Below are 72,089 nucleotides of genomic sequence, written 5' to 3' on the forward strand. Positions count from 1 at the left end.
AGCTCTTGTGCCTTTTGGTAGGATGTTTTCTTTATCCACCTCCGAAAAGAAGGTCCTTAGAACCTATCTGGATACCAACCTGGCTAACTGCCTCATAAGTCCATCTAGATCTCCAGCAGGAGCCCCTCTCTTCTTCATACCAAAGAGAGATACTGCAGAACTTCGGCCTTGTATCGATTACAGGGGCCTTAACAAGCTGACTGTCCGTGATCGTTATCCCATGCCTTTAATCGCAGATATCATTAAGGCAGTAAGAGGAGCTACCATCTTCTCCAAGTTAGACATCCGCAGTGCATACCATCTTTTGCGAATTAAATCGGTAGATGAATGGAAGACAGCCTTTCGGACTCCCTTCGGGCTATTCGAATATCGGGTTATGCCCTTTGGGTGGGTAAACTCCCCAGCGATATTCCAGAGATTCATAGATCGTGTTTTTTCGAACATGTTGTTTTTCTCGGTCATTGTATATCTAGATGACATTCTGGTCTTTTCGTCCACTCCTCAAGAACACAAGAAACATTTACTCCAAGTTATTCAAAGACTCCAAGACAATAAATTGTTAGCCAAACCAGAAAAATGCAAGTTCTGTGTGACATCGGTACCCTACCTTGGATACATCCTCTCACCAGAGGGTGTTCGAATAGACAATAGGAAGGTCACTGCCATACTCGACTGGCCTGCACCTGCCTCATTAAAGAAGTACAACGATTCCTGGGCTTGGTGAAATTTTATCACCGGTTTATACCTAGGTTTTCGGAGGTAGTGTTACCCATCACCTCTCTATTGAAAAAGTCTAGTAGACCCTTCTCATGGTCACCACAAGGCCAAGATAGCTTTGTAAAACTTAAAGACCTGTTTTGTTCTGCGCCCATACTCAAACAGCCAGATCAGTCAAAACCTTTCATCATAGAAACAGATGCTTCAGCCTCAGCCATTGGAGCTGTTCTGTTACAACAACATCAGGATCAAGAACACCTCGTAGCATATCTCTCAAAGACTCTCAAAGACCCTCGCCCTGAGTCAATACAACTACTCTGTCATAGAGAAAGAACTTCTTGCCATGAAATTGGCCTGTGAAGAGTGGAGTCATCTACTACAAGGGGGTCCGTTTCCCTTTCTCATCCGCACAGACCACAGAAATCTCAGAGTATTTCAAACAATGGATTGCGTTAATTCACGCCAAGCCAGATGGGCCCATTTCTTCGCACAGTACGATTTTCAAATAACATAACTACCCAGAAGTCTCAACACGGTGGCAGATGCTCTTTCACGCAAATCGTCTGAAGACGCAACTAGATAGATACTACCACAAAGGTTGATACCATCCAACCGTATAGTGGCCCAAGTATCTTCATTTCTGCAAGAAGTCAGAGAAGCGACTATCCGCACGCCGTATCCAGAATTGAAAGGGTTTCACAAGCGCTTGGAAGAGAAGAAGGGTCTGTTTTCAGATCATCGCTTATTCATTCCCACTAAAAAAATCTGGGAAAAGATCCTGAAATGGTGTCACGATAACAAGACTGCAGGACATCGGGGAAGTGCCAACACTCTTGAGTTAATACAAAGTTCTTTCTTTTGGCCTCGGATGAAACAAGAAGTACAGGCTTATGTCAATGCTTTCCCTGTATGCGCTACTAGGAGGACCAACATGTTCAAACCTTTAGGATTCTTACAACAGGAACCTATCCCAACACGTCCATGGGGTGTAATATCCACAGATTTTATAGTGGACCTACTCATCTCTAACTCATGTTCCTGTATCATGGTGACCGTGGACTCATTCACAAAGATGCTCATTTTTCCCCATTGCCGAAGTTACCCACGGCCTGCAAAATGGCACAAGTATTCCTCCAGGATGTATTTCGTCTTCACGGACTGTCTGATAAAATCATATCTGCGCGCGGGAGGCAATACACCTCTAAAATCTGGAAGACTCTATGTGACAAAATAGGAGTCGAAAGGGCTCTATCCTCAGGTTTTCATCCAAAAATGAATGGTCGGATACAAAGACTAAATAACACTCTAGAACAATACCTGAGTTGTTACACCAACCAGCAACAATACAACTGGGCTGAACCTCTTAGTACCGCAGAATATGCCTACAATAATACCCGGCACACTGCCACCGGCCTTTCTCCTTTATTCCTCTCCTATGGGTTCCTCCCAAGAAACATATTACCTTCTGATCTCCATGCAACCAACCTACCGGGATTAGACTCATTATTAACCACTCTTACAGAGACACATAAACAAGCATCAGAACAACTGAAGGTCACACAACAGTCCTATGTTACCCAGGAGAGCCGTCATCGCCGGAAGAACCCAGAATGGTCAACCGGAGATATGGTCTGGCTCTCTACGAAATACCTACCTCGCTGGGTAAGGCCTTCTAAGTTATCTCCCAGATATATCGGGCCATTCCCCATTCAGAAAGTGATAAACCCAGTAGCTTTTCGTTTGGTTTATAGTGAAAATGCTGACTGCAAAAATGTCGACTGCAAAAATGTCGAAAAAAAATAAATTCAAATGTGTTTTTTTTTAATTTTATTTTTTAATGGGGGGGTCCCCCCAACCACCTGTTTCTTTTATATAGCTAAACCCAAAAAAACATTATAACTACACACCTTTTCGTTTATGTCTGCCAAAGAGCCTAAGATGAGTACATCCAGTGTTTCACTCTTCACTCTTGAAGACCTATCTGGTGGATCCTAGTCACCGAAAACCAAGATTCACACCACCTTGTCAGTCGGAGAAATACGAGGTCTCAGAAATTAATAATTCCCGTTACCGCAAGGGCAGGCTTGAATATCTGGTTAGCTGGAAGGGGTATCCCAGCTCTGAAGACTCCTGGGAACCTGTAAACACTTACATGCAGAACGACTCGTTCGGAAATTCCACAGGAATCATCCAGGGAAACCTGGTTGCTCAAAGAATAGAAGGGGGCATACTGTCATGTACCCTGGAGTGTGGAAACTTTGGACGAAATGGACGAAGGGCCGCCGCCATTAAATGTGCCTTCACGTTGCGCACGTTGTTTATGGCAGCAGTCTAGTGTTTCTTTCTCAGTAATCAGAGCCGCCGGATTTATACACTTCCTTGCGGCGGCCCTGGTGCGTTGCAACTGCAGTGTCTTTCTGACTTTCTGACTGCCACCTCAACGTTTAGCGGCTACTCTTTGAAGAGCTTTCTTTCATTCGCTAATGTGAACTCTCTCTTACAGTACCACCTTGCTGTTGCTACCCTTCTCGCCCCTTTCTTTTTTCCGTTCTGTTAGGCTTTCCTTTTCTCTTTCTTATTTCCGTTGCTTATGTTTATTTCCCCACCTGACCTTTTTGCCTTCTCCCTTTTGCTAAGGCTTCCATTTGTTCCCATTATTTCTGCCTTCGTCTTCAGTTCACTTACCGTTGGTACCTGATTTGCTCCTGCTCTCCTTCCGCTGGACCTTGTGTAGGGACATCAAGGAGATTCCGTTTTTCCTTCTGCTTTACCTTCATCATTTCCACAAGGCTACAACCGGACTGGACTCAAATTCGACTCTGGGTTTTTTTGCCTCTTGGCATTTTCCCCTTCCGGCTGTCCCGGAAGGGGGTCTCCATCACAACACAGAAATTGTGATTGCGGCTTCTTTCCGTGGCAAGCCACTGCTCCTAAAAAAATCCTGGAAGATCCCTGCACCTGGCGTAAGGACCTACAGAACGTCTTCTCCACAGACTCATCCAACACAGGTGAGAAGAGTGGGAACAGTGATTTTGGGAAATCAGAGAGTGGTTGTAACAATTGTGTTGACAAGCATGAACCCGACAGACGGGTGTCCACAGTGGATTGTCGACAAGGACATTAAGATTTGTCAAGGCCACAGGTGAAATTGTTTTGGGAAAAGCCATAGTGAACCCAACGGAGGGAGGCTAACATTCGAGCAGGGTCTGAGCCCAGTAGAGGTGGATCCAGGGGTGAAACGTCATCACCCAACGTACATACAGAAAGGAACTTTTTGTTTGTTATTTTGAACACATCAGGTCCTCAGAGGCAAGAGACTTTTTGTAGAAAGGACACTTAACCACCGGAGATCCTGATATCCGAGAACAGAACTATAGTCTTGTGCTGGGAAAGCTCGAACGTGTGCTGTGCTCCGGAGTCCCGCCTTGTCCCGTGCTCAAAACGTGGGGAAGGGAAACCTCCGGCTACCACATCCTGACTTATCATTTGTGAACACTTCTTTCTTTCATGTGAACCCTATCCCACACTATTTTTGTATTTAGTTGTAAGGATTGGCAATATGTTTGTTTTAGTATAGGCCCTATTATTTGACAAGATGACACTAGGACTGCCTGATTATTATTTGATGGTCCTAGCTTGCTCCCATCTTAGATTTAGGATTAGATAGGCGTTTTTCTAACCAACAATACAGTTTAATAAACACCCTTGAACTTTGATCACTTGTGTTTATCTTTACTGTTGCCACCATGAGTTCCTTACAATACCTTCTTTGTTCTTCCTTTTGGTTCCTCTTTTTCCTTCTCCTCTTTGTATATCCTTTCTTGTTCCTTTTCCCGTTCATCTCTTTCTTTAACATTGTCATTACTCTTTCCATCTAATTTGAGTAGTATCTGTCCTCTTATCCATTCGTTCTGTACTATTGTCACCCCACTAGTTCTGTCTTTCTCTCCTTTTTGTCTCTTAGCTTCTTCTTCTATCTCTATCTGCTTGTCCTTTCTTTGATCACGCTCTTTATGTTCATCGCTTGTGGATATATATGTTAGCTCCTTCATTTTGCTCTTTCCATGTTATCCTCACGATTATAAGTGGGGGGCGCACATGTTGGATTAACATACCACGCTGCTGCTTTTAACTATTTTAGAGGCTAAATTCCCTGTTTGTCTTCAGTTGTACTATCGTTTTTAGGAGGAGAAAGAGGAGCCAAGGGTGTTATGTCCTCCTCCTTGTGCTCGTTAAGCATCCACTTCTTCTCAGGTGAGTATTCTTTCTCGTTTTAGTACATTTTATTTATTTATTGGTTAGATATACATATAGCCAATTGGCTTTGTATAACACATTAACAAAACAACATAAATACACAAAATCTAAAAACATATTTCATTTTCACATATCCAATACAATTTAAAATTGCCACAATTTTCAAGTAAAAAACAGAAATGAAATATATGAGGTTAATATAATTGCCTCACATAAAAATCATCCATTGATCAGATATCTCAGTCATCACAGTGTCATTATTATAAGATTTAAAACAAATAATTCGCAGATCGTTTAAACTTTCACAACACATGATAAGATGGTAAAGGGACTCAACGACATTTACTCCACACAGGCGACAATACTTTGGCATATGTGTGGATCCTATATTAGCACAATTTGTTTCTAATGCAACAGTAACGTTAAATTTCATCATTAGATAGGTACGAAACGTGCTAACATTGGGATAGGCAAGAATGTATAGGGGAGAAGACACTCGACTCATATACTCATCAAGAAACCTGCCACTGAACGTTTTAGATGCTAGATTAATCATGTTTTTTTCATGGCAGTAATCTTGCACCCTGAACTTAAGTCTCATTTTGAATGATAGAGGAGAGAGGGCACCTGGATCAGACCCATTGGTCCATGTGCGGTGTAGCCTTTGAATTATACCAATGGTACCAATCAACACATTACCTTCTAGACTAAGATATGCTTTTACAAATGGCACAAAAATAGTTTCAGTGCGGAGTGTGACAGCTTTCTCATAGGACAAAACACATTGGCAGATATATGTGTACAAATAGCTTTTGATATTGAATTCCAAATACTAGCTAGTCATTGTTGTAGCTTCTTCTCTGTCTATGTAGCATGCAAATACGTTGGCATATGTTGCAATACTGTTTTTGACAATGAACCTGCTTGAGGCCACGGCATGAGTGTTTTATTAGTCATGCCCATCACCCATTCCACGTAATACTGCCTTATTTTAGGAGTGTATCCTGGTAATGTCTTCTCTCTCGCTCTGATGCATTTTGCATAGCTCTAAAACAGCTAACCTTTTCTTTGACCTCTTCCTGAAGTATGCAGCATCTAAGTATGTTGTCATGTGTTGCAATACTGTTCACAATCGCGAACCTTCTTGAGGCCAAGGTATGAACATTTTGTCAGCCATGCCTTTTACCCACTGAACATAGCATTTCCTAAGTTTCAGTGTGTATCTCGGTAATGTTTTGCACAAGTGTAGAAGGGGAATGTCCCCCATGATGACAAGTCCTTTTTAACTGTCAATACTTAGCATTTCTTTTGTATTCTTTTATTACAATCAATTATGGGGAAGCACCATTAATCAATGCCCATTTCCCCAAAACAATTCTCCAAACAATTTTCAAGTCTACACAATATTCTTTTTAATTCTCCTTTTTATGATTCTATCGATTCTTACTATCCTGCTTTTATTACTGACAATCTAAGAATCATATCTTATTCTATTTTTCTCAATTGCTACCCTCCTATCATAGTTTGATTTGCACCAATCGCTTGATTTTAGGATTGAATAATCAGTCAAATGCATTACTGTTGTTCTATAGTTTCAGCCTACAACCTACATTATCACAACTAATACAACACACAACCACGTTTTACAGTATTTGTATAACCCCAAACAAAATGTGAACACTACTTTCTGCAATCGTCTTACTTACTTTCTCTAGTAAGAGTATCTCATCTCTATTTTACTTCTTTTTGGAGTGTTTTGTGCACCCTTCTTTGGCTCTTAACAGCAAGAATCCATTAAATAATTCTCTGTTCCGGAGTTTGATGTGGTCCCTGATATTCTCCTTGAGATTAGGAATTGAGGTATCTCTCTTTAAATCCTGTTACGTTCCCCATTAATTTGACACTTTCGATGCTTGTATTTATGTGTATATGTTCAGTTAGAGCCCTTCAGTATTGACTCTTCCCCAATCAACCACTTCACCTTCATTCCACAGGGCACCTGCAGGGACCGTACAGGATTTTTTATCAAAGGGGCACCTATATTCCGTCTCTGGTTATACTTGTTTTCTCAGTTCTCTACAGGAAAATCTGCATTCTTCCTTCTGATGGTGGACGACGTCAAGAGTCTGAGGGTCTGAATCTTGAACCATCCTCTGCTACCAAAATATGCAGTAGCACCTGGAGCATATCAAGTGCTGGACGAGAATACCAGAATAACTAAATTTGGGCCCAAATAACCAGACAGACTCAAAGAATATGGCAAAGTAGTAGTTTATTATCAGTTGAATAAAGTAGGGAAATCTGGCAAGCATAACAAGTCGTAGCTCACTCACTCTCAAATACATTTCAGTTACACAAAGGCTTTTACCTCAATACACTTCACCTATGATGTCATCCTACACAGCACATTATATAAACCTATCTTGTGGAGAGATAGGTTAAGGAAACATATAAACCTATAGATTATTTAGGTGTTAGTAACATCAGTGCTTTAAGTGGGGTAAGAAATTGAGGGGGGCCCTCGTTTGGGGGCGTGGTATCCGCTGTGGGCGTGGCCTAAAAGTGCACAAATCATAGTAGGGTGCGCAAACAAATATATAAATGTAGTAGAGCATTTATATATTTGTATGCGTACTAGTATGGTTTGTGTATTTTTCAAGCCTTCTTTTATAAACATAGCAATGTTACATATTTCTATGTTTATAAAAGGTGGCTTGAAAGTGTACAAACCATAGAAAGTTACGCACACTTGTGTGCTTCCCTTACTATGGTTTGTGTACTTTTCAAGCCACCTTTTATAAACATAGACATTTGTAACATATTTCTATGTTCATAAAAGATGGCTTGAAACGTACAAGCCATCTTTTATAAAGCGTTGAGGACGGACAAAACCCAAGGTGGTTTTGTCCGTCGACAAAGCTTTATAAAAGATGCCTTGAATTGTGTACGTTTCAAGCCGTCTGTTATAAACGTAGAAATATTTCTACGTTTATAAAAGATGGCTTGAAACGTACACATTTCAAGGCATCTTTTATAAAGATTTGCCAAAGGAGACAGGCACCTCGGGCTCAGTGATCGCTGCTCTGAGCAGAGATCACAGAGCCCAAGGCGTCTTTCACCCTCTGGGAACCCGCGGGCTCCGTGATATAATCTACGTATTAGATCATGGAGCCGGCAGGTTCACAGAGGGTCAGTGACCTGGCGAGGGCAAACGAAGGAACTGTAACTTCCCTGATGACCCCTCAGATGGGGTGTCATCGGGGAAGTTACAGTGACTGACAGAAGTGCCAGCCAGCCTCTGCGACGCTGTGGCTGGCTGGCACTTCTGTCCACATGCCTAACGTTACACTGGCGCGCGCATCTCCCGTCGCGGCTGCGGCCGTGGCAGGATAATGCGTCCTGCCATGGCGTGGTGGGACCGGGGGGCCCCGGCAGGGCCCCGGCTCAGCCCCACTTTTTGGAGCCTGGCGGGGCCCGGCCCCAGCAGGCCCCGGCCCACTTAAAGCACTGAGTAACATCATTGGCTGCCCTTATCTCATAGGCACGCCTGGAGCAACCTCTAACTACGTATAATACAGATAATAGAATAACAGCAGTGGATAGGCTTCTGTAACAATGTGTAGTCCATCATCATATAGGCAATACTGATTTGTTGCCACCCAATTCTAACCTTGAACATTCGGCTTGTTAGCAGTACATAAGCAAATCGAAACTCAGGTGTGGTGAACAACATCAGACAGCTGCCCACTTGGCCTATTAGCCTACCGTCTCTCATCAGTTAGGCCCTAAACCAAGGCCTCTTCTTTGTAGTTGAACTTGATGACTGTTCTCTTCTCCGGAACCTTTAAGGGAGTAAAGGTACATCATTATCTCCGTCTGGAGCCTTATGAATAGTACTTGTTTTCCGGTCTTGCAGCACATGTGAGGAGACCATGATTTGTCCATTTTGTCCTCCTATTTAGTGCTATATGATTCAATTGTGCTAGGTGCTGTTACTCGCTTTGGTTGCTCCATCTTGCATATGCTTTCTGCATCTTTAATTGTCCAACACTTGGCACTCACAGATGTTTACTCCTTTGCTTAATCTAAAAGAAATATGTCTTACTTACATGCAATATCCTCCTTGACTCTTTTTGTACCTTGCAGTTGCTTCTCACTGTGGCATCCTTGATCTTTAGCCAAGCAAATATTTGTTGTTCTTGCATGAATCTGTATTTCAGTGCCTGTCAGCTCTTCTGCCTTGGTCTTTCTCCTTGGGGTTTTCAGCGTACTATTATATGGAACCGACGTCCATCTTCACATCATGGCCGCATTACCAGCGTTATATTTTCTACTGTAGCAAGCTTCTATATGTCTTTGCTACCTTGCGTTTCGGCGAATATACATCTACTGCATTTCTTCTCACTTATCTTCTCAGTGTGCATGATTTCTTCACATTCACATGTTCATTTACAATGTTACTTCAGTTGCATCTTTATTCTTTAAGTATTCGTATATCATTTCAGTGTGATTTGATATGATGTTGCATTTATAACGTGCCTGTACACAAGTGTTTCTAGGCGTGACAAAACAAAATGGGAAACAAAGGGAGAACAACATAACGATCTTTGTAGGCCTTGTGTCATTCAGATCAAGTGTGGGAAAGAGGGAGGGGGAGAAGTGTCAAGGGGGAGCAGAAATGGGGAGTGCTGTTAACTCAAAAGTGCAACCAGCGGGTGGCTCCTAAGTGCAGAGAGAAGGGACTGTAGGGTTGTAGATACAGACCCTTAAGTGCTGGGGAGCCAGAGGCAGTGCGAGGGCAACTGGACATGCAGGAGACTGGGTCGATTTCAGAGCGTGACCAGGTGACCAGTGCGTGGAGCAGTCAGGTGCATCAGCAGGGGAGAGGAAGAGAAAAAGCGCAAGTGAAAAGAAATATCTTGAGTTGCTTCCGGAACCGGAGGTGTTTCTGCTAAATGTGCCATCGTGTCATGTGCCACTGTGTCTTCTCTTTATGAAGTCACTTTACACATATCTGTTTTTACTTATAGTCCTTTTACATCCAATGGTGTCTGCAGACTTCCTTCTACCACTTCAGTTCGATGGTACATTTGGTATGGTTGCCTGAGCCATTAACGTTTTTCGTATCTTCAATGTTGTATTGGGCTGATACAAGGTGTCATGCACAGTGCTTTCTTGCTGTTCTTCCAATATGACGGAGGTGAGAGGGTGGGCCCAATGAATGATGTGTACAGCTGTTTCTCTGCACCTTTCAGTCATTGCCTCAATCTTGGCTCTAGGAACTGTCTTCCATAGTAGCCTGCAGACATTCTCCTTTCAATCATTGTCTCATTCTTCATGCTATGAACTTTCTTTCCCTGTAGTTTTCAACCATTGTTAAAGACTCCAATCAAGCATTCCCACTAACTCAGTGCCTTGTCTAGGATTGCTCAAGGGAAGCCCTTATTTATATATTTTTATGACAAGTTATAATCTGGATGATGAACCCTTGTATAACGCCCCTCTCTTAGAATAACCCTGACCCCACTGAGCCAAGAAGTAGGTTTGTTTTGCAAATGAAAAAGGTTTATTTGAAAAATTAAACAATAGATGTATATCACACTTTTATAAATAAATTTATAATTGATAGCACACTTGTGAATATGAGCAGTAATCAGCAATAGGTAATCCTACAGTAGCACAGTTCTTGGTTACGTATGAATAAGAACAGAGGACTAAGGTAGCAGAGAATGCTTTATATGGTTCAAGGAAATGCAAGGTGGAACAGAATGCAACACAGAAATAATTTGATATGATTTCAACAAGAGATAATGTGATCACTTTTCCTTTTGACAATTCACTCTCCCCCTTATGCAATATAAGGAAATGGAAGGAGAGCACACAGTCTTCAAGAATACCAACAAAAATGCAATACAAAGTTCCAATTCCCCCCCAGCAAGCTTAGAGAAACAGGGATGATTTTAAACGCAGGCAAAGTACTTTAAATGTGGTATGCAAAGAAGGGAAAAATATGCTAAAAATGATTTTAATTCCCTATAAGAGATTCAGGGTGGGTGATAGCTACTTTAAATTAGTTCAGGATCACTTTAGCAATGCTCTATGAATGATTGTCAGGTTGCAAACGAATTTCAGCAAAGGAAAGCAAGAAGCTGCTATTTTGACAAGTGAAGCAATTTGAGCCAAATCGCAAATCGCTGCACTTTTTCCGAGTGCGTCGAGCGCGATTACGGGATTGTTGGAAAGCCTAGAATCTTAGCTTTAAAATGAAAAAACTCGCTCCTAGCAGAAACGGTGCAAGAGATACGGTTGATTTCGTGAAGGTCGTTTTTCAGAAATGAAACAATGATTCAAAATCGCAAAATAACACTTTTACAGGTTGAAAATCGGAGAAGGGACCCACGATTCCTATGATGCAGTTCTGGACAGGTTCAAATGTTTTGAATCAGATTATTTTAAGCTAAGAGGTGGGTTCTGCACAGATCTAGCTGGGTACTCACTCCTAATTTTGGAAGGAATGGGCCTCGTCATAGACCTGGTCAACAGGTTGGACTGGACTTCTGGGCGGTTTCTGGTACTGGTTCTCTGGTTCTGGATCTCTGGTTCTGGTCTGGATCTCTGGTTCTGCTCACAGCGATCTGGTCTGGGTCCGGTCTGCGGTTCTGGATACAGCTCTGCTTTCTGGGTGTTTCTGGCACAGGGTTTTAGGCTGGAATCCGACAGCTCAGCCCGGCTGTTTGAATAATTTGCAAATGATTTTGAGGCTTGCTGAAAAAGGATTCAGCTTGTGGATTCAGGCCTCTCTGCTGCAAGTTCTGGAGTCTGGATTCAAAGTTTTGGTCTCTGGAGATTGATGGATTTGAAGTCTGGAATCTCCCGGCAAAGCGTCCGGCAAGAAAGTGGAAAGTGAATCTCCCTACCTGGGTTTTGGTGTTCCTTTTATGTCTTTAGAAAATGGGTGTGTGCGTAGGCATAACTAAGCCTGCCCCTTCTCAACTTATCATTGGCCCAGTTCTCCTCTCTCCCTTGATTGGGGGAACTGAGTTGTGAGTCAGAGTGATGAGGTAGGTTTATGGTCAGAGGATCCTCCCCTTGTCAAATTGCACCCAAATCTATTTCTGATCCAAATACATATTTCCCAGATACACAATTTGTTGAAATTACATACACACATCATATATCACATAAGGTAGTCTCTGTTCCAACTCTGATGTTTCTAAGAGCTTGGATTAAGAAATGACAACATTTTGCGATTTTTGGTTGGTTTCTCAATATGGACTTTTACCCAAATTTACACAGAGGTACCCTGTCTCTCTACACATATTCCAGTAAATTTCCATGTCTCTAGCTTAAAGCCAGTGTCTGCAACATGAATAAATTGTGGGGTTCGGTCCCACAACATCGTACGGAAGACTCAAATTGTAGGTACATATATCCATTTTAAGGATCTCCAAATTGTACATTCCTGTCATCTGGTTACAATTAGTTATCAGTGTTTTTATAAAACATATATTTGCCTTCAATTCAATTCACAAAAAGTGTCTGGCCCGCCCCTAGGAACTGGGGGAGTCATGGATCACATGTCTCTCCTTTCAGGCAGAGCTCTGTTTACAGTCCACACCCAAATCAGTATACTCCATTCAATTGAAAGGGTCTATTGTGTTGGGTCCAGCAGGCTGCACGGAAGTCCACCCCTTCTCAATTAACATAAGACCCCCTTCTGTTCACTGCACAGTTCTGCAAGACAGCTCTCCTGTCAAGATTTATAGAGCGCCAGCGCCGGTCAGTGTCCAATGCCGGTACTGCACCTATTTTTGACAGCTGTCTTGAATTAATACATTTCAAAAGGAAAGGATTTTACTTGATAGTATATGATCCTTGGTTGACATGGCATTTATGTGGATCTGTAGTAGAGTAAAGTAAAACACTCAACTATAGTTGGATTTTTGTTTGGTGGTTCCGGGCCCATGATCTTAGCAATTTTTGACATTAATAAAAACGGGTTTTGAACAGAACCATCTTTCTTTGCACTGGTGGGTGGCAGGTCAAGGGACCATTTTGGTGTGCGCAAAACTGCACGGTTCTGCAGGATTCTGGCGCAAATGTGGCCTTTTCCGCCCTCTTGGATTTCCTAAGCCCACAGCACCAAATGTTGCAGCATAATAGTCCAAACATGGGTCAGGACACCCAACACCATGCTCCTTTATATCATTACTTAATCTTTCCTCTCGGATCCTTCTCCACAGTAACCGGCAGGTATTCTCTTATCAATACTTGTCTCAATCTTTGCTCTATGAACTGTCTCTCCCAGTAGTCTGCAGCCATTCTGCGTTCAATCGTGGCTCGATGATGTGTCTAACCCAATAGCTTGCAAGTATTCTCTTTTCCATCACTATTTAAATCTTGGCTTTAAGAACTGTTTCTCCAAGTAGCTTGCAGACATTCTCCTTTCAATCATTGTCTCAATCTTGGCTGTAGCAACTGTCTCCCCAGCAGTATGCAGCCATTCTTTCAATCATTTACTCAATCGTGGCTCTAGGATCTTTCTTCACCAGTAGTCTGCAGCCATTCACCTTTCAATCATGTACTCAATCGTGTCTCTAGATTCTTTCTACCCATTATCCTGCAGACATTCTCCTTTCAATCAATTACTCAAAATTGGCTCTAGGATTGTTCTCGCTGTGTGGTTTTCTCTTTTCCATCATTGTCTCAATTGTGGCTCTAACAACTGTCTCCCCAGTAGCCTACATACATTCTTTCAATCATTGCCTCAGTCTTGGCCCTAGGAACTGCCTCCCCTAGTATCCAGCAGCCATTCTCCTTTCAATCATTGCCACATTCCTGGGTCTAGGAGCTGTCTTTCCATGTATCAAGTAGACATTCTCCTTTCAATCATTGCCACATTCATGGGTCTAGGAACGGTCTCCCCCAGTAGCTTGCAGCCATTCTCTGTTCAATCATTTACTCAATCTTGGCTCTAGGATTTTTCTCCCCAGTAGGTTGCAGGAATTCTCTTTTCAAACACTGTCTAAATCGTGGCTCTAGAAACTATCTTCCTGAGTAGCCTGCAGACATTCTCCTTTCAATCATTGGGCCTCATTACGAGGTTGGAGGCAGCCATGGCGCTATTAGCTATTAGCGCCATGGCTGCCTCCAAACTCGTTCCGACTCTGCCCTGGTGAATGGAGCAATTTCCGGTCCATTCCAAGTTTGGCGGGACCGGTAATTCCCCATTCATCAGGGCCATTCCCCATTCCCATTTGAGCCCCCATAGGGCTCAATTGGAATGGGGAAGGCGCTAATAACAGTACTGCAAATTGCGGTACCGTTATTAGCTCCAGAGTCCCTTTGCGGGTCCCGTCCTTAACGCCTGGAAAAACCAGGCGTTAAGGGAGGACCCGCAAAGGGAACTTGTAGTAGGGCGGTAAGGGATTACCGCACCGGTGCCCTTACCGGTGCCGGTAATCCCTTACCGCCCACTTCGTAATGAGGCCCATTGTCTCAATCTACACTCTATGAGCTTTCTCGCCCAGTAATCTGTAGACATTCTACTGTCAATCATTGTCTCACTCACGGCTCTATTAACTTTCTCTCCCAGTACCCTGCATCCATTCTTCTTTCAATCATTTTCTCAGTCTTGGTGCTAGAACATTTCTCCCTGAGTGTGTTGCAGGCATTCACTTTCAATCATTGTTTCAATCTTGGCTCTAGCAATGTCTCCCCACTAGCCTGCAGGCATTCTTTCAATCAAGTACTCAATATTGGTTCTAGGAACTGCCTCTAATAGTAGCCTGCAGATATTCTCTTTTTTTTCCTTTTTCTTTCTTGCATTTAGCCACAAATTCGACTTTTCACAATTTCTTCACAAAAAGGTTAATAACAAAGACATAAAGAAGATGGAAATAAGCACTATTAAGTAGAATACTTACATACAATTTTACATACCAATGCATTTAATCACATATACATATTTCATAATTTGATAAAACAAAAATTAATTTAGTAACCTTAATAAATATTTCCAAGGTTAAAACACTTTCATAACCTGCAGACAGTCTCCACCAAACATCCTTTGTGTCCAACCAGTTGATGTCACTTACAAAACGTGAAAGGTACGTTATTCTCAAAGACGTGGTTGCCCAACAAAATGTCATTAAATGTCTCAAATCCTGAGTCTGAGATTCCCCACAGAGATTACAATACCCCTCCTGAGACTGTTCTTTGTTACACCTTCTCAGGATTTCTTTTGTGTAAATTAAGTAAAGACGGAATCTCAGGAATTCAGATCTCCACCTGGCACTTGGACATTGACGCAATGAAGGCAACACAAAACCCTTTGGCTTCTCTGTGATCGTGAATGACCTAAAGGGCCCCAAATCACTGATCTTTGTTTTGGTTCAAATCCAGTACATTTTCATGATGGCCTGTTTTACTTTGGTAGGATTTTCGATTGGCTCTGACTCTGATTGTTCGCAGGCAGCCAGAATTTCAAGGGCATTGTCCTTCAGGGTGGAGAAAGTCCCACTATTCCCCTGGTTCAAGTGAACTCCCATATCCACACATAATTAGTTCCTCATAGGCACCAGGATTAACCTATAGAGTGAGACTACCTTCCAGTTTAAATATGCTATTAAAAATTGCAGTCGCAGTTCATATCTCAGGCAAGCAACTGGGAGGGACATAGGAAGGTTCAACACTTTCTTCCAATTGAGGCCTTCAATTCTTTTCCAATTCACTCTGCGTGCATAAGGTGTAATATCGATGCCATGGAGAATGATCGGAATGACCTTTCCCTTATAGAATTTTTATTAACAGAAGCATGGAAAACCTACAAAGTGAGTATATGATTTATTTCATCTGGAACAGAAGTAGTAATGATTTTACTACTATGTCCCCTTCAAGTATTCTTAATGATGGACTACCTCGTACTCGAAAACGAAAATATACAGTTTCTTTTGTGACTGGTAATATTTGATCACTTAACTTCCAGGTACATTTGAGAATTGTTTTTTGGGGATTGCAAAAGGCTAACATGTGAGTCTTCACCAGGTTGATTGGCAGATCATGAAGAGCCGCGTAGTTGTTAACAGCAGTTAGCAAACATTGGAGGCCTATGGGTGTATAGTCTAAATTGACTATATTTTCCACATAGGTCATCCAATTATTTGCACAAGTACCGATTTTAGGGCTGGCTAGTGCTTGAGATAGTAATGTTCCAGCTACATCTGCTATATAAAGGTTGAAGAGGCAGGGAGCCAAGATGCATCCTCGCCTCAGACCTCGCTCTGTCGGTTTCCAAAATGTTAAATACCCAAAATCATTTAGCCATATTTGCATACAGGTGTTTTCATGCAAGTAGATAATGATAGCCAATAAACTTTCTGGAAGCCCCAGTTCTTCAATTTGAGACACAGTTTGCATATGTTGACAGTGTTGAAGGCTTTCGATAAATCGATCCAAACTCCATATTAAGGTGAGCTGTTCTTAGACCAGGATTTATCATTTACAATATTCATTCTTAAGCTATTCGATGTTGTAGATAAGCCCTTACGGAAACCAATCTGATGTTTTGAGAGGAGACCATTCCTCCCTGCCCAGTCCTTTAGTTCCCTCAATATTATTCCAGAGAAGATGTACTATCCACATCCAGAAGGTTGATCAGTCTGTACTTAGCAGGATCCGCCCGATCGCCCTTCTTATAGGTGGGAATTATAATAGCCTGTTTCCACGAGTCTGGTCAATGTCTAGCTGTCGAAATGGCCTTTAACATTAGCAGCAGGTTTTGTGCCCCTATCAATGCAACGTTTTATAGGATCCTATTGGTTAGCCCATTAGGGCCAGGTTCCCTCGACATAGATGTTTGTACTATCAGTTCTTTAATGGACTCCTGATCAAGATGTAAGGTCCAAGAGGACTGTTTTAATGGTTCCATACTCACTGGATTGGGCTCCCTTAATACATCTCCAATATATTTAAGCCAAATTATTCTGAAACCATATTACTCTGAGGATATCCCTGAGAAACCTGTTGACAATTGATCAAGGACCAAAAATTATTATAGTTACCTGTATTTAATGCGTCTAACATCAGTTGCTTGTTGAGGACATAATGCGCGAACCTATGTTGTTTGGACCAGTTTCTATATGCGAAGCACAACTTCTTTTTCTTTTGGAGGAAGTCTGGTAAGGCAATCATTTGATGTTGAAGGGTGCAAATTGGTTTTCTAAGAACCCTTTTCCACTTGGACCTCTCCTCCTCGAAGTTGAGCTTATTCCCATGCGTGCACCACTTCTCCAGACCACATTCTGCAGAATAACTCAAAACTTCCAATAGATTCGTATTCAGAGTGGATCCTTCCCTTTTGAATTGTACTATCCTGTTTTTCCTAGAATGTACCGTAATATCTGTGTGTTCGCCTTTCTCCGCTACCTGAGTTTTAAGGATGAGGGAAGCCGTTAACGATTTTGGTCACTTGAGCCTACGTCATTTATTTTGAAAGTTTCACATTGGCTGAAAAGATCTGCAGAAAGTGCCAGATAATCAATAGTTGTTCCTGCAGATCCATTCTGCCAACTGATTGCAAGAACCAAGTCCCCATTGACATTCTCATTCACCAATTGCAAATTCCACTGCAAGAATACTTTTTTTCACATTTCACCATTTCATTTGCCTGCAAAGTTTTCACCCCTCCTATGTGTGTTGTGCAGGCAATGTGAATTTAAATCCCCAGCCAACAAAAAACTATCTTGTCCATATCTGGAGTTCACCTCCGTGAACAGAGTAGATAGATCTTCCATGTACCAGATAAGCTAGAACACAGAGGGTTCCAATAGAGGTTAAAGATCACCAATGAGAGACCCGTTTAATTCTAATTCCTTGCACCTCTGCACAAATCTTTTCTAAATGTAGCATGAGTGAGTTACAGGCCGCTATTAACAATCCCCAGATGGTCTACCCCCATTAGGACAGATAGCCAGTTGTTCTATGATTTTAAAACCAACTAACCTGAAACTCTCTTGCAGCCCAGTTGAGAGTCATGATGACCAAAAATAAACTCACTCATTGCTTTACCCCTAAAAGAACTAGATCCCTGTGTGTTCTAGCATATAAAGTTTAACCGTTCATTCACTAGAGCTGGTCCGCCCTCTCATTTAACTTCTGAAATATCAGTGTCAAGATATCCAGCAGTAGGGACCAGATCTTAGTCTTGTTGTCTGCTGAGGGGCCTTTTTGACTCCACTCCCTCACTGCCAGCTCTACCAACACTGTAATGTCTGCGGTCACTTCCATCTCTACATTAGAGTTCATCTACGTTGCTCGATTTTGTAAGCTGGTGATCTGGCCAGGTAGCCGTAATCTCTATCCCAATTTTCCAAATTCGACAGTGGTGTTCACATTGCATTGGAGGCCATCCTAGACTTTGGAGCTACTCCTACTGTATGAGTAGAGTCTTGAACACAGACAAATTCAATATCATGAGAAGAAAACAGAGATAAATCGGGAATTCCTCTCACTATTGACAATATTGTTCTGCGATTTAACACCTTGTGGCCATCTTTTATGTACACAAGAGGGTACACTTCAGGGAAAAGCCTTCATTGTTTGATTGCAGAATATGTATCCAGCTGGTGAACCCTCATTCACACGGCCTGCAGCAAAGCCTGTCCTGCAGGTCCATTACACAGAAACCATATTGCTTCAGCCCTGGCAGTAAGTTGTACCTCGTGTATACCTCATCGTCTAAAATCACCCCCAAGCAATCATTCATACAAATCTGATCAATTTTAGCTAAGGATCCTGAACTAAAAATGCTGTTTCCTCAAACATTGATTGCAGCATATAGAAGAGAGGAAAATATAATATTTATGAATCAGAGCTAATGTCTTGAAGAATCAAGACAATTAAATATGTTTTAGACCACAAAGAAAAAGCCAAAGACTTGTTTAAGTCAGGTTCACTGTGATAGTTTCACACAAGAAGATAACATTTACCAGGAAGTGGGATATTTTAACTTTAAGTGCCATGGACGATGTATCTTGTCCTTGGGATAACCTCCCCAGTGCCAAGGACGAGACAGCTCGTCCTTGGCACTTAAGGGGTTAATGAAGGAGAAAATGTTAGAAGGCTTTGCATGGTGAAATACTGAAATCACCAAAAAAGGCCTTGGCACTGGGAGGGGGGAGGGACCCATGGCAGTTATCTGGCATGTATCTGGCAACCTTTTAGCAAAGTATACAGTATATTGTTTGAAATGTCTATGTGGTAGAATCTACTCTGGAGAAACAACCAAGCCTATGAACCTAAGAAGTTTCAGCATAAAGGCAACATACAAAATGAAAACTCTGGACCACACTTTTATTGAAGTGAACCACCACAGGTCACACCTTAAACTGCAGACAATAGACATTGACCCTCAGCATGCAAGAGGAAGTGATCGGGAAAAGGAAGCTGAAGAAAGATGCCTTTTGGATTAACTCATTATAGAGCCTTTGGCCTAGAGGACTAAATGAAGGCTGGGATTTAAGTGGATTTATTAGAAATAGATAGGTGGTATGAACAATTTGATGTACATGAACAATTTCAATAAATATGTTTAGGATAATAGCAGAAAGATATGATGGCATCTGGAAATATGCAAACGCAATGCTCCATTTAGCCGTGGGAGGAAAGCCGCAAAATTCAGGAGGTAAAAAAAAATGTATACTTTTGAATGCATGATTGTATGCATTTCAATGTATGTTTTAATGTATTACTGCTAACATAACTTATGTTGTTTTCCTTTGTTTTGTTAAAACAGAAGCCTATGGCAGGTATCTCACCAAAACATGCTGAGTCACATAAAGGAACTGTTGCAGATGTGTGTATGTGTGAATGGGATTCATAAAGTTTAGGCCTAGCTTGAAAGTAATGGAACACTGTACGTGTTGGTTGCACCTGGTGGTTACAAGTAAGGGGCGGGGTATCAATTGAGTGGGATGTGCAGAGGGCATCTTGGGAGCTGCGGAGCTTCAGAGGGGGTATAATTAAGAATGAGTGGAATTATCAGTGACTGGCGGGATGTTCTTTGAAGAGTAGAAACTTTGGTCCTTCCTATAGTGTTGTGTAGGATGAAGGGGTCCAGGCTTATCTGCGATGGTATCTTGTTCCAGAGGTAGGGTGCATAGCTGGAAAAGGCCAGTTTCCTGTTTTGTTTCCCTCTTACAGACCTTTATGTCCAGCCTGGTGATGCTGCGGCTTCTGACGGTGCGCTTAGCTTCGGAGATGGCGTGGTTCTTGGCCAAGTTTAGGGGCGTTTTGGTAGTGAGAAAAACACATAACGTTGGATCATTATTAAAAATGTATCCCGATGGACAGGAAGCTCTATGCTTTGGGAACCAGCACATGAGAAGGGAAAGGAATGTGGGATCCGCACTATGCTCTTCCGGCAGGGCTGGACTGGCCTATAGGGAATTCTGGAGAGGTTCCGGTAGGCCCCTGCACCCTGGACAGAGGTGGACCGGCCTGTAGGGAACTCTGGAGATTTCCTGGTAGGCCTCCTCACCCTGGGCCTCTTTTCTGTGGTATTTCCACATTTTCTCTTAGGAAAAGGGTTGAGATGCTGAGAATGTGTAAATTGGGGCCACTTTGAACATTATTTCCAGGGCCCCTTTTGGCTCCCAGTGCACCCCTGTCTTCCAGGGAGTAAAGTTTCTGATTTCAGCACACACCCCATTGTCTTCAGCTCTAGGAATGGCCCCCCTCCTTCTGCACATCATTCCTCTCCTCCTCAGAAGCAATGCTGGAGAAAACCCCCATACAGGTGGGACTGGCCTTTAATAGCAATCACAGACCGTTTTCATGACATGCCAGTTGGCCGACTTCCTGTGAAAAAGTGCTGTTTATGTACCGGGTGTTTCTATATTGCGCTGCTAGCACCAGGAAGCCAGTTTCGGAGCGCTTGATACCTGATGTTACTAATGGCCATCTTTATTACCCAATATCCGGTAATCAATGTATCACCTGGCACAGTGAGTGTGGAAGGGCTGAGTCGACCAAACCCGGGTATCGATCCTATGATACACAGCATCGTCCTGCTCCCAAGGCAAGCTGGTTGGTTTGAACTATCCTCAGGAACACATCTTTTTTCTCCTTCCTTCCACAGCCACATGGACGTCATTTAGGGGTCGCCAGGGGTCCCGACTGGGACCCCTGAGGTCTCCCTGGCTACCCCCAAAAAAATAAAAAAGCAAAACTATTATTTTTTCTTACATTGAGGCTCATGGGCTGTGGCCAGCATCATATGGATCTTTGTTTCTGGAGTTTCTGCAGTGGCTAATTTCTGATGGCTATATCCGGTAAGATAGCTAAGTGGGTTGAGCGCTGGTTGCTGCAATGTGTGTGTGATCTGCAGGTTTGACTCCAGGCAAGGTTAAATCAGCCTTTCATCCTTCTGAGGTCGATAAATGAGTACCAACAAAAGTTGGGTGATATTGTATGTATATTTGTTCTATTTGAAGCGCTTAAGCGTACGTGCTATATAATAACACATCATTATCATTTGGCCTTGGACGTCTGCTTGAATTTACAGTGATTTGGTAATATGGGCCTATACACACTGATATTAATGATAAATATGATGATCAATTCTTGTAGGAAATTATCACATTACAGTGATATCGTAACCATATTTTTCGTAGTGTACTCAGAACAATGCTATGTCATGTCACTTCCTGTGTTGTGATGGGGTGAAAGGTTGTGTTCCATCGCTTCCCATGATGTCACTTTGAGGTGAGGTCAAATGACACCACTTCCTGTGATGCCATCAGAGGTCAAGGGCCATATGGTGTCACTTCCGCCACCCCAGGCATTTTGTTGAAATGACGTTCCTGCACAGACAGCTGTGTGTTCCTCATGTTTAGGAGGTGTTTGCCTGCCAGCTCTTTGCTGCTTTTCCATGCTATCCAGCCTGTGCTAGCCTTCCTTGGGTTCCCTTTGTTCTAGATCAACTCCCTTGCACTTGCACATCTCCCAATTTGCTCATTTTCTGTTTCTAGATACTCTGCATGTTTTTTCCAAATATAAAGGTATGCGCTTGCACTTTTAGTGATTTGCACAAACACATGCTTTTGTTTCGGGCCACAAGTTGTTCATATTCAGATGCTTGTGAATCAGTTTTACATGTCACTCTCCAGCACATCCTGTGGAGTTCAAGACTTTGAGCTCAGACTGTGCTACCCAATGTGAGTCGTTGCGCCAAAGCAAGATAAATGTCTAGCCCATGGATTCCTTAGGCGAATCCTCTGGGAGTAAGTCTAATCCTCAGGGAGTAAATCTCACTGCACGTTTTCATGATATTCACACGGAAAACATTTGACTACATAGCGCTATTTACGTAGTCAATGGCTATGCTGAAATGTGGTGTGTTTGAGGGCTCTCGTGGTGCGACTTGGATGTCCCTCCCTGGTTTGCACACTCTACAGGGCGCGCTGTCAACTGCATCACCTTCTGGTGCTTACAAGGTTGTAGGCTAAGGACAATATGCATAGTGTAGTAAGGCCATTTGCCCTGGATCACATGACTTGAGCCAGTTTCAAAGCGAAAAACCTCTATGAGCTTGCAGTTTTAAGCCAGTGAGTCTCAGGTCCATTGGCAGAACCAGCAGATGTGAGGTAGGGGCGTGATGGGGTAGGGTGTGAGGAAGGAAGAGTGCAACATAAACAGAGGGTCACACAGTCCTCCCCATGTCCCTCGTTCAGCCCACTAGTGATGAGATTGTCTACTGTATCCACTTTAAACCATACCATCCGTGGCCCATGGCTCCTGGCCCCTCCCAAGGGCAATGTCTGTGGGCATCAGCAGACAGCCTGTGTTCAGTGGATAGAAATAAAGGCTGGGAACCTGTACGTCTGAAGTGTGCAGACAAGGCCTTGAAAGGCCGATTGATCCTGAGGGACATGGTGCGCCAGATGACAGACATGGGAAGGTCACCCAGAGCCTTATGGGAAATCAATCATTTCAAAGCCGAGAAGGGGCCGAAATGTCACAGACTCGACGTACTTCCAACGGCAGTGGGGCGCATCGGGGGCTGCCCCCTGGAAGGAATTCTCATAGTGCCCAGCAGGAGATTGGCATTCGGGCACAGGCAGAGCCTCGCTGAATCAGGCCTTGGCTCGTGTTCGCGCAGTTAAAGGGCATTTAAAGATGACCCCTATCCAGGCCAAGGGCTGAGCCCTCAAACACAACAAGGCAAGACCCTAACCTGGAAAAAGCAACATGGCCCCATTAGCAGGGGTGTTGCTAGGTCTGGAAAAGATCAGGGGCTATGCAAATGTCGGGACTGATGGGACTCGGGGCTAGCATTTTAGTTGTAGCACCTGATATTCTATCCGGGGCTACAACCGAAAGACCCAGGGCTATAGCCCCCTGGGCCCCCCCTAGCAACGCCTCTGCCCATTAGTGAGCATTAACTAATCAATTTCAGGCTGCATTGTGTGAATTCGATTCATATTTTTCTGCCTGCTCTCCAAACTCAACACCAGGTCGCCTTCGGTTTAGTCTTGAAAAACAAGCCCTGGAGCCAGATTACAGAAAATGTGCAACAGTACAAGTGCAATTTTGCACATTACTACCTGGCACTCACTGCTCACCGGGAATACAACGTGTGGATTGGCTCTTTTCCGAGCCATACCACACGGTATTCCCATGTGCGCGGTCGTGCCGGGTACTCTTGTCCCGGCGAGGGGCGTGGCAGCCCATTAGCCAATGAGGAGGCTCGAAACGGGGCAATCGCAACACTTCTGTTCCCAGCGAGTCCGCTCCCGGTGGCCATCATAGAAAGGGAAAACGGACTATGTTTTCCCTTTCCCGGCGGCCATTTTTTTCAAATGCGGCAGCATTTCTAAACAGAAAAAAATTCCATTAGTACCCCGGTCTAATGGGCCGAGGTACTATTGGCTATAAAACCCTCGGCGGTGGGCCAATACCGCCCACGATACGCTTGGGCCTGTAACTACGGCCCCGGGGGCATTACCTGGGGCGATATTGGCCCGCCGCCTCGGGTCTTATTGCCACAGTATTAGCCCTAGAGTAAAAAACATTGGGGCCATATTAGAAAACCTCCGAACTATGGCAACTGCAGTTTTGCACAGTATTAGCACTAGGGAAAATACTTCTGTAGTTAAGGTGAGGCGGGCTCCGATTGGAACCCCTTTAAATTCTATTTGAGTATTGGATTTGATCGAAGTTTCTAAAGTGATTAGGGACTCGCGGACCACCCGACTGCAAATTTTCGTAAAGATATGTTAAAAAAATAAGAACGTTATTAAGAAGACAAAAACATTTTTTTCCCAAAGTGGCGGCCTACTTCACATTCATTTTCAGAAGGTCAATTTTTGCCAAAGCGCCCAGAACAGACCGCTGGACCGATTTGGACGTGGTCCGAAACAACTTGGGCACAAAGCATTATCTTGCAATGCATGCTTGGGTTGGGGTTATTCCATACAGTTGTTATTTAAAATATTTGACGGAGAAGGGGGTGCCCCCTTCTCAGAAACAGATAGCTATATCTCAGTGATTTACCCAAAACTGTGTGTGTTTTTAGAAATGAAACAGCCGCCATCTTGTTTTTCTCTCGATGTGACAGATATTCAAGTTTATAGCCGAGGATATGGGAAAATGAAACACAGAAAAAACCTGTTTGCATGTCAAAAAACATGAACATGCCATCAGGCTAGAGGTGGGGGTGGCTAGTGAAATGTGGGAGTTGGAGGGGGTCTAGGGACTGTGTATGCAACACTAAGCTTTCTGTAGCCTCAGCTATAGCCTAAAAAAACCGACATCTCAAAGCAAACTGCGTCACAGAAACAACATGTGTTTTGGGGGAAAGGGAGAGGGCAGGGAGGAGGCCCTCTGGGGTGTGGGGGGAGCTGGTAAGGATGAGGGGGCAATTGGTGAGAGCAGGAAAGCAAAGGTATGTGTAGTTCAGTAACTGCTTTTACAGCTGTAGTGATGTGATTGCCATCCAAGTTTCCCATCAATGCAGTAACCAGGACAAATCCTGCTTAGCTTCAAAGGGAGGAAAAGGCCACCCTCCTCAGGTTCTGTTGCCTGATAAAAGAGCCAGACTTACAAGACCACTTAGAGAAATGGGCCGGCCCTTTCCTTTCTTTGAAGCTAAGCAGAGTCAGGTCTGCTTTGAAGCAAATCAGGGTTAGTACCAGTTAATGCATGGATGGGCAACCAAATGGGCATCCAAATCATTTTCTTTTTTAAACCATGCTACTGTCAGTCCTTGAACGTTTTACACTTAGAGAACATTGTTTGCCTTTTGCTGAATTGCATGCTGGTATTTGTAGTCTCACAGTCAAGATGGAGGGAATAATGCCACCATTTTTGCCTAACATAGTTCTATAAGGATGTGTATATTTCAGTGACACTATGGTATGTGTACTTTTAGCTTTATAAAGCAGAGTATTGTTGAAAGCCAGGCATGGGGCGAGGAGGGGAATTGATGAGAGGGCAACTCAGTCATGAGTATTTTGCCCACAATGTGGCAAGAGAGTTTGCAATCTTGGACTCTGGTGCAGTTATTTTCCCCTGATTGTGGCTGCTTTTCAGGGCACCAGTAAAGGACACATGTGGGTGGACAGTGTTTTTTCAGAGGCTCGGCGCAACCCCATGGTTTATTTTGTGGTTGGCAAACTTACTCAAGAATGTGAATACCAGGGGTTTACGCAGGTTGTCATGTTCCTAGTGCAGACGCTTACTCGCAAGACCACAAACACTTGTTTCGTATTGGAATTTGGTTTTCCATGGAATATTTCACTACAGATTACTTGGTTTAAAAGGTGAGCACCTTGTTTAATTTGCCAGCATACTTATGGAACATTTCCTCTCTAAGGTTATTTTTCTGGTATTGATTACGTTTTTTAGACATCCAATGCTATTTTGTCTTGCGCACTTTCTTCTAAGGAGAGGGTCAATTGAAATACATTTGTATATTTCATTTTATGTGGCCACTTATTGTGCGTATATTCATGAGTGCCAGCTTTTGATTTTCACTATGGTGGCAAAAGCACATGAGCATATGTTATTCTTCCAGCCAATCATTTTTTACTCTTTTCTGTGCTGCTTAAATGCGGTTAGTTGGGGTTGTGCGATGCATCACAGCAGTCACCAAGAGACCGGCCATAAAACAAGGGGCTTGTAGCACGCTGCTTAACCAAAGTCTGAGATCCTTCACAAATAGTTTAATCGCACAGGGCATTAACTTAAAACATTGGGAGTTCTCAAATACTGAAATGTTTTATACATAATAAAAAATAGATATTTTTACAGCTACAGTGACATTGAGGTTGAAAAATGACTGGTGACCCAGATCTCCCATCCATGCAGTAACCAGGACTGACCCTGCTTAGCTTCAAAATGAGGAAATGCCAGCTCCCTCAGGCCATGGTGCCTAGTATATGCAACAAAGTCAAGACCACTTAAAGCAACATGGCCTGAGGGGGCTGGCCCCTTCCTCACTTTGAAGCTAAGCAGTACTGTGCATATATTCATGGGTGCCAGCTTTTGATTTTTCTATGGGTGCAGAAAGTACTGAGGTATTTGTTATTCATGCAGCCAGTATTTTTATTCCCGTTTCCATGCTGTTTAAATGTGGTTAGTTGGGGTTGTGCGATGTACCACAACAGTCACCAAGAGATCGGCCATAAAATAAGGGGCTTGTAGCACGGGACAGGATATTTTAGCATGGCCAGTTAGGTGCACGCTGTTATGGTGTGATGTTTTCGCTGCACTTTCTGTTTGGGCGCGCCCAATTAGGCACAGCCAGTTGGTTCAGGGACCTCTCAGAGCAAGTATGTTTTGCAGTGAGAGGTCGCAATTGGCACGGCATGAACCTGCAGGCACTTTGCATTTTCTACCTCTCAGCGCAAGGATGTTTTGGCGCAAGAGGTCACAATTTCCATGAACCTGCAGGCACTTTGCATTTTTGTAATATGGATTAAATGTGAAAAAGATGTATTTACTGCAACATTATAAAACAGGATGGGACATGTATTACACCATCATTTGAGAATTTAACACGTATTAAACACGAAACACATTTATTTACTGCAACATTATAAACTGCATGAAACTATCCCTAACAAATAACTTTACTCCATGTACACACACACACGCTCGCATCAAATGCACCCACATTGCATGCACACCCTCTCAGATGACATGCACACCCTCACACCACACATTCCGCCTTAGACTGCACATATATTCAAAAAGAGGACTACACTATCTCTGGGCAACATTTCATACCTATACTTTTATCATTAAATGATAGGCGAAGTATGAAATGTATGCGTCTTGTATGTATTTAGCCATTGTGGTGCAGTGGTTAAATGCTGGGCCTTGAACTCTGGCAGACCAGAGTTCAAGGCTGTATGTTCTTTTTAAATGTAATTAATTTAATGTGATTTGTAATGTCATCAGTGTTCTCATACAACATGTAATTAGTGATATGGCCTGTGATGTCATAATTGTCGTCATATGCTGCGCAACAGGGGGTGCGAAGTTAAGGTGGCTTTCTCTGAATTTCGAGGGTTTTGTTGCATTAAGTTCTCACCTTAACGTCCATGCAACTAACATTTTTTCCTTGAATATATATATATGAATTAGTCATTTGAGCCAAATTGCACGTGCCACCGCGCCACCCAGTAACCATAGCTCTAATTTCTCCTCCAGTTCCCAGCCACATGTCCAAAGGGGCAGAGCATTGCAGATGTTTAGCAAAAACCAGAATAGTTACAGTGGGTCTCCAACCACAAAGCTGTAAGACAATACTGCACTGATGATTCCTAATAAGGGTGAAACCTGGTATGTGGTTGTCTGCAAGTTTGAAGAACTGTCTGACCTGGACTAGTCAAGCTATCTATAAAAAAGCAATGTCCTAGGAGACAAAGGCAATTTTCTGGAGAGAAAGACATATATCTGTGCTAATGTGCATACCCACAATGCTTTGTTCATGTGACTCTGAACTGAAACATCCAATGATGGCTACTGGGTGACACTGTGGGATGTGTAATTTGGCTCAAATTACTTATTCTTCTTTCACATGTCAGGTGGAAGGTTTTTTCCAAGTCTTTTTAAACCCAACCCCGCCATAATTATATCTATGGTGGCCCATTCATTTCTCTGCTCTTCCTTATCTTCTCCTGGTACAACCTGTTCTGCTCTTTTCTGGTCCTCCTCTTATCTAACTGATTGGAGTCCTGAGTTGACAGCCCTTCTCTTTCTTTACACGTCCACTTTGTGTTGTGCCACAAGGATCAGACAGTCAGTACTCACTCAGTGTTCCAGATGACGAAGCAGCCGGATCCCTGCAAGCCAGGAAGACATGGAACCTGGGCTAGTACTAGCCCAGGTCCCTCTCATGAGGGAGTTCTTCCTTTGAATTTGCCCCTCTGCTGATTACAAAATCACCAGACAGAAGGGAATATCAAAGAAAGCAGCGGGAGCACACACCGCTGTAACCCAGGCTGCAAAGGAAAAAACAAGATTAGACCAACAGACATGTTAACTAACGCCTAGCTTATGTGATATTGTATGATCCTGGGCCAATCCGTGGGCAAGAGATACTGAATCTTCAACCTGATCCACCCTTTAAGATAGAAGTGAAGTGGGAGAATGGAAAAACAGGCTCCCGTCCTTCCCCTCTCGCGCCTGGCCTAAAGGATCACGGCCCAGGCACCCGCCACGAGAAGAGTTTGCCCATCTACCAGACGACCAAATACCCTGGTACAGGAACATACGGATGTGTCCATCTGCCTGCCCAACAGCACGCCCTGCCCATGCTGACACCTGCGGCACGGATCAACTAGACTAAAAGCAACACGTCGTTAGAGATGCCATGACGACCTAGCCAACAGTCAGCACACCTGTGCAAATATACACACTGGACACTCCCGCACCAATCTACACGAAGAATATACTCAGTGCTATGACGTAGGCGACAGACATACTCACGGACGTGCATCTTTATTATTTTCCACATAGGCTCTCAAAATGCAGAAACACAAGACACATCATGAACTCATCTAAAGAGCTTGCTTACGCTTCTCCTAAACCCAGGTACCATAATGAGAAATATAACGAAGACACGATACTGGTCATAAGACAATATGATACTATAACCTAAAGCGCCTGTGCACCAAACGGTTCCACCTATACACCAGGCCTAAGTAGGCCGCAAGCAAGAGCTCCCATGGACGTTAAAAGAACAAGAGTCAGGTTGCTGATCCTGCAGAATGAGCCAGGCGAGAGCAGACAGCCAAGGTCGCAATGTTGCAAACCCACATTCCGAAAGCAGACCATCAAGGGCACGATGTTGCAACCTCGCACGCCGCGCACCAACGTTAAAATCACACCTGCAAATTAAACCAGGCACACAGTAGAAAAACAATATTAATTGTGCAAAAGTCTGCCTCAAACACGGTCCCACCTCACGTGACCAAGCCGAACCTGACAGGATGCCAAGTCCAGGAGAAAGAAGGCGTCTGGATCCCTTGGTACAAGACACAGGCAGACACACTTAAAAGGCTCAATGGACATCTGCGACAGTGGGAGTAGTCGGCCTTCCAGCTCATGAATAAGTCCTCACATTGTCTGCACGTACTCATAGTGAAACATTGTTGCAAATGACAGGTACACCGAGAGCTGGGAACAGCGATGGTCCCAAGCTGGGAAGCTCACGGGCGCACCAATCAGAACATGGGGCTCTTATCACTGACGCCATTAACATTGACCAATCATCAGTAGTCTTCATGTAACAATTCTCATGTATCTAATTGTAGGGACAACCCAGATATATCACCTGACTAACCCTGGTCCACTAATATTGTTCTCTATACGTATGCTATACTAACCCTACTACTCGAGCAACCAATTAAGAGTGGCAATAGGTTTTTTGCTAACTTTCTAAGGTGACGCAAGTAGCGCGTCATACTAAGGTAAAAAGGGCCTGCGAGCCCCACGATTGTGTGTGTGTCAGGACGGACGCGTACGATCCTTGACCCATCCCTGCCGTTTTTGTTTAATAAACAGCAGAGTCACCTTGCTTCTTGCGTGTGTCTCATACTCTATCTCATCTGGGATATACGGGAGGAGTTGGGGCCTCCCTGCCCGGAGGTCTGCGGACGGCCCGGCCGACCCCGGCAGAATTTCCCCCCGACAAGTTGGAGGCACTGCTGAGATCTGTTTAAGATCGGCATTTTTTATTTTTTTTTACTTTTTCCAGGCACTCCGGTTGCGAGGAGGCCCGGCGGCGCGGCCCCCTCTGCCGTCGCCCCCTTCTGAGGACTACAGGACCATCGCGGAGCTGCGAGAAGACCGGACAGCGCAATCCGGATATTGGCCCTCGGGAGCCGGTTGAGAAGTATCCCGCCCGCGGTTGGCGAGTGTCCAGACGTGGTCCAGACGAGGGGAGGTGACGAGCCGCTTGGAGGGGTGCACGCAGTCGAGCGGCCCCGCATCAAGAGAACTTGGTGAGCATGACACGCACAACACGCAATGTGAAATTGTGAGGGAGGGGGGAGGAATTAAATAAGGGAGGCGGGAGTAGTTGCACAGGTGCGCGGCGAAGGTTCGACAACTTAGTGCTGGAAATAGAATGAATGGTAGTCGAACAAGTGCGAGAGCAGTCGACTACGTTACGCGAGAGAGGGGGGCGGAGCACGAAAACATCACGTGCGGCCGCTCGTAGAAACTGATTGGCCTAGGTAGCGACTACGTGCAAGGGTGGGTGTGTGAGGTTTCCTATGATTTGGCATTTATTGATCAATGAGTAGATGAAGATCCCTATTGTTCGAGCAAGAAACTCGATAGGTAGATGACGTTTCCCTGTAGGCGGTAGCTAGCTAGTTGCCTAATACGGAAGATAATTGGCTGGTTAAGCCCTCCTGTCGAGGGGCGTATCACACGCGAGGCGACGCAGCGTGCGCAGTCTGATTATATTATTGATTTGATTACCTTGTTCCAGGAGTGACAGGAAGACAGCTGTAGGGTTAACTGGGGTAGATTGAAAGTGCATTTTGAACTTAAAGAATACATGAAGAACTTATCAGTAGCTCGAAGAGATATCGGTGACGTCACCAGTAGGGCTTTCATAGGATATCCCGAGCACAGGGCATCTTCCCTTCTGAGATTGGTGGGGAAGAGAACTGTGGTAAGGAAGTGGAAACGGAGATAAACGGCAATGAGTTGATCGGGGAAAGGCGAAACGGGGAACGTGGCTGCGCACGGAGAACGCCGGCCACGGCAAGTGTAGAAGGGGGAGGAGCACGTGAAAATAGGACGACTGTATAAGAACGTCATAAGGGGTACGCAGCCGCAGGGGGCTACATGCGCCTCGGCCGCAGGGGGCTGTAAGGGTGTTGTATAAAGAAAGAAAGACAGAAGGAAATATACAAATGTAACATACTATATTTTTTTTTATATATTTTTCTTAGCGGACTATCGTAAGTCCCCAAACTTACGGGGCCAGGTAAACGATATAAGGCTGTATATTGTAAACTGCTGGTGAGATAAACTGCTACCAGATAGGGGAAGGGTAACAAGTGGAGCGCTACTATGTCATACGGGACAGGATCGGGAGGGTGGGGGAACACCCTCACTACCCCACTACAACACATCTGCACAACACTGCCACCCCATAGGGAGAAACTGATTAAATATAGCATAGAATGGACCCAGGGGACGGATAACAAAATGCTAACACCGTGGCCGCCTAATGGTAGCTTCGATCCATATGTCCAACATTCATTATTAAACCATCTGCACAATACATATAAAGGGAAGAAGTTGGCAAACCATGTGGAGGTGTTTAACTTATGGAGGATGTTCCAGGGGTCCCGACCAGGACCAAATGGAATGTTCACTATGGGGGAAATACCGGAAGAAAAAGAGATTAAGGAGGGAGGAGAGGATGGGAAAAAGGGGAGTGAGGACCCAAAGAACACGGGGAACAGAGGAGAGGGAGGAGAAAAGAATAATAAAACAGATGAGATAAAAAAGGAACCGAGCAACGAGATACCCATAGCAAGGGGGGTAAAAACAGAGGGAGGGGGGTTGTACCCTTTAAGAGAATTAGGAGAAATAGAAAGAGGACAGTTAAGGGCGGCTGAGGGATACTCGAACCCGGCATACAGCCCTCCACCATATGTGGCTCATAGGAAGATGCCAGCAGGGCAGGGGAGAACTGGAGAAGACCAGACTGTGGAAATAGGAAATGATGAGTGGGTAGCTGCACAGATATTATTAAAATTACGAGGTTCATTAACAGGAGAAGAGAAGGAGGTAGTAAAGAAAACAGATGAGGATAATGCCAGGGACAGTCAAATGAGGGGGGAAGAGCTGTTACGACAACAGGAAGAGATTTTGGAGGAACGACTAGCAAAATTAATGGATGAGCAGAATGAATTGATCAAGCAGCTTGAAAGGGAGGAGAAAGAGAGAGCGAGGAAAAGGAAAGAAGGTAAGAACGAATTGGAAAAAATACGGGAACGAACGGAGGAGCAAAGGAGAGAAGCTGAAAGGGTAAAAGCAGCAGCAGAAAGGGTATCAAGAGTAGTACTGCGAGAAAAGAAAAGGGAAGAAGAAGAAAAAGAAAAAGAAATGGCAATGTGGAAGAGGAGGTTACTATCAGAAACAACTAAGAAATACGAAGAAGGGAGGGTGATAGAGAGTATAGTAGAAAGAGAAAGGGTGAAATGGGAAAGGAAGAAAGAGGATGAAAGAATACTAGAACAGATGAGAAGTGAAGTGATGGAGGAATTAAAAAGGAAAAGGGAGGAAAATAGTAGGGAGATGGAGGAGAGAAGTGAAGGAGAAAGAGAAGATAGGAGTAGGGGGAGTGGAGAATGGGGGGATGTATATAGAAACACAGAAGTAGCAACAACATCAGCACAAAGGGGAATGGTTGATAAAGGAGAAACAGGAGAACTGGACCTAATAGACTTACAAACAGTAACGATCAAGGTGAAAAAGACCGAGTGGGGGTTGCCGTTTATGACTGAATTTTGCAGTGAGGAAGAAGAAGGAGTGGAGAAAGAAGGAAGAAACAGTGAAAGGGAAAGTTTAGATAAACTATACATCACCCGGACCAACACAGACTCACCATGGATCAGTAGGAGAAAAGATGAACTGGAGAGAAGTGAGGAGGGAGAGCGAGGAATAGTGGAAAGACAGACACATGAGGCCGCACCATCCCCATCCCCATCACATGCTCAACAACCTCACGCTCGTTACGCAAAATAAAACTGGCGCCCTTCACAGATGAACTGACACCCTATGCATGTCGGCTTAGAAACCTCCCTAGTCGCAGGCAGGAAAGACGAATACACATGCCCACATTAAACACAGGAAAAGATGGGAGAAGGGGAAAAGATGGAGAAGAAAGAGTTACGAGCAGGGGAAATACGGACGAAATTGAAGATGTAGAAGAAAGGGAAGAGGAGGAAGGGTGTGAGGACTCGATATTATGGAACACAAATGGTGAAACGAGACATAACATAATGCCACTTTTAGAGAGAGGAGGGGTTAGACCGCAGTATGTCCCTTGGAAGCATACCGATAAAGAAAATATAAAATGCAGGCTCCCATCATTAAGTGGAGGTGCGGGTAAGTGGATATATGAAATGGAAAAACACACCGCAGGACAGAAACTGGCAGTAGGAGATGTAAAGGGCCTGTTAATATCAATGTTAGGGGATAGAGCGGATGACATTTGGAAGAGAGCGGGATTCCATGGGGTAACAATAACAAACACATCGCACGATGGGGCACCATTCGCAAACTGCAGACATGCACTATGGCAGGCACTGAGGGTACAGTACCCAGACACATCAGACATAGGAGCAATTACCTCTCACAAGATGCGTGAGAATGAAGATCCTGTTGATTATATCCAGGAGATCCAAGAGAAGTGGCGCATGGAAACAAGAGAGCAATGGGATAAAACACCAGCAATGTTCTATCATATACTAGTACAAGGGCTCCCAGAAGGAGTTCAGAAACAGCTAAAGAAAATAGTGGGAATGGAAGCAAAACCATGGCCAGAAATACAACTGACTATAGTGCATCATTGCAGGACATGGCAAGGAAAAATGAAATAAAATGAAGAGGACAGGAAAACGGAAGAGGCTAAACTAGTACAGAAAAAACTTACTAAATACACAATGGAAGGGGCACTAATAACTACGCCCACAACAATGACTCAAAGCCCCACACAAGTAGTGGCTGCACAAGATTGCGCCCAAATACCACCTTCACAGACTGTAACACAACAGGCGCCGCCAATACAACCATACATGACCAACATGGGAGGAGGACATACGATGGCAGGAACTGGGTATTATAATTATAACAGGGGGAGAGGAGGATTTATGAGAGGGAGAGGATACGGATATAACACAGGTGGGAGGTGGGAGGACTTAGAAATCCCTACCCCACAGGGCAACCAGTATACCAGGACAACACAGGGAGCTATCCATGGCAAAGTAGGGAACCGCCGGTGTGTTGGAGTTGTGGACTATTAGGGCACATGTCACGCACGTGTAGAGTTAGACCAGGTACACCATCATGGAGTGAACAGGGACAACCAAGGCCCTCACAGGAACAGCAGGGCCTACAGCAACAGCAGACGTTGCAACAGGGAAATGAACAACAACAACAATTAACACAACAGCAGCCACAGACGTATTCACTGCCACAACAACAGGTACCGATGACACAGCAACCCCAAGCACAACAAACACAACTGGGTAGGGTGACGGTCTTGGGACACAACCCTTACACAGGAAATGGCCAATCATTGTACCCTCAATAGGACAGCCCACAGACAGCCTTGGTGTGTCCCATCCTGTCAGTAACACCTAATAGTGCGGAGGAGCCACGCATAGAGGTAACGATAGGTGACAAAAAATTATCATTCCTTGTTGACACCGGAGCAACCCGGTCTTGCATAAGGGAAGGTAAATTTAAGATGTCAGGCGAAGCCATGAACACCCAAGGATTCTCTGGGGCTAGAGGGTTGGTTCCCTTTACTGATAACATTCCCTTATCTATTGGAGATTATGATCTGTTAGTTCCACTTCTATATTATAGTGCCTCACCAGTAAATATACTGGGGAGAGACATAATGAACAGGTTGAATATGACGATCTCTTTTACTGAGGACGGCATAATTTGCTCTACCCCAGGGATTAACATGCTCGCAGCACGACAGATTATGCAAACATATTGCGGACAGACAGCGATTAGGGCGGAGCCAGTAGATGGCAAACTATTCCAGTATGGAACAGATATGGCAATTGCATGGATACCAGGGATAGAAGGGAAAATATGGAGGAGGCCAGCAGCCTATCTGTTCAGACCAGAAACACCTGTTAATGAACTAGAAGGAAAGGTGATCCTAATGGACATTGAGAGCATTATTGCAACAGCCCTTTACATTGCTGTACATGCCCAAGACAGAGAAGGAAGAGCATGGAGGGCCGTGATAGCATTAGCAGAAGGATGTAGGCTCACCCAGGTGTCAGATGAGGAGCTGTTCTCAGATGAAAAGGAAGAAGGTGAAATGGTGTTTATGATGAGTGTGGAAATATGGCTAAGAGTGGCTTACAAACAAGTAGCACAGAAAATTGCAATGGCACTCGAGGCACCCGCATGCACCCCAGTCCCCTTCTTTAAGGAGGATATGTCAAAGGTACCCAAATCATTGTGGACTACTGGCCCCTATGACATGGGGTGCATAAAACGTATAGGGGGAGTAAGGATAAAATTGAAAAAAGGTGCAATACTCCCCAGAGTAAAACAGTACCCACTATCAAAAGAGGCAGATGAGGGTATATATGAAACCATAACGGCCCTTATAAATAATGGCATATTGGTCCCCTCGGAATCACCTTGCAACACGGCTGTGTACCCAGTGCGCAAGGCTAAAGGGGGGTCTTGGCGCTTCATACAGGATCTCAGGCCCTTGAACAACATAGTAGAAGCGGAATATCCCGTAGCAGCAAACCCGGCCACGATATTGTGTGGCATTCCAGCAGAGGCATCACGATTTACAGTGATCGACCTTAAAAATGCTTTTTTCTCAATACCATTGCACCCAGACTAACAAGATCTGACGAGCTTCACTTACAGAAACACAAAGTGGAAACACACTAGATTGCCACAAGGGTATTGCGAATCACCCTCAATTTTCAATAGAGTGATACAGATGGATTTGGGTAACATTGAAGTGGAAAGCACAGTGTTGCAGTATGTGGATGACATAATAATTTGCAGTACAAACGAAAGAACATGCAGAGAGGACTCCTTAAAGATGTTGACAATATTGGCTGAAAAAGGTTAAAAGGTAGACATGGAAAAGATACAGTACTGTCAAGAACAGGTACTTTACATTGGTCAACTTATATCCCATCATGGAAGAAAGATTGCACCACAAAGAGCACAGGCCATTTCAAACACTCCAATGCCATAAACTGTGAGGGAACTGCAGCAGTTCCTGGGGCTGTGCAACTACTGTAGAGCATGGGTGTTTGATTACAGCTCGTACATAGGACCCCTGCTTGAGGCGTTAAGGGAAGCTAATAAAGGGGAGAAAAAGCTGGGGTGGACGATGGAAATGAAAGAGGCTTTTGATGAATTGAAAGATGCGATATCAACTGCTCCAGTACTGGCATCCCCAGACTATGAGCGACAATTCTTTATATTCTCACATTGCGATTCAGCAGTAATGAAAGCAGTGTTGGCTCAAAAAACAAGCATGGGCTACAAACCAGTAGCATTTTACAGCGGCCACTTAGATCCTGTGATGTTAGGCCACTTCCCTTGCGAACAAGGTCTCGCTGCAGCTGCTTTTGCAGTGGAAAAGGCATCAGCAATCACCATGGGGTGCCCAACTACACTGTTTGTGGAACATGCACTATTTGCGATATTGAATAAACCTAAGTCCACCCTAACCACGCAAAGAGCATCAGGTTATGAGATCATTTTATCAAGAGCTGAACTATCAATTGTTAGATGTAGCACGGTCAACCCTGCAAGGTTCCTAGCAGAAGTAATTGAGGAGGGAGATTATGCCCATGACTGTACGGAAATAACTGAAATGTACTCATGTACTAGAAAGGTTGAAGAAAACGCACTGGAGGGTCGTGAGCTCTTATTTATTGATGGGTCATCAACTATCGATCAAGGGGATGGTATAAGGAGAACTGGGGCAGCAGTGGTAAAAATGATGGAGGTACCGGTGTGTGTGGCAATAAAATGTGTACAATTACCACAGCATTCCTCCGCTCAAGCAGAGGAACTAGTTGCACTGATCTTGGCGTTGAAGGAAAGCTTTGACAAACGAGTGACCATATACTCCGACAGCGCATATGTTACATCCACTGTCCACTCAGGGCTGTCGAAATGGAGAAGAAGAGGGTTTAGGAGAGCTGATGGCACTCCAGTGCAACATGCTCTCTTATTGGCTGAACTGATTGAAGTAATAAATGACCCCCAAGAATTAGCTTTAGTAAAATGCACCGCACATACCAATGGTGAAGACCACGTCTCGAAGGGGAATGCAGCAGCAGACGCACATGCGAAGTATGCTGCATACTTTGGTGAGATATGGAACCCCCCAGAGTCACAGAGAGGGAGAGGGAGGGGAATAGCTAAGAAGATGTTGATAAGAGAAGGGTACACCCATCTCCCAGCCACGCAGATTATGGAGCTACAAGCGGCTGCACCAATGGCCGAAAAAGAAATACGGGTAAAAAGAGGATGCACAATGTCACCAACTGACGCACTATGGCGCCAGGGTGGCACTGGAAAAGTTGTAATACCATTGGCACTTTTGGACACTGCCCTGAGCCAACTACATCATCCAGCCCACACAGGCAAGGAAGTAATTGCAGCACGAATTAGGGAAGACTGGTGCTGCCCCGAGCTAAATTCTCATGTGTCAAACTTTATCAGTAATTGTCTCACATGTCAACAGTTTACGGCCGGCCATTCTCTAAAGGTGGTAAGAGGTACTATACCCCGGCCAGAGGGACCTTTCCGGCATCTCCATATTGACTATGTTGATATGATCAACATATGTCAAGGAAATAGATATATGATCGTAGTAGTATGCCCATTCTCCAGGTGGATTGAAGCAGGGCCCTGTTCACACCCAGATGCATTTAGAGCAGCTAAATTCATAGTGAGGGAGGTCTTCCCAAGATGGGGAGTGTGTGAGGTGTTAAGGTCAGACAATGGACCACATTTCGCAAACGAAATGTTCCAGCACATCACATCCTTGCTGAACATAAAGCATAAATTTGCATGTGCATACCACCCACAGGCCAACGGTGTATGTGAACGCCTGAATGGCCTATTAAAGGAGGCAATCGCAAAGATACAGCAAACAACAAAGAAGAGTTGGTTATATTGCCTTCCATTAGCCCTATTTGAGCTAAGGAATAGACCAGGGCCCGACCACCACCTCTCCCCACACGAGGTGGTTACCGGACGTCAAATGCGCCTTCCCCTAACGCCAACATCAAGAGCATTTACCGACCACGAAAGCACAGCGAGTGTTCTTGGTGATGAAATGTACCAATATGTGTCTTCTTTGATTACTAGTGTAGTGTTTGTGTCTCAACAGCTCGAGCGCACACGGGGCAGGTCCAACAGCAATCAACAAGAAGACGCGGATAAAGAATTGGAAAAAGAAAGACTGTGTAAAATTGCTAAAGGTGACCACGTACTGCTTCGCAATTTCAATAGGAAGTGGAACAGTCCACGATTTACTGGCCCCCATCTGGTAGAGGAGGTATCAACGAGAGCAGTAAAGCTACAGGATAAGCGTGCCTGGAACCACCTACACGATGTAAAGATCTACAAACTCCAGACCCGCCCCAGCGCCACCGACAGGTCCATTGGAAGAACAACAACAACATCGCCGATGGAGGAAGAGAGTTCTATCACAGCCAACGACCCAAGTGTTCCCATACCCAGCCACTCCCCAGATTCCCCAGAGACAATAACTAAAGAAGAAAAGGGTGATCCCCATACTGCCCACCCCATGGTCACACGCTCAGAGAGTAAAAATACTTCCGCCCATTGACCCCTACCCCCACTACGAGTAATAACTGAACTAAAAGACATTGTATTGCACAAGTACACATGTAAACAAGTGAATGCTTTCTTTTCTTTTCTCTCGCACATGCAGGAACTGTGTATTATTGTACTGTTAAGAAAATAGATAACTAACAAATTCACTGCCCAGGAGTAGATGGTACCCTCAGACGATGACTACCCAGAAGAATTGTCACACCAATTTGTATATGAAATAAAAAGGCCAACGTACCTGAAAAAGAGAAGGGTACGTGTGTACTACACAGCATTCCTCTTGGCCATAGAATACTCAATGCCCCACCTCCACCCATACTTGCCTGCCCTAAGAGATAGATCGCTTAGATTGGCGTGGGAACAGCTCTTCGCCTGAGCACTGAATGACTACCTGATAGGGAGAGCTTAGACAACATCAACTAACATTTAATAACCAGCATATTGAGAATTTTCAGGCGGGCAAGTTTAACGTCGCAAGAATACGCTGCCGGACCGCAGCAAAGTAAGAGCAAAAATGCCGGTGAAATTAGCATATGTAATAAAAATAATAGGGATTTTGATGATCACCGGGTTCTTGGCTGCCTCTGTATGGCAGTACAGCTGTGCTATCAATATTATTGCTGTACCCAAACCTAACACAACCCCATCCCCAGCTGCAACAGGTGTTACGTCAGGTGATAGTAGTAAAATTATACACAAGCAAAATAGAGTTCAACGCAGCACATACTCAGATAATAAAGGTATTGATAATTATATCCAAGATTCAGCACAAGTCTCAAACAACATATGGTACCAACACATGACCCGCATTGGTAAGCAGACAACAGAAGACAGCTGCTACGTTTGCTCATTAATACCATACGCCATGAGCGCTTCCCGAACATTTGTTGCCACAGAAATAGATGAAAAAACAGCACGATGCATAATATACTTGCCACTGTTCCAAACGAAAGGAAGATTTCAAGGGACAGTGGTGCATATGGTGTGGAAAACACGAGATTCATACCCATACGAAAACAACTTCCTCAAGACTTATTTGAGTTACCACAAGAGCAGTTTACATGCTGAAGCATTCAGATACATAACAAGTGGTCCTGCAAAAGGGGAAACAAAGAAAGTAACACTGCAGTATTTACCATGTGATTGGTATGCCACTGAAGTTCCTGGTAAACTAGGATGCTGGGAGAGGCCACTGGTGACGATAACGGGGAAGGTGTACTTGGACAACAATTGGGAGATAGGAGTGATTGGAAGCAACATGGTAACAAAGGAAACTATCTCAACTATCGAGGCACACAACCACAGATGTTGGACGACTTGGATCAAGTACGTACCAATGCTTACATGGATAGAGACGGATGAAGACCCAATAACAATACTGCCGCTGACTGCGCCTAAGGTATGCTGCCAACATAAAGGAGAGGTGGACGTAGGATACAACACCAATTGTGCCAGCGTGATGGAGTTACCTGAGGGGGGAGCAGGAACAGCAGTAATAATGGACCATTACTGGGCCTGTGGAGAAAAGGCATACCACACACTGTCCCCTCTGTGGAATGGTGTATGCACGATGGTGCACGTCAATGTACCATCACTAGTGGTACCCAAGAAGCATGTGAATGTGGCGAACTTTCCCAAAATGGATGAAGGGGACAAGAGAAAGAAGAGGTCTGCACCACCTCAGGAGGAGCAAGGGAACAGGACCAACGGCAATAATACCGTCCTAAATAGAAGGAAAAGACAAGGAGAACCTCTGACTGGAAATTACCTATGGGGAAGGTCTGAAACGGCCCTCACTTCAATTCCGCCAGAACACAGACTATTCAGCAGAGCAGCAATGTTCTTCTCCTCAATAATCCATCCGGGACTGCAGGCTTACGCAAACGCAAAATGGCTCCAGATAACTAGATGGGAACTAATGATGACCATCAATTCTACAGTAAATGGATTCAACGCAATAAAAGAGGAGCTGCGAGCTGTAAGGATGGTAGCACTCCACAACAGATATGTATTGGACCTCCTCACAGCCATGGAAGGAGGAGTATGCGCAAAGATAGGACAATCATGCTGCACGTTCATTCCTGCCAACGATGCTGACAACGGTACACTGACAGAAGCAGTTTCACAATTGGCCCAGATGCACTCCAAAATGATGGATGAAAGTAAAGGTGTGAAAAAGGATGAGAGCTGGTTTTCGCTATTATGGTCATGGATGCCATCTTGGCTGTCAGATGGACTAAAAATTATAGTTGGTTGTACTATTTTGGCTGGAGCTACACTGATCATAATAAGATTTTGGAAGGCTCGGAAAGCACGCACCACCGAGGAGTTGCTTGAAATGGTCGGTATGCACCCCTTGATGCCAGCAGATGACGGCCAACACGCAGGCATAATAATACAAGAGAGGGAGAAGCTGCGAAACCAGATCATCACCAACCATCTGGACCCACCCTCAGTGAAGATCGAGAACCCAAGAAACCCCAGGAGTTACATAGGAAAATGGGTATACTGTACTCCTGGAGGAACCTGTGAATATATGTATTGGTCATTCGAAGATCATGTTAACCACTATGGACATCTAGGAGGAATAACTAAAATATGGAGAGTAAGAGGAGATAACGAAAAGGATATGTTTGTGGTCGACAAGTCGACCAGAGGGGGGACTGAAGTGGGAGAATGGAAAAACAGGCTCCCGTCCTTCCCCTCTCGCGCCTGGCCTAAAGGATCACGGCCCAGGCACCCGCCACGAGAAGAGTTTGCCCATCTACCAGACGACCAAATACCCTGGTACAGGAACATACGGATGTGTCCATCTGCCTGCCCAACAGCACGCCCTGCCCATGCTGACACCTGCGGCACGGATCAACTAGACTAAAACCAACACGTCGTTAGTGATGCCATGACGACCTAGCCAACGGTCAGCACACCTGTGCAAATATACACACTGGACACTCCCGCACCAATCTACACAAAGAATATACTCAGTGCTATGACGTAGGCGACAGACATACTCACGGACGTGCATCTTTATTATTTTCCACATAGGCTCTCAAAATGCAGAAACGCAAGACGCATCATGAACTCATCTAAAGAGCTTGCTTACGCTTCTCCTAAACCCAGGTACCATAATGAGAAATATAACGAAGACACGATACTGGTCATAAGACAATATGATACTATAACCTAAAGCGCCTGTGCACCAAACGGTTCCACCTATACACCAGGCCTAAGTAGGCCGCAAGCAAGAGCTCCCATGGACGTTAAAAGAACAAGAGTCAGGTTGCTGATCCTGCAGAATGAGCCCGGCGAGAGCAGACAGCCAAGGTCGCAATGTTGCAAACCCACATTCCGAAAGCAGACCATCAAGGGCACGATGTTGCAACCTCGCACGCCGCGCACCAACGTTAAAATCACACCTGCAAATTAAACCAGGCACACAGTAGAAAAACAATATTAATTGTGCAAAAGTCTGCCTCAAACACGGTCCCACCTCACGTGACCAAGCCGAACCTGACAGGATGCCAAGTCCAGGAGAAAGAAGGCGTCTGGATCCCTTGGTACAAGACACAGGCAGACACACTTAAAAGGCTCAATGGACATCTGCGACAGTGGGAGTAGTCGGCCTTCCAGCTCATAAATAAGTCCTCACATTGTCTGCACGTACTCATAGTGAAACATTGTTGCAAATGACAGGTACACCGAGAGCTGGGAACAGCGATGGTCCCAAGCTGGGAAACTCACGGGCGCACCAATCAGAACATGGGGCTCTTATCACTGACGCCATTAACATTGACCAATCATCAGTAGTCTTCATGTAACAATTCTCATGTATCTAATTGTAGGGACAACCCAGATATATCACCTGACTAACCCTGGTCCACTAATATTGTTCTCTATATGTATGCTATACTAACCCTACTACTCGAGCAACCAATTAAGAGTGGCAATAGGTTTTTTGCTAACTTTCTAAGGTGACGCAAGTAGCGCGTCATACTAAGGTAAAAAGGGCCTGCGAGCCCCACGATTGTGTGTGTGTCAGGACGGACGCGTACGATCCTTGACCCATCCCTGCCGTTTTTGTTTAATAAACAGCAGAGTCACCTTGCTTCTTGCGTGTGTCTCATACTCTATCTCATCTGGGATATACGGGAGGAGTTGGGGCCTCCCTGCCCGGAGGTCTGCGGACGGCCCGGCCGACCCCGGCAGAATTTCCCCCCGACAGAAGACAGAGAGCAGATGGCTTTAATACCATGGCAAACTATAGCCAAAAATGCAGAGGGACTAAAGATGTGGCTTACCAGTGTGGGACTGTCTATGATCAGAATAGGAAGTAATATGGATAAGGAGTGTAATCTTGGAAGAACAAACGGGTAAGAGAAGGAAAGTTAGTATAGGAACTTGACCCGAACGGCATGAGGGATGCTCTAGGGATGGGTTTGTGCACTCTATATGTGTCTGCAGGGCATCCGTATGTAGTGCACAATGCGGTTTTTGTAGAGGTACAGGCTGGAGGTTATAAAGGAATGTTCCAAGTCCCGAGGAAGTCACACATGTCCAGGTGGTGAAAAAAAACGTGGGAGAGTATACACAATCTTGGTTTCTCTTAGGGTAATCAGCAGAGCGGGATGGGCTGAAAAGAAGGTAGGAATTGCTCTTGAATGTACGTTATCACAGCGAAGCGGGGTAACACTGAAAAACGTGCAATAGAAGTATGAGGATGATTGTGTTCGGCAGTGGAGCGGGATCGTGCTGAAATGCTTGCGGCAGAGGTGTAAGGTCGTAATACTGTAGCGTAACCCAGGGACTACGACAATGGAACAAAGTAAATGATAATAATGATACCGTAATGCAGCCGTCGTCCGGAAGGCAAACGTGAAGTCCGCTGAGCTTAAAAGAGTCGTTACTGTGCTATCATCGAGGTACAGAAGCAGCAGGCAAGGGAAGTCATGAAACAAAAGCAGAAATCGAAGCTCCGATGAGTCTGAAAGCAGTAGAACGCTGGCATAGACGTTAATCAGAAGCAGCGTTTGGATGTAACCCGGAAGCTTTTATCATGCATAGTACGCAGCACGAAGGAACGTGTGGAGTCATGTGACTGCTGTAACGTATCATAATCCAATACAATTACGCTGTGCCCATTGATAATGCTGATGTGAGAGTTTCCATGGTAACCTCCATTGTTGGAGAAACTGAGTCACACTATTAGGGGTGGACCCCCAGGTCCGGCCCAGCCACTTTGGGGACCTGCTGGAGTGGGTTTGTGGAAGGCCTAACTCCTTTGCTCATTTCTAATCAAAAATACCAGGTCCACACAAGAGGCAAGGAATGCTGCGGTTTATTATGACAAACATGCCACAGGGATAACATACATGGAAGAACATCCACAGAGCTCGCAGCGGATCTGGAATCGCAGGCCAGTTTTTGTTATCATCTGATGTCACGATTGTCATCATCTTCGGGAACCATCACAAAAACCTATCTTAACTCTGGATAGGCTGTTGAGTAGCAGGTCCCATATGGAGACATATAGAGGTGCTGTGTTATTGGCCTGTGTAGATTGGTTGGTGACCACCACTGTCCACCCCGTGGGTCTTTGGCTATGATTGGATGTGCCAAGAAACCCATTCCTGGCACTAACTCTGTTCCCAGCCGCGGAACACTTGTGAACAGTGCCTTGTGTAATTATGTATCAGTGAGGTGCAACTATGTGTCAGCATCATGGCGGTGTGTAGCCCATTACCGTAATGAGCGTGCTCCGATTCCCAACTCAGTAAGGTAACGTAACTGTAGCAATATTGTTGCAGCTATTGTCTGGACGGCGGGACAGGTTGCTCTTCTCAGGCCGTAATCTTGGCAGCCCCTCAATTCGGCCTTGTCACGTGCATGGAGACTGTAGTTGTGAACCCAGGAGCTCTGAATTATTCTGTATTTTGTTGGAGGGCTCACTTCTCCTGTAGCCGGTGTTACTTAAGTTCAGAGTGAAGAATGTCAGTTGCAACATTGCGACCTTGGTGGTGGCTTTGCTGCTGCCACAGTAGTCCTGCTATGCATGATGCCTGAGGCTTGGGGTCTCATTTCTAGGATGATCACGGCCTGCTAGATTTATTGAGCCATGGTATAGCTTCTACTATATACGTCTTCTAAAGAGTCTACAAGTTAGTGCATTATTGCTGGCAGGTCCCTTGGGTGCTCCTGCCACACCATGGGGTTATGTGCATGTGAGCATCTGCAAGCATGTACAGAAACTTTCTTGCTTCTTGCGGTAGCGCAGTGCTGTAGCGGGCCTAATGGCAAAATAATAAACGTGCATTCTCTATGTATTTGTAACTGTCATCTAGCTATAGAACTGTATAGCAGTATTCTTTGTGTAGTTGAATGAGTGTGTGTGTCCAAAGTGTGTGGATGGCACATGTGCATCATGTCTGACGTGAGGAGATGTAATCTGTAAGATCGCTAGACATCGAGGGCTACCAACAACACCTACGCAACAAATCAAGTGATTTGTGATGGCCAGGATGTGCAGCAATCAAGGAGTCATGAGACTTTTGTAAGGCCCGGTGGCGGGTGTCTTCGGTTGGAACATAGATATGTCCCTGGATGTAAGGGAGACTGTTGCAGAGGTTCAGATTCAGCTCCCGGATCTCAACAGGAGCACCAGACGCCCAGTCCTGTATAGCCTCCCTTAGCGGTGGTTGTGGGGTACAGGCACACACCACATTGTTTGGGAGAACCAACTGGATCTCTGCAGAGGAACAGGATGAACCGTTTTGTAAGCGTGATAGAGCATCAGTCTTGGCATGCAGATGCGCAGGACGGTAGGTAATAACAAATTCAAACTGGGGAAAAAGGTGCCACTGTGCCTGCCTGGCATCACACACTTCATGGTCTTGAATGCCAAGCGACTGCGGTGATCAGAGTAAACGGTCACAGTGTGATGTGCACCTAATCGATGGTGCCTCCATTCAGTGAATGCATCCTTAATTGCCAGCAATTCCCTTTCCGTTACGGTATAACTTCTTTCATAAATCGTGAGCTTACAGGAATGATAAGCCAAGGGATGTACATCGGACCGTAACCTAAATTTTAGACATGGCTAGGATGGCACGGTTGCTACTACAATCACGCAAATTATAAATCCACAGTAAATTTATATCACACCAGTGTCACCTCTGTGAGAAGGGCCAGGCTATGGCAGGACAAATGTGGATTAGTATTTGGTCTAAATGTCTCAACTATAGACATGTGGAACAATGGCCAGGATGCTACATCTTTGATTCTACTGTAGGGAGGGTAACACCTTCCCCAATGGTCACAGGGCACCTCCTCGAAAGTGGTGACTCAAACGCAGCACTGGCATAACAAAGGGGGAGGAATTAGAGTAGCCAGAATGGAAATGTGAGCTGATAGGAAGACCCCACCATCTTGATTTCTTTCAGGGCTTTCTTCCTTTTCCTGCCCTATCCATTAACTGCAGGCAAGGTCCAACTGGGTGTGATGCCATAAGGCAAATAACACTTGTTACAACATCCTAGACTGGACTACATACAGCAGGTTTGCTTTGGACAAATATCCCATGACATTTTGCCTTTAAAAGGAGAGGGACACCCCTCATTCTATGATTTATTGTTGAGTTTTACAAGGACAAACAGGATTGACTTGGTCTCTGTTGGAAGGCTGGCTACTTCAAAGTCCTCTGCTATAGAGGTGAAGTCAGAAGACATCTTAGGCAGAGGTTATCTCTGTCACCTCACCATCACCAGGGGATAGTGGAGGTGACTGCTGTTGGAGCATCTCCTCACTGGAGGCTACATTGGAATCAAGACCCTGTATACTTGAGGTGAAGGATCCCTGCAATGGGAACAAAGAAAAGAAGGTCTCACCTTGTCCTAGAGTGCCCTGATTGGGACTCCCAGCACCTCAGTCCAGACACAGTTTGTAATCTGGTTCCTACTCATAGAGACATCTTTGAGCCAGATCTACTGTGCTAGATGACTTGAAGATGCAACAGACACTATGGTAATGGTTTTGGCAATGAGCAAACCTTCAATTGCATTTGGAACCGTCCAGATGTCAGCTCGACCAATTCCTGCAGGACTTTTGAGCAATTTGACCACAGTCTCAGTCTTTACGTTCTTCCAACACAGCTCCTTTGGCGCAGTACAATTGATTCACCGAGGGCTGTTCAGCCATCAGCAGCCCACGCCTGCACCTCTGCCTGTAAGCGTTTTGATGGCCCCCACCCGCCGCACAGGAAAGACACAGCTTCGATCCCCGCTTGACTCCTACTGCTCTGCGTCAGAAACTCACCGGGCTAGTAGCACTCTGTAAAATGCTTCCATGCTGACTGCTTGCAGCATCTCTGACTAGATTGCAGAACTTGCCCACCGAGTAAGGTAAACCTTTGAGACTGCCTTCAAGAACAGTCCCCCACAAATTCAGATTCCCTCTGGATTTTTGTTTTGTTTTACTTCAAGACCACAGTAGCACACCACCCAGCTACAGAAGCATCTGCTGCAAATGCTATAGCTGCGCATTGATGAGCGCAACCCCCACACCCGGCTTTCACCACCCCTGACCAGAGCACAAGGGAGACACAATCCTGAGGCCCGGAAGAAGGCACCACCACTGGCAGCCGAAACGTCCAAGGACGCGGCTGGACACCAGCCCGCCAGTTCTAAAATCAGGGAATCCCACTCCCGACGTAGACCTAGGATTGGTCAACTTCCATACTGCAGTTAGACCTACCATAGTTGGGATCTACCTTTGAGAACACATATTCTTTCTTTACTCACAACAGACATCTTTGTTAGCATATATTGTTGTATGTATTTATGTCTACTGCGTTATCCAATTTTGTTTTGTTCAACCAAGGAGTTTTTTATGCCACTGCTCTAAAATAATGTGCATCAACACTATGACATTGAATGTTTTTACACCATTTGTTGGAAATCAATATGAACCTGGATGTACTTCCTTAAGTGCTTTACACCCAGGTCTGAAAAGATTGATGAAAAAGATGATAACAATATGTAAGAAACTTTATATTACAGCCAACATAACAAGGCTAGTCTGTTTTTGCGATGGTTATAGACTGCTCTCTCTCTTTACTGTGACCTCACTCTGCTACACTCACCTCAGACCAAAGGATAAGGTGTTTGGCAATTGTTCACAATGCCATCATACCCCTCTATGAATAGAATATCATACACCACTAACAGCATGATAAAAATCAATACTGGCGGCTAACACTTTTGTTTTTTATTTATTTATTTATTTCCTGTTGCCTCCCCACCTCCCCATGACCCAAAACAAACATCTTTTATTTTATTTTTCTTCAGGAGATTGGAGTCGCTTGTGCAGCCAGCCTCGCTTCACTCGAGCCTACCTAGGCTCGGGCTGTTGGGCCATTAACGGCCATGTCTGCCCCACACAGCGGGAGTGAAAGCCATAGTAAGCACTGTCTACCACGAGGGTTGGATCTGTCTGATCTGACTAGATTGCACATTCTGATTCTTCAAGCTTGATGACATGATACAATGGATTGTAATTTGTGAACATATGAAATGGAGGTTGTGTTGAACTGAACATCTTTGGATTTGAGCTGTGATTCATCCCATATTGTAGAATTTCTATAGGGGTTGGTCTAGCACTGAGGGGGTGTTTATCTGGTCTCGTCAGTACCCCACAATCCCACCTGTTTTTTGTGCAGCAGCTCACATTTGAGATGTTCATGCTGCAATCAGTGCTGGAAATATAAAAATGACACTGTGGGATTCGATCAGCAACAGGGTTGTGGCATTGTTCTGGCCGCACCCCTGATGCTCCCCAACTCAAACATTTTGGTTGCTGAAAATGGAAATAATTAACAGTGGGAATCTACCAGCAATGGGGGAATGAAGGAATGTTGAAAGGTGCCATTCTTCCAGAGGCGTTGCTAGGGGGGGTCTGAGGAGTAAGGGGGCTATAGCCCCGGGTCTTTTGGTTGTAGCCCCGGATAGAAGCTCAGGGGGAATAATCAAAAGGCTAGCTAGCCCTGAGTCCTGACAGTCCCGACATTAGCGTAGCCCCGGATCTTTTTCAGACCTAGCAACACCCCTGCATTCTTCCACCCCTACATAAACATGTTTACCACTCAGAAGATTAATCTTGAGCACCTGCAAAGTAACCCAGGTGAGGAGAGTTTCCCATAACGTTGGTATGTAAAGTATAAAAGGTGCACACCTTTTAAAACTAAGACGTTGTATTTACATATTTTCTGCACAGCATATTCCTAATGCACGAGTTTACAAGCATTGTGATTAGACCTTCATGTGATCTAGTGGGCATGGTCTCAGCCCTCATCCCAAAGCCCCAGTTTGAGTCCCTTCCTTCGGCTCTGTTTAAAGCATTCCCCAGCACTCTAAAAACTCCAGGTGCAGCGTTCACTGGGTCAAAGGTTGAGTTTTTTTTTCAATATGGGGAGACTTTCTTTTTTGCTGAATCTGGCCCAACTCCAGTCCTGGATACAATGCAAGTTCTCAGTAAAGTGCTTCGATGCTTCTTGGATTAAGATCAGCAGTATATAAAACACCCAATTGAAATGTAATGTAAATTATGCCGCGTTCTTTATTATAATGTAATATGTATTTAATGATATGGGATGTAATGTGTTTATGTGTAAAGGCTGGACAGCCAATATGCACAAATAATGAAAAAATAAATAAATAAATGAAATACAAAATTAGGCTTTTTTTGTCTTCCATGATTTCTCTGGCACAATTGCGTTAGCAGAGATGCTCGGTGGCAGCACTCAGGACTATCCGGTGGTACGCATCCCCGTCCATGGAAACACTGAAGAGGGTGTTATTGTGAAGTTTAAATTACAGAGGTCTGCCTCTGGGACATCCTATTAAAAGTTGTTTCTGTTTTTTGCTTGCTGCAGGCAGGCTATCGTATAATGTTATGGTAACGTCATAGCATGGCTTCACTTGCCACCGTACGCCATTCCCCTAGTCGGTTTCTTTAATGTCTTGCCTTTTTGAACTGGGTGGGGGCAGGCACACGTCTGAAGCCACAGCTCACTGGGAAGGGGTCATGATCTTACCACAGCCGCTCACTCTCTGGATACTCCACAGTAAAAGCCTGCACCACATAAACCTGTTTTTTTTACTCCACAATGCTGACTGGTCTGTGCTGTGTCTAACTTGTTGACAGTGTGTTAATCATGTGATCAGGAACCGGCGGCGCAGGATCCTTTCCATTTTTTTTTTTTTTTTACATTTTTCTTTTTTCGAGACCGGCTGCCGGGGACACCCCTGCTACCCCAACTCACAATATAGTGAGCAAGGGTTCTGGGGACACCCCGGAAGCCCCAGACACAGAATGGGGGATTTGATCAAACTTTTCAGCTGTTCAGTATTTTCGAATGGCCGAAATTCCGCCAAATCTCGCATTCGGTCTTTTAATCTATGTCTTTTTGGCTGATTCCGGGTTACAGGAAGGCACTCTATTTTATAGGGCCTAACAACGCACCTCTGAGTGTGAAGGTCCTTTTGAGGTCATCAGCTGGGGGCTGCTCATCACTGGGAGGCAATCAAGCTGCACCGCAAACTTGTCATCTGGGAAGTGTTTGAGGGTGTCAACTATTATTAAAAATACTGCGAGATGAATAACTCGATGTGTGACATAAATCATGGGAGTTTGGCGTCGCCACGGCCGATGCCAGCAGCGTCATTTCCCAATAGCACACATGTCCTTGTCGTGCAGTAAAACGAGAAATGTTAATATGCTGAATTTTAAGGAACCATGTAGACAAGGAAAGGTCAGTTTCATAAGACATTGCACTAAAGGGCAAATTTGGTTATTTGACAAGAAAACCTAGGAGCTGTAGGGTTTCCTGTATGGGATTTCACAGGATCAAGAGGTGGAGTGGATACTGAAAGAGCAAAGTGCAGGCAAACTCGCAGTTACTCCTTGCATTGTGCACTTGTCTCATGGAGAAGTGAACGTTGCCTGCAAATACGCTTGGCTGTTGGCGCTTACTAATGGATTACTACGAAGCCTGCCTGGTCGTGGCCAGGTGGAAAACCGAGGTGGGTTCTGTCATGGTACGCGTGCACGAAAATGTCACGCAGGTGTAGGATGAGGCACACTGATGAGTAGGAAGAGGACTGCACACCTGAAATCTTATCTCCGCGGCTCTCCTCCATCTCGCCATTGTGCTAAACGGCACAGAGCCGGTGAGGGAGGAATGGCACCTTACCTCCCTGCCTTTTCTTTCATGCAACCACATTCTCGACTGTTTTATTTCTCTACCAATTCCTCGGTTCTTTAGTAAGGATGTGTTCCGAGGACTGCATTGGTTGGTCAAGGCATCCACCCCAAGTTAATAGCCCTGAGCAAAGTACCACACATAAGAACTGAGAAGGGGGTATTGTTCACTTGCAGTCTGCAGAGTGCACACCCGGAAGCCCGGGTCACAAAAGATTGCCCACAAAAGTGTCTTGCTGTGGCCTGGGCTTCCGGGTACATGCTCTGTAGAGTGTCGAAAGAGCTGGGAAGTCGCCGGCTGAAGTCTGAAGCAGGTTTGTGGGGGAGCGGGTGGAGAAGGGTGGAGGGTGGCACGTAGCGGGCTGCAGTTTGAGGGGAACCCTCGGCAAGGAAGGGGAGAGTGGACAGCACATAAAAGTTCCATGGGATCGCGACATTTTGTGCTGAAATAGCAGGTGCGAGCTTTTGTGCGCGGCCTACAGAGATAGAACTGGTATTGTTGCTATTAGCACCCCAGGCCACACCCTCCCGATGATAAGAGCAACATAAGAGTTGACCAAAATGAGCCACAACTTCAGTAATTGAAAAAAAGGAAAATGGCAGCAATGGAAATAGAAGCTAGGGCTCAGAGCAGAGCCCCTCTTCCATTTCCATAGCTAGTGGGAGGTGCTGACAGCATGAGAGGTGAAGCCAAAGTATAGCGCATTGGCCTGGAAAAGAGGAGTGGCCACATAAGTGTGGTGCAACCAAAAATGATGTATGTGCCAGAGGGGGAGCTGTATCCCAACAAAGAGAGCACCTTGTGACATGGTGATAACAAAATGGAGCATAATCTTTGATCTGTAGATAAGTTGACATTTCTCAGAAGCTTATTGCCCTATCTCACAGCTTTTAAATAAATAATATATAGAAACCACAATAATACCAGGTGCGCAATTCATGTTGCGCTGACTACACTTCTTTTACCAACACCAGTTACACCTACTGTTCTAACACTGTGTGTGTGTCTTTGTGTGCATACACACACATTTGTGTACATTACACATACGTACAATGTAAATAAGAATTGTCTTAGTTGTACAACTTACAATGACGCCATGACCAACGCCATTGACACTATCGCCCCACTAAAGTTGCAGAAAGGTAAACCTAGAGCTCACCTGAATGCCTGGTACACACCCGAACTCAAAATATTCAGAAAAAAGAAAGCCAAGATGGAAACTCTCTGGAAAACGTCTCCATCGGTTGAAAACAAAACCAATGTCACAATTGTCTCCTTCCTTTACAAAAAGGAGATAATCCGTACTAAGAAGGAAGCCTATAATGTTAGAATAACCCAGGCAGGCTCCTGCGCTAAAGAACTTTTCACTATTCTAAAGGAACTAGAAAATCGCAACCCACCGACGGACACTTGCGTGAAAGACAAACCCTGGTGCACTAGCATCCAAAATGCCCTCGCCAACAAAATCACGGGGCTCCAAACCAAAATTGAGGACAAACGACAACAACTCTCTAGTAGTAATCCCACCAGCCCAAGCACTCCACCTCCTAAAAACTCTAACACTGGCTTCACGTTCAAAAAGGTAACCATACCAGAAGTCCAAAAAATCATAACCTCCCTAAAACCTTCTAATTGCAAGGGGACAGCTGCCCCGCCCAGATCATTAAAGACGCAGCTAGAGATCTATCCCCCTTCATTTCTAAACTAATAAATCTATCCTTCTCCACTAACTCAATACCCAGTAACCTGAAACAATCATGGGTTCTCCAACTTCTAAAAAAAACAATCACTACACCCGGCCATTCCCACCAATTATAGACCCATCACTACGGTTCCTTTTCTGTTAAAAATCCTGGATAGAGTTGCCTACCTGCAAATTCAGGATTACCTAGAGACCAAGCAACTGTTAGGAATACGTCAATCTGGCTTTCGACCTCCACACGGAACAGAAACTGCCCTTGTTGACCTCAAAAGTCAGATTGATGATATAAAAGATAAAGGTAATGCCGCCATCCCACTCCTTCTAGACCACTCTGCAACCTTCAACCTGGTCGACCATAAAATACTACGCACCACCTCCCGTATGCAGCACACTTTTCTTCCTCTGCTCTCATGTGGATACAATCCTTCTTGGCTAACAGAACCATGAGGGTTTTTCATCAACAGCAGCAGAAGACCCTACCCCCATTACCTGCGTTGTCAAACAAGGCTCTTGTGTCTCCCCCACTTTGTACAACATTTTTACAAAGCCTCTCTTTGACAAATTGGACCATATGGGTGTCACCTACACCAACTACGCAGATGACACCCAGATACTCCTCACCATCTCAGGTAACTACAGTGCTGACATAATCAGGATTAACAAAATCTTATCCATCATTCAGGCATGGATGGCCACACACAGCCTCTGCCTGAATGGTGAGAAGACTGAGCTTCTCCTTGTCAGTTCACCTAACAACATGCAGAAACTTAGCCCTAACTACAACATCATCATCGACGGTAACACAATTTCCATTGTTAAAAATGTGAAAACCCTTAGCTTTTATCTCAATGCCAATACTAACCTCTCCAAACAAGTTAATATGACTGCCTCAGCCACTGCCTACACTGGGAAATTGATCAGGGCCTGTAGGTCCTTCTTATCCACCAATAGCTGTCTCTCACTGGCTAGGGCTCTCATACAGTCCAAACTGGACTATTGCAATAGCCTTTACCTAGGCACCAACCAATCTGTAATCAACAAACTACAGGAACTCCAAAAAAACATGCTACGAGCTGCACTAAACATCCCCAGGCAAAAGCAAATCTCTTCCACTAGAACATCCTGTAAATGGCTCTCTATACAACAAAAAATTGACCTAAAAACTATCTGCCTCACCTACAAAGCCTTAAATCGTCTAGCCCCACCCTATCTCACCAACAAATTCACCCTGAAATCAGCCACTAGAGTTACTAGATCATCCAATACTCTATGCCTTACAGTGCCCAGATTCACCTTAAAAAAAGCCAGAGGTTCCAGCTTCACGGTCATGGCCTCTCAACACTGGAATACCTTACCACTGGACATTAAATCAATTGAATCATTTCAACCATTCAGGAAACAAGTCATTGGTTGGTTACTGGAGAAAAACTAACTCTACCATTCTCTATCTCCTATGCCTGACGACACTTCCACTACTCTAACTGTAACTGGGCAAACTGTATATAATGTACGCACTGTACAAATGTATAACTGCAAATTGTATATATATATATATATATATATATTGTTTTTTGTGACCTGTCTAAAAGCACCCTTTTACCTCTGGGTCTGGAGCGCTATATAAATATAATAAACAAATAAACAAACAAAACAAACAGAACCATTTTTGGCGCACACATTCATCTTCCTGCAAGCGGCTGCAAGACTTCTAAAACACTGGGGCACTTTTAATCCCCTGGTTTAAGCACTTTAAATAGTTTGGGTGTAAGTTAAGTACACATATAGTTATGCCCAGGCCATGGCTGAAAGTTTTTCACCACCCAGAAGGATGTGAAAGTGTATTAGACAGCCTACGCTAGCAGTGCCCCCCTCCCACCCCTACCCCAGGTTCATAAGATACTCCCCTGGAAGTATAGTATAGTATCAATGTATTCAGGTTTAGTAAACACCTCTGTGTAATGTGTGTACTTGTGTGTTGTGTGTGGATAGGCATTTCCACCTGTTGACAATGGTGTGTAATTGTCACACGTGTAACTTAATTCTTTCTTTGGGGTCAAGGCACATGCCGGTTCTTGGCTTTCAGGAAACCCTAGGTACACTGCATGCAAGGAGAAGTAAAGGCATGAACAGCCCTACAGATAAGGGGTGCATCAGACACTTTTACTCCCATAAATCGGCAAATACTCCCCCCAAAATTTAAATAGGCAATAAAAAATACCCTAAACAGAAAATAGGAAACACGTATAAGGTGCGTTTCCCCCAGTTTTCATGCACACAGCTCCATGGATATGTTTGGACCAGAAGCACACGTAGTGTCAGAGGATGAAACTATTAATGCTTGATCTGAATAGTTGCAAAGATATAGTTATTACAAAGCTTTACGGTTACATTTTTACTTGCTTATAAAATACTCCCATTTCGGATGGGATATCCTGTTTTACTCCCTACAAAATACTTTTACTCACAATTTTAAAAAATAGGGAGTAAAATACTCACACTTCAAAATCTTACCTGGAGCAATGGTTAGATTGTAAAAGTAACAAAGGACAAATATGTCAGGAGGAATGTGGGTGAAGTAAAATCTTCTTGTACTTAATCTTCTACTTGTAATAGGTTAGTCAAACCCAGAGGTTTCTAAGCGCGGACTCGGGGATGGAACCTGTGTTGTCTGCGTCTTCTTGTTTCCAAGGCGAGCACATTGCCCCTGAGCTATCCTTCCGAGACATCCAGCCCTTGGCTGCTCACTGAGGGCACACTTAAACACCTACCCCCACAGAGTTGAGCTTATTAAGCTGTAAAATATAGATAGGTATTCCGTGAACTATGCTGGCCAATTCCGGTCATCACAGAAAGAGAAATTGCACACCGCCGTGCATAGCTTACCCCATGTGTGTCCCTCTCTCCCTTCCTCGTTCCCGCTCTCTGGTGGAGCGATTTGCGATGAATTATCCACGGATAAGTGCTGTCAGATGGCTCCCGGATAATTAGGTGATAACAGACATTATAGATCGACCGCGGAAAGTGCTCGCTCGGGATGGGAATGTCCCCTGAAGCCCTCTGTGCTGTCCAGCATGTCTATTTCCGGTTATTCACTGCTCAGTGTAGCGGTGCTCAGAGAACCCTGTGTAGCGCCTACTTTCATGTGTGTTCTCGAGGCGCTCTCTGGTCTAGGCTATTGGCTTTGAGAAAGTTGAGGTTTGGCCACCAAGCAGATGTGGGGGGGGTTCCCTTTGATATGCCTCAGATGGGTTCCCACAGAAAATTAAGAGTTATGATCTGTGGGAGTGGAATTATCTTGAGACAATAGTGTAAAACATTGTCTAGTCCTCCCCATTGACTATGCTGGCTAGGGCTGATGGGAGTTGTGGTCCAGTCCATCTTATTGACAAAAGAGGATTTGGTCAGCTGGTAGCAGGTGATGAAATATCTCCTAAACCTTGCAACTAAGCCTCTATCAAACGCACAAAGGAGAAGTGCTAACTCTTGCAGACATGCAGGAGAGAATGATGGGAAACGGAGTGCACCCCTCAAATGCATCATTCTACCATTGCCCTCTGTGAGCATCACAACTAACTCAGAACCTACCTGGACATACAGCATTTTGTCCACTATCTTTGATGGGCGTCACTCTTTTAGTTTGCTGGCTATCTTTTAGTTAAACAGTGGTGAGGTTTTTATCCCAGGAGGACAGTTTTTTGTTTTTATTTTTAATTAATTTTCGGTTCGAATGTTAGTAATATATATTTTCTCGTTTCTGTTATAAAAGTGCTTGTTTTTTATTTCTAACTTTTGCAAACCACTGCCTTTTAAATATGTTGGCTTTTAAATGGGCAGCATTTTGATTGACAACAGCATCTTCCAGCTTTGCCGCTGAGTTAAGCCTTCTGCTGAGCCTGCGCTACCAATACGTGAGCTTAGGGTAAGTTGTGGAGGCATTTGGCCTGCTTCTGTTTGAGAATAGCAGAATAGGCTCTTGTGGGAGCTCACATGAAGCTTCTTAGGCCTTGAGCCCCCTTCCCCCCCTCCACTTCTGTGTGTCAATTCCTCACATCCGAATGCACAGAGCCAAGGACCTGATGCAGGGCAGGGTTTATGCATAATGTAATGTGAACAGGTACTCTGTCGGCTCAGATGGTGCTAAAGTCACTACACTATACGAAATGTACATGTTTATAAATTACTGTTGCCCACCTTCTTACAGTTATTACTTGTACAGCATGGCTGGACTTCATGAACTACTCGAAGGAACTGTGCACCAAACTAGGTACATATGTCACACTGTGATGTAAAATCGTCTATAAAAGCTGCACAAGCAGCATGTATCGGGAATACATGGGATGCACAAGCTGGCACTGTGGCACCACAGGGGTGTACAAGGCATATATTGGCTTGCAGTACCCCATTATGGATGCATGGGTCCCCGGTGCCATTATAATGTATTTGTTTGTGTAGTTTTTTAAAGTGCTTTATGCTGTTGACAGAAGCCTCAGTAAGCTTTGCAGGGATCAAGGTGGGTTACAGGTAGGTCATGCAGTTAGAGACCGCCAGATTACAGATCCAATCCTACTGCTAACACTCTGCATACTGCAGTTGCACCAGTGCAAAGTTGCCCTTGTGCAAAACGCATGTGGGCCGTATTAGAAAACCTTTCCACTATTACAAATGAAACTTTGCATGGTATTAGCACTAGGACTGCCACTGTGCAGAGACCACTACACAGAGTGCATTTTTTTTCACCACGGAAATGTTTTCACTAGAGCAAATAAACAATGGTATTTGCATGAGGCAAACTTTGCACAGGTGCAAAAAAATGCATTGAAAGTTTATGTTTATTTTCCCTCCACTATGGCAGTTTTTGCTTTATTGCTACTGGCATGACAATTTAACCTGTCATGGAGCAAAGTTTTTTTTTTAATGTGGTCCCAATGTGTTTGCGCTAGTGATAATACTATGCAAAATTGCACTTGCACTGGTGCACAATTTCTGTAATCTGGAAGATGGCCTTCCAATGCTTTCATGTGATCACAGTAGAGAGGGAAACGCATTGATGAAGGAGAGTTAGCGAAGGGGCTAGGGGACTGGAGACTGCCCATCTTCAGCACCTGGCACGCACTTGCTAAAGCCTGGGCTGGTGAAGATGGCAGGCTTCCGACTAGGTGGAGCCATCTTGGTGCTAAACGCATTACATCTGATGCCATTATGAGGGCTACCAGGAACCGTTGAATCAACTCAGGCAGAAACGCTGGGGCTCAGGGCGAGGAAGTCGCATGTTGGATTTATTTATATATTTACTGTGCATTTGTTAGGCTACTCTGACGAGATGCGTCTTCAGGACTCTCTAAAATGTCAGGAACTCTTCTTAAACATTAGATGTGAGGGGGAGGCATTTCAGAATGAGAAACCCTGAGCGTGGAGACTTCTCATATTGCTAATAGAATGACTATGACATCATGGTTGATATAGTGCTTCATACCAGACCCCCCACCCTCTTCTAGGCGTTGCAATAATAGCTGTTGTTTTTACCCACAGTGAAATGTGTGACGTGCCGGCTGGCCCCACGTGGGAGGCCACTTCCTACATGGGCGGATGGCAATCTCACCACTTGGGGAGGATTGCAAGCACATGGGTGCAGGGCCGGACTGAGACAAGAAATACGCCCGGTCACCCAAAAAAAAGTGGGCCACCCCTCGCCTCGAAAAAGTGGCCCACCCCTCGCCTAACGACCCTTGACCTCTGATGACATCACCGGAAGTGATGTCATTTGATCCCACCCCAAAGTGACATCCCAGGAAGCAATGAAACACAACCTTTCACCCCTTGAGAAAACAGGAAGTGGGATCAAATAGCATTGTTCCTAAGTACACTAAATTACTGTGAATCCAAGCAGACGTCCGAGGCCAAATGATAATATGTTATTCTAGACCACTTACGCCTAAGGTTTTTTTATAGAACAAATATGCATATAGTAACACTCAACCTGTGTTGGTACTCATTTATCTACCTAAGAAGGATGAAAGGCTTTTTGTAAAAAGAAAATAATAAATTGGAAAAATATACATATATTTTTTTTCAATTTTCTTTTCTTCCAAACCAGCCCAGGCATGTCCAGAAACCGGGCCCCACCCATCAGGGACAATTTCCGAGGGGCCAATCTGACCTAGCCTGGGTGTTTGGTAGGGCTGGGATCATGGAGTGATATGCTGGGCACAGCTCTGGCACATGCTTGCCTTAGATGAGAAGAGGGCTAGTGACGTCAAAGAGACGCTAACATAAACAGTTAGCCAAGAGAGAGTCAGACTTGCTCAGGAATTCAGAAGGAAATCTGATAACTTCTTTAGGAGTTGACTGGCCTGGTCTAAGTAAGCCAAGGTCTCAAGGCTAATTCAGAGATCCTCACAGCCATCTCTCTGTGATTCGACCCCTTTGTTTTTGAATTGCAACCTGTTATTGCCAGAAAACTTTAATTTTCATTGGTCTTGTTATTATTAGCATTATTATTTTTATTAATAGTAATGATGTTTATAATAACAAATGGCCTAGTAGTGAATGGGAATGACCAATCTTTAAACCCAGTATCCATACCAGACTCTTATCACTGGGACTCGCCCAGTGAATGAGTGCGCCATCGCAGGATGTGCCCTATGTGAAATTCGGGGCAATTGAGCCCTGAATATATGGGCATCTCCGCATGAACAATGTTGGTGATCTTAGCACGTTTGCAGGATGCTCCAGAGTACTGAATCCGGCTACAAATTTAAGATGGTAAGATGGCTCAGTAGGTTAAACACTTATTGCTGTGATCTGCATTTGAGCTACAGGTTGCAGGTTTGAATCCTGGCAAGGCTAACTTGGCCTTTAATCCTTCCGAGGTTAATATATGAGTTTCAATTGGGTAATAATAGTAGTGTATGTAAATATGTCCTATGTAAAGTGCTTCTGGTTAAAGTGCTATATCAAAAAAATGAAGTGGAAAACTGGAGATGTGAAGTTTGAGATATAGAGAGTAAAACAAATATTTCCATCGCAGGTGGGCTCACCGAGGCAGATGCCAGAGGATCACGTGCCGATGGGGCCCCTGCTCTGCAGTGCCTATCGCAAAGTCAAACAATCAGGGCTGCACACTGCTCTGAGTAAGGACTTAATTGTCATTAAGCACCCCTCATCATACATTTTAACATGGAAAGCGATTAGTGGTGGGAGTAGGTAAATGGAAGTGGCCATCATCTATGGCACTTACAATTGTATGAGGTTTTACTAAACTATGAGAAGTGTGATTGTTGTTTGGTTAGATATTATGGGAATACAGAGCAAGCTGCAAGTTGTGTGAAACAATGACATTGTGATGCATTATTTTTCACTTTATCTCTTTAGGATACTTTTTGTAGTTTCAGAAAAATAAAGCTACATTCATACTATTTTTATCAACATGTTTCTACAGTGATTTGTATATTGTCAGGTTAGTTTATAATTTGACTTGCACACTTTTCAAGTCAGCTCTGTAAACCAGATTTTATTTTAGCTCTTTAAACTCAAAAAGTACAACATATTTGTACCAGCCTGGGCTAAGAAGGAGTGGGGCCAAGTACCTAAATTTAAGAGTACGTTCAAATCAGGGCGGCACCGTTTAATCAAAGTGTGCGATCATGGGCAAATCATCTAATCTCGCTGTGCCTTACTTGCCAAAATTAGGAGCTTCTAGAAGTGATTCACTTTACAGTGTATGCTATGAAAATAAAGCCTCACTCATAGTTCATTAGACTAGTGGTGGGCCATATGAAATAGTACTGCTAATTCATAGTCAGAATTAGATGAAGCAGTTGTTGTTTACAGATGAGTGTTGTGAAAGTAATGGAAACCCAACACTAAAGTAAATTGATGCAAAAAATGGTGCCGTTTCCTTTAAGTGTGATGCCGATGGTTCATCAGAGGGAGAAAAAGAGACATGGCGATTACCTCAATGTAAAGCGAGAGGCACCAAAATAATGCATTGCTTTACTCATTTAGATTCCTAGGTAGTAATTATCGACTTGAGAAACAGCACCTGACAAATGGCACAGACCTTGCCACACATCCGCAACAATATCAAAATGCACGATGTATATATAGATTCAAGGCCTCATTTAAGATGTAGCCTACTATGGTAATTTAAAGTAGTGTTTTGCCACACTAGTACCATCACTGTATTTGTAGTTTTCCTGTAATTTGACAATGCATTTTAAGAAAGAGCAGAGGAGATCAAAAGTGACAACAGCGTATTCATTATTTTCAATAACTTTCAGGCTGTGGTACAATGTTTATAGTAAACATAATAAACATGGGGGACTTTAAGCAATACATTGTGGTGTAAAGCTGTGAACCCCTTTGTATTGACTGGGATAACCTTTGCTGTCATCTTTACTTTCATCTCAGCCCTTAATGAGCTGAAAAAATAAGCAGACCAGAGTTTCAACTCAGAGAAAATTGGTCCCCATGAAGATTCTAAATTGTCTAGATGATTGAAGCCTGTTTTTTTATATTATTGCTAAGCCATAAATTGACATTCTTCCAATAACAATACCTCACAATTAAGCTAGCCTACTGCAGGAAAACAAAGAAGATATGTCATATTACTCAAAGCATTGACTGAAGTTTTACCAAAGACATGATCCAATGAGTCATTGTACTGAAATACAAGAGCCCATGTTTTTCCGTGACTTAAATGCACACAATATATTGGAATAACATTTCAGACAACACAAAAGATTCTTAAAATCACTCTGCGAGGGTATGAGGTAGAAACAATGGTGAAGACTGTGTTGTTATCATGAATATCTCCTCTAGCAAACAAATACAAACACAAATATTGCAGGATTATAAAAAATATTACAAATATTACTAATGATAACTTTATGAACTGTTAAGATGGTCTGGAAAGTCCCAAATTACAAAGAGGTGCCGGAGCCAGTTCAAACCGGACTCAATAACAGAAGTAGACATTGTACAAGAAAACTCCCAGATTTATTATCATCAAAATAAAGCAGGGACAGCACAAGCATAGAATTCCTGGGGCACTTGACATGCTAATAAAAAACAATGGCTTATATATTCAACATTCGTCATAACTGATATCATATTGTAATCTTAGTTACCAAAACCCATGGGGAATGCGGATTGGCTACTAGTGGCGATTACATACATATTCTTTAGGGGTTAAATTTCAAATTGGGTAACGCATGTCTGATGGCCTCTCCAGTGACCACTCCTAAATTGATAACATTAAAAAGGCATAATGTCTGCAAAACGTAATTGGCTGGCAGCGTACTTCATGGGCGGTGTAACATTAGACATTTTCATTGGTTGGCTTCTTACTAACCAACCTTGGACAACTGACAGGTCGTCAAGACATTACCCAGACAGTAGTAGAGAGAGAGACGTCCACGGGTGGCTTTACTTTCAATTAAAGAAGATACCATATCTCATTTCTAGGTCATGAGCCAGTGAGATCTCTTTGTATTCGGCCTTGTGTGGAGTCTCGTTTCTGGGGATACATGCATCCAGCAAGGCCGGTGTCCTATTGGTGTTCATTGCTAATGAATAGACAGTGTCCTTCAAATATTGGTAATGTGTGATGGGACCGTGATTAGAATTATTTCACCCTTAGTTTAGCTAATAATGAGGTGAGTGCTATGTTTTCTCTTGCCACTGGGGATCCTATTCAGTTATTCCTCATGGAGTCTTTTGGCATATATTTGTCCTGCACCTGGCGTACAGAGGCTGGTTGTACTGGTATAAAACTTTAATCTGGGAGTATCCTTCTTGCATCCTGGGAATTTGCCATCTCATGCTTACACTGCAACGTTCTGACCCTCCCTCAATTTGTGGTAAACTTGGCTTTGGTTGCCAACTCCTACCTAAGCTCTGCATGGACCTGTACTTCTGTGGTTTCAGCATTTTGGTAAAGATGGCTGCCCATTAATGTTGTGTTTCTATGTTAGTGAGATATATTTGTGTGTTGTTCATGTTGCATTCAGCTTATCCATTGCTTATGTTAGTATTGTTCATGTCTTTTGGATGTTATGTTAATATTCTTCATGTATAAGTGCATGTGTTACCTAGTGTCTGTGTTCTTCATGTTGAATGAACATTTGATTAGTGTCTACTGCATGCACATGTATTGTCACAATGTTAGTTTGGTTACTTGTGCTATCTTCTCCTTAGATCGTTTCCATCTCCTCCTGTGTCTGCCTGGCATAAGGGCGGTACAGTTGTCTTAGTAAGTAATGTTTTTCATCTGTGCGGTATTGAGTTGGGGGAGGGGTAGAAGCTATGGATGAAGTATTCATCTGCATCTCAAAAGAACATACATTCCACAAACACCTATAGCATATCAATACATGTGTGTAGGCAGGGGATTTACAGAAACCTGTGTTTCATTAATGTACTATATTGCTGCAATTAGCTATAATGAAAAAAAATGACTTAGAACTCAATATGACTCTGAGTAAATAGTCCCCGCCTTTTTCATAGTCAGATATTTGAACATTCAATGGTTATTGGGGTAGATTACCTAGGAGTGTCTGACTGCTGTGCCAGCCAGTGGACAAACTTGAACAATTAAGATGTGCAGCATCATTAATGACAAAACATGGGAATATTTCTACGTCATAAAAAGGAAACACAATGATTATGGGAGGATTAATCAGAGGGGCAACTAAGGGAGGATTCCTGTTGAAGTGGGGTGAGTTTGTCCACATGGGAACCTGCACAGAATGGAACCTGAGCCACTTCTAACTACATGGACGCCATTCCGAAAGGTCCTTGTGGAATGGGAGATTTCCATTCAGAAAGGGTCCATGCGGATCCCAAAAGCTGAAATAATCATTTCAAAGTGAGTATGAGAATCCTCCATATGAATGGATATATGCCCTCTAGAACCATTGTATTGCTAAATCCCTGGAGAGGGTAGCCTGGAAAAGGTGTTATCACTGCATTTAAAATCAATTGAGACATCATTTCTATCTGACCCAAAATATATTTCTGAGCTAGGTGTGTGTGTGTGTGCATTCAAAACACATTTGTGCTCCTTACATACGTTGTGAGATTGTTGTATTTGCATATGTAGTGCTACTTTGGGCCTCATTACAACTCAGGCGGTAAGGGGTTTACGGCGCCGTAAACAGCGCCGACCCTTACCGCCTGAGTACGAGGTCCCTTAGCGCCATGGCGGATTTAACACCTGCTTTTAGCAGGTGTTAAAATCCATGGCGCTAAGGGACCATGGAGTTAATTACGCCACCGTAATTTACGGTGGCGTAATTAACGCCTTCCCCATTCCCATTATGCCCTATGGGGCAAAAATGGGAATGGGGAAGGGTAAATGGGGATTGGGGAATTACCGCCCCGCCAACCTCGGAATGGGGCGGTAAGTCCGCCAACCACCATGGCGTAAACGTAGTTTACACCATGGTGGTAAAGGTACGACCCAGGCGGTAACTTACCGCCTGGGTCGTAATGAGGCCCTTTGTGTATTTGCATATTCCAAGATTACAGTCTCATTTTTAACTTATAGGGACTCATTATGGGTTTGCCAGTAACCTGCTGGAAATTCCGGCGGGTTACTGACAAACCCCCCTGACCGTTAGTGGAACCTGATATCTCGGTATTACTGGGATATTACTGAGTGCCGGGAACTGCAGTAATTTCCTATTCCATGGAATGGGTCTGCTGCAATCACAGGCACCGGTATTACTGTTGCCAGTGATTGTGGAAATTATTTGCTAGTACGGCCTAAACTACCAGCAGGTCAGGCCTGCCGGTGGATGAGAGCCCCTACCAGAAAACAGCAGTGTGCCGGTCCAGTAAAAATGCCAGAGCCGGTACACTCATAATGAACCCTATAGTCTGTGTGTATTGTTTGTGTGTATAATTAAGGAATCTGTCTCTCCGTCCATCTATTTACCTACCCATATGTCTGTCTATCTGGACATCTATCTACGCATCTATCTTTCCATCCATCCTTCATTCGACATACACATCTATCTACCCCTATCTAAATATCTATCTTTCTCTCTCTATCTTATCGATATATCTACCTATCAATGCATTTATCCTTCTATCTTCAGATCTATCTACCTACCTAACTTCCTAGCTATCTATCTATCTTTATATCTACCTATAAATCTGTCTATCAATCTGTTATCCATATACCTATCTACCTACATAGCTACCACCCTGTTAGGAAAGATTTCCCATTTATGTGTAATTATCCCGACAATTGTGAATCTCCCAACATTTTTCTGTTGACTGACAAGCCTAGCCTGACTTTTTCCAGAGGAGCACAGCCTTCTGGGTTTTCACTCACTTTGTTATGGGGAAACGGACATGACCTTAAAAACAGTCAGCACTGAGAGACTTTGTTTCCCTTAGTCCTTTCCATTGTTGCAATTTCTATTCAACATGCTACCAGTGCAAATAATACCTTACAGTGCTGGTGCCTTCCTTTCGTTTCCTGAGGCCCTAGACTCCCTCAAAGGATTTTTTTGGGAGAAGTACAGATGTGCCTGGGACAGGGCTGGTGACAGCGTATCTTTTTGCATATTTGTAACCCTTTCCTGCCATGCAAACCGCTTTTACCGCGGTTGGCACAAGTTTTTTGTCCTGTCCTTTGGCCATCTTGTCCCTTTGCCTTTCCCAGGTCGAGCAGACCTGGGACAGTCCTTATTTGGTCATGCACTTCCTGCAAAATGCAAGGCTTTCGCAGGCTTCTGCATGCTTTGTGTTTGTGCCTCCCGGATGTGGGATGGACTGTCTAGTTTCAATACACATCCTGGGTGCCAGAGAGTCTGGTGTGCTGGGAATGACTGGGACAACCGTGGTCAGTGATTGGTCCGTGTCTGACGTGCCTGTATGTGAGCAGATCTTCCTATGAATCCTCTTTGTTTTGGCACAAAGGAGATTCTGGATAAGAGAAGGCACCGAACACCCATGCCAGGTCAATCTCTTGAGTTCTCACTGAACCTAGGATAGGATCCAAGCATCCTGAAATCAAGAAGCTGAGTCAAGGAACCGCTGGTAACCTGCTGGAAGGTTTGCTAACCTGAGCCCGCTGTTGCCCCGCAGGACCCCTCTGCCTCAAACTTAGGTCTGCAAAAATGCTTCGACCCATCTGAATAGTGGGAACAACTATTCACAGCACCTCCATCTTAACCTGAAAGCAAGCCTTCTCGTAAATGTTCTTGGGCCAACCAGTGAACTGACCAGCTTGCACATGACCTTTCCTCTGGAACCGTTGCTGTCTCAAGTTGACACTTGAGATCTGGAGCTCATAAGCACTGGGTATAAGGCACTCTCCTGCCGAGTTTCATATACCTAGGCACCCTAGGTCTGGAATAAGGAGAGTACGCCTGAAGCCGAGTGCATGCAGTCACTGTGTCGCCCAGCCATGATAACAAAATATGAGGGTGCATTGCTGCTGTGCCCCCCTATAGCCTGAGACATGCTGCATTGAAATCGAGTTAATCCCTTCACCAGGAGAGGATAAACCATCACTGAACCACCAGAGAATCTTCCCTGTAGCTCAGCCACTGAAAGCCACAGGACCGCACAATTGCTGCATTTGAAACCACAACCGAAGTGGACTCGACTGCTGAGGTTTGGTCCAGAGAGCGCCTTGGGTCAGTGAGTACTTGCAACCCTTACCGGTGGCCCCTGGCTCATCCATCAATTTTTACGAACCTGTGTTCCTTGAGGGCCACTAACCCTTTCTTCAGGTTGCCTGTGCTACCGTCCTATTCCCAATCATTGGAACATGTTCTGCCCTCTTAGGGAGACCCTCCTCAAATAGTGGGAACTTATTCTTCACTGCCTCGCCCAAATTCCTGAGTCGCTGCAGCCCCGGCAAGAGAACCCGTTTTTGCTCTACCACACGATCGCATGCATCTGCATCCAAAAGTACTTTTGAGCATAAGGCTCCACTTTTCATAGGGCATGGACTGCCTCTTAGCTAGGGTTTGATAAGTGAAGGACTGACTAAAGTATATTCGCACTGTATGCCCCTTTCCTTTGTTGTGAACCCTTACTGTGTGCCAATCCTTTAGGCCATTGTAACTGTATATATGTTTTATAGTAGTGTGGTTTTGGGTTAGGTATTACTGCTGATCTTTGCGTGTGTTTGATTTAAAAGGCCTTTGAAGAAATGTATATGATTTTTGATATACACCTGACTGAGTTTAATTTGTAGTGTCCTTTGCTGTGTGTGCTCATTGTGGGCTTTCAATCACCATCCCCCCTCCTGAGACCTAGTCCTTCCACTGCCAATGCTACCTTGATTTGCCTGGCTTGTCCAGAAGGTTATCCTGTTTCAAGAAACTAGGCTGACCTTCTGAACCTCTGCCCACCAGGTTAGAGTTCAGAAATCCATCTTAACACTACCTATCTTTCCATCCATTCATCCATCCATGAACCCATTTATGTACTTTGCTCTCTTTTTCTCATCTACAATATAACTATATATCTGCCTACCTAGCTCTATGTATGTACCTATCTACATATCTACCTATTTTGTTTGGGGGTGGGTGGGGGTGTGTGTGTGTGTAAGACACAGAGAAAAGTGTCAAGTGTATTTGTAATATCTCTTGCTTCCTCTCTCTGTCTCTCAGCTTGTGAATAATTAAAAGTAGTTCATATTATTCTAATCGATCATACACATTTTAAAGAAGACCGAGCGTTGAAAGCCTGCCTGTTTGTCAGTAGGCACAGTGGATGAACACAAAAGGTCTCTCTGAGCTGATAAACGCCTTTCCATGATATGCATCAATCCCAAACACAGCTCTGGAGCATTGTGGAAAGGTTGAAAACTCCAGGTTTGTGCTAAGAGGTTGATTCTAGGGTACGATAGTTCCAAGCAGTCCTAATGTTGGTAAATGTGGGACCAGAACCAAATGGGGAGAACGTGATTTGCTCAAGATCACACAAATTGAGGTGCAGAAGCCATGTTTAGATCTGAGGTTCTGTGTTTCTGGACAATTTAGCCACCATGCTCCAGATGACCTAACATTTCCCCCAGGGTTAGAACCTGAGGGAGCACACATGTGTTGTCACAATATTGATATCTAAAAACATTTGCACAATATTTTATTTTATTTTTTTCATTTGTAGAGCGCACTACAGCCCAAAGGCATTGATGCGCTTTTTACAAGAAAGTGTATGTAGGCAAGAATACAAATTAGGACATGCGGTTACTTAGTTAATTCATAAGATGGTAGGTTACAGAGTACAGTTGGGCAAACATGGTTGGTTTCAGTAGAGTACAGAGTAAGAGCTAGGACCAACATTTCAAACAAATAGCCTGGTTTTGATGGCTTTGTGGAACACTAGGTGGGAGTTGATAACCCTAATGTGTGTGGGTAGTGTGTTCCAGTGGGTGGCCACGATAGCTGGGAAGCTGGAGCCCCCTGCACACACTCCACATGTTTTGGTCTTGGTGATCATGTTGGTGTAGACTAGCCTTGATGGCCTGGTGGATGTGGGCTTGGCTATGCGCTGGACGAGGTAGGGGGGTGCCAGATCATGGAGGCATTTTTGGGTGATGGAAAGGATTTTGAAGATGATTCTCTGTTTAACGGGAAGCCAGTGCACCTGTCTTCTCATGTCCGATATGTGGTCGTTTTTAGGAAATCCGGTGGCAGCCCTAAGGGCGTTGTTCTGGACAAGTTGAAGTTTGGCAATGTTTTTGCTGGATGTAACTCTGAGGAAAGCATTACTGTAGTCCAGTCTTGAGCTGATTTTCTGCCATCCAAGCTTGAATGGTGCAGTAGATGGAATTAAGTGTGATCCTGTCTGCCTCATAGTCACCTGTGAGAGGGATGAGCACCTGGGTGTCATCAGCGTAGTTGGCATATGAGATGCCCAAGGTGTCAATAAGATTAAAAAGGGGCCTAGTAAATAGGTTGTAGAGGGTGGGAGCGATGCAGGAGCCCTGAGGCACCCCACATTTGATGTGTTTAGGAGAGGCACACGCTGAGTCGGAAAAGACTTTCATGGCCCTTTCCTGTAGAAACGAGGTAATCCACGCACATGCATTAGGGGAGAAGTTGGCTGCAATGGAGAGGTGATGGCAGAGAGTTGTGTGGTCCACGCGGTCAAACGTGTCCGATAGTTCAAGGAGTGAAAGGAGCACTGGTTTTCCGACATCTCTGATGTCGTCCATTTGATTTTTTAGGTTGAGGTGGGCCGTTTCGGTCCCATGTCGGGGCCTGAAACCAGACTGACGAAGGCCCAGAAAGCGGTGGTCCTCAAGGAATTTTTGGACTTGCAGGTAGGCTGCTTTGTCCAGAATTTTGAGCAGGAAGGCGACGGTGGTAATCGGCCTGTAGTTCCCCAGTGCTGAAGGGTCAAGGGATGGCTTTTTGAGGAGCGGTCGTACCCAGGCCTCTTTAAGGTCGGATGGGACATGGCCAGATTGGAAGGAGGCACTGATAAATGCTTTAAAAAAGGGGCCAAGGGTCGTGCCACAGTCTTTAATGAGCTGAGCAGGGTAAGCATCGCCCTTGCAGTTGGAAGGTTTAATGGTTTTTAGGAGGGAGATGACTTTGGATTCACTCATGTCCTTGAAGTTGAATACCAGAGAGGTGTCATGATCTCTGCTTCCAAAAGGTCAGGGTTTTCCCAACTCCCTTGGAAGCAGATCCATAACCCAGGTTCCGAGTGCCAACCAGTCCCAATTGGGACCTTTTGGACCCAGTCCTGGCGCCAGTGGCACCAGGCTCATAAATATGCCCAGTCCCAGCGCTGGAAGCGCCGAGCTCATAATGCTTGGGTGGACTTACCTGCAGCAGACCATGCTGCTTACTTGCCTGCCAGTTGAGCCTCTGATCCTCTTCTGTTTGGAACTACTTTTCCTGTTGGGTGGGGCAGGAGCCACTCCCTAGATTCAGAACACTGGAACTCTTCTGGAAAGCAGGAACTCTTTTCTTACCTAGGCGCGGCTGTGGAAGGAGACACCTAAGCACTACAGGAGGCTATTTAAACCACACCCGATGGATGAATCTTGCTTTGCGTTATTCTGCATCCTCTGCAGCAGAACGCTCATCGTGTCTTCTGCATCTGATCCTGGGCCTAAGGAAAAAGGCTTACCATCCTGAATCCAGTCTTCAGCAACACCTATAAAGACAAGAAAGAACAGGTTAGCATTACGGTCTTCAGTGACAGCTCTTCACTTACCTGGTCCATCGGCTGTCACCAACGCCTCGCGCTGCATTCCGGCATCTGAAAGACAAAAGCTTACCAACTCTTCGCACGCTCCGGAGGCCTTCGGCGCTGCATCCCGCATCTGAAAGACAAAACAAGGTGCGTTTAAAGACATTGGGGAACTTTAATACTCACGTGCCATTACTCCTTTCCACATCTAACCCAGTGGGTATTCCGGCACCCTGCAGCCGCTCCGAACTTGTACCTGCAAAATAAAAAGACAGTTAGAGCGCATCGTGAAGCAGGCAACAAGCGCTTACTTACGTGCTTCCAGGCGCTTCTATTCATCACACGGGCTCCATCTTCAACTCACTTCAGCCCGTCATCCGCCATCGCCGGAACCCTGCAAAACAAGAAACATCATTACTAAAGACTTTAAAGACATTAGAATTACTCAAAACTTACCGTTCGTGCAGTAAACGACGGACAGCAGTCCTCTGAAGTAAAGAGGCCTGCTCCCCTTATCCAGTGAAGAAACTGGTTACAGCACCCTGCCCCGAGGCAGATGGAGAGCACGCCGTTCACTTACCTAAGGAGAGAGCGTTAACCTTTGGGGTTCTACAGGAGAAGAGAAAGGGAAGAAGAGAGAGACATTCAATAACCCAGTTCCTTAATCCCATATTTTCTATCTGCAGACATCTTACCCTTCAAGTCAGACATACAGTGCACAGAGGTCCAGCCCAAAGAGCCAGCCGTGTGTTACACATCACCTTTGCAGATACGGTATACGCCCAGTCAAGACCGGCGCCTCTACGGGAATCAGGTGAGCGTTACAGAACGCAAAGCCTACCACAAAACTCCCGTCCAGGCGCTATGGAAACCTCGGATACCGACCAGCTAGCCCAGTTACTTGGGGAACTAAGGGCAGAAGTGCATGCAGCCCATCAGGAAACGAACGCTCTAAGAAGGGAACTGATTATTTCCAAGGAGCGAACAGATGATCTCGCTAGACAATTGCTACAGTCACAAGCCGGACAGACCCCGTTACCTGCATCTGGGGGAAATCTTCCTTCTACATCCTCTATGAATCCAGTACAGATCAACCTACCTGGGAATGTACCTCTGGCTCCGCCCGAACGATTTTCTGGTGACCCAAAGAGGTTTGCAGTATTTATCAATCAGTGCCGGTTGCATTTCTTATGCCGGCCAGCAGCCTTTCCAACTGATCAAGCTAAAGTAGCTTTCGTGCTTTCGTACCTTAGTGGCAATGCGGCAGACTGGTCGATCCCTCTAGTAAATCAAGATGATCCGGTCCTCCATGATTTTCAAGCTTTTCAGCTCAGTATGGAAAAACTGTTCGCAAGACATTCACAGGGGCAGGCCTTGGACAATGAGCTTCTTTCGTTGCGACAAGGTAATCAAGACCTTTTGGCTTATATTGCGTCTTTCAACAGACTGATAGTGGAAACTCAATGGCCTGAGGACAAAAGGATTACGCTGTTTTATAGAGGTCTACGTGGAGAGCTCAAAGATGTGTTAGCCCAAGTAGTGAATCCCCCACAAGATTGTCCGGACTATATAGACTTAGTCGTTCAAATAGATCACAGACTGCAGAACAGGAAGGCCGATCGTTCCAAGTTTGATGCTCGAGTATTTTCCAAACCGCCAACTCCTTCCAAAGGAGTAGACTCTGGGGAACCCATGCAAATAGGGGGTCTGAAAGGTCCTCTAACACAAAAGGAGCGGGAAAGGAGAAAACAGTTGCAATTATGCCTCTATTGCGGAAACTCAGGGCACTTTCTTCGAGACTGTCCGGTGAAACCTGCCAAGAAGGCAGTAGGAGCTGCAGTTACCAAAGTT

The sequence above is a fragment of the Ambystoma mexicanum genome, chromosome 10 (genome assembly GCF_040938575.1).
Source record: "Ambystoma mexicanum isolate Mex_15411 chromosome 10, UKY_AmexF1_1, whole genome shotgun sequence".
NCBI classification, from domain to species: Eukaryota; Metazoa; Chordata; class Amphibia; order Caudata; family Ambystomatidae; genus Ambystoma; species Ambystoma mexicanum.